At 37.9% G+C, this 63,611-nt stretch overlaps 1 protein-coding gene across 2 annotated transcripts; it reads left to right on the top strand.

Moving 5' to 3' along the window:
- Window positions 1-7,283: 7,283 nt before the first annotated feature.
- Window positions 7,284-53,670, top strand: IBTK (inhibitor of Bruton tyrosine kinase). Of its 2 annotated transcripts, none has more exons than XM_031057146.1 (28): window positions 7,284-7,946; window positions 11,222-11,318; window positions 11,649-11,773; window positions 12,616-12,726; window positions 13,910-14,080; window positions 15,159-15,276; window positions 17,024-17,204; window positions 18,422-18,545; window positions 21,227-21,404; window positions 22,103-22,277; window positions 23,085-23,678; window positions 25,442-25,528; window positions 26,454-26,536; window positions 26,635-26,672; window positions 28,417-28,510; window positions 28,898-28,999; window positions 29,759-29,876; window positions 31,534-31,594; window positions 32,951-33,078; window positions 34,526-34,638; window positions 35,229-35,377; window positions 35,573-35,736; window positions 36,900-36,992; window positions 38,120-38,272; window positions 43,026-43,178; window positions 49,655-49,723; window positions 49,824-49,956; window positions 52,301-53,670. In XM_031057146.1, the coding sequence occupies exons 1-28, from the start codon at window positions 7,623-7,625 to the stop codon at window positions 52,424-52,426; spliced, it is 4,062 nt and encodes a 1,353-aa protein (XP_030913006.1). In that variant the 5' UTR covers window positions 7,284-7,622; the 3' UTR covers window positions 52,427-53,670. The 2 variants fall into 2 exon arrangements, with proteins under 2 accessions (XP_030913006.1, XP_005421214.1); XM_005421157.3 differs by having other exon boundaries at window positions 38,117-38,272.
- Window positions 53,671-63,611: the final 9,941 nt, after the last annotated feature.

The raw sequence follows: 63,611 nt of genomic DNA, 5'->3' as shown, positions 1-63,611 counted from the left end.
GCCAGAATGGCCCCTGCCCCTCTGCCTGCCCCTGGCCTCGCTCTGGCTCCCTGAAGCACTTCAGACCTTCCCCCGCCCTTACACTGGCAGCAGCCTCTTGCCTGTTTTCCTTAGCTGTGGATTCAGGGAAAGCCTGGCGTGTTTCTCTCCTTCTTGGTGATACTTGTCTGTTTTTGGTAGCAGCTCACAGTGCTGCTGGGTTAGACCACCACCGTAAGCACTGGAGGGCCGCGGTCTCGTTAAAGTATCCTAAGTTATCTTAAAAGGATACTTCCATGCAGTCTTCTAACTCTTTTTTTGGTTATGTGGTCAGCGTAGTTGCCTTTGTGGAAGCTGGTCACGGTTTGTGGTTTACTAAAAACAGTAATCGCCCACCAACATCTGATGTGGGTAGCCTACAATAAAACTGTACCAGGAGTTCCCAGTTAATTCAAAAACGTCACTTTTTCCCAAGATGGAAAAGTCCTTGATGGATTTATTTGACATAATTTGAAGTGGGGTGAAGTTCTAGTGTGCGCTTGTGGTTGTGTTTAACTTCCCTTCAGCGTTATTTCTTTCAATAAAGCCTGAAGCAAGATCTTGATGGATTGTGGAAGGGACTGTAGCTGCATTCACTGTACTTTTGCCTATAGCACTTTATTTTTTTTAACAGTATTAAGTTATTAAGCAGAAGCAGTCCTGAGTATTTCTAGATAAGTGCAGCGCAGTATTTCAGAGTTTACTGTTTATGTACAATGATTCCCAAGTGATAGATGTGCTCTGACGTTTGCAGCTGAATTTAGCTACCAGTGGTACTTTGGTCTTTTTTTGACAGATGTGTCAGCCTTTAATTGGCAGTGCTGCTTAGCTCAGCTAGGAGCAACTGAATTAGGGTTGTTGTATTGCTGAATGTCTCATTCTGATAAGGATTATGCTGTTGTTGTTGAAGAAGGAAGTTACAGAAAAGCTGGAGAGAGCCTCTAAAGGTCACTTGTGCTGGGGTATACCTCTGCTGAGTGGTGGCATGGAGGCCCCATCCCAGGAAAAGAAGCAGCAGTGGCCCAAGGGACATAGTGGGCATGGTGGAATGTGGTGTCTTTCAAAGCAAGTTTGTTTTCCTTCGTAGCTTTGCTTCTGGGCAGGTCACATTTATTTATAACTTGAGAAGTTTGCTTGTTGTCTAGCTTGTTTTGAGAGCCTCATGTGCATTCAATTTCTCATTTGAAAATCCTTCTTGACATATCTGAATCTTTTATGACTTTTGAACAAATGACTGTTTTGTCCACTGTCAGGAGTAAAAGGAACTGGAGTTTTGATGTTTCCTCTTTGTGTAACAGACGCCTTATTCAGAGACTCTGGGTGGTCTGCTGAAGTCACAGCTGAAGGAGAAAAGAGATCCAATTTGCTTGTACTCAGGGGTTGTTCCATAAACATTCTGAATCCTAGTGTCTCTTTCCAAGTTTTTCTCTACTTACTTGCTTCCCTTAAAACTTACTATCTGAACCAGAAGCAGGACTCTGATATTTTGTGCATTGAGGAGAGCAGAACCCTTCTTTTCTGTGTCTCAGTGCTCTTATTATATAGTCAAGAAGAAGCTGCTTTTTTTAAAGGTCTCTCTGTGGGAATTTCAGGCTGCTAAACCACACTTAGCTACTGCATAGCTTAGATTTACCTGGTTGTCCTTGTACATTCAATCACTTTACTCCCCATAAAATACATTTTGTGTTCAAGGGATTGGAAAGTGTAGATTTTTGCCCGTTCTTCAACAAACATACAAGGAATTTGTGGACAGGTTAAACTGTCTGTGGATATGTAATCTGAGCAGGAATTAGTAGTCTGACTGTTTTTAAAGGCTAGGACAATGTGCCACCTATACCTGAAAGGTGCACTTGCTTTGTTTATCTAGGAATTCATCTGTGTTTCCTTGAGGATATCTTGCTTAATGCCAGTGCTAAGGCTGTTATATTACTACCTAGCCTCAATTTTCTGGTCACTTTTGTCAGATTCTAAACTGTTTCTTTAATAGGTGTTAGTGAAAGTTGCCTTTAGGTAAGAATATAGTCAACAGAAAGTCCTGGAAAAGTGGTAACACAATAGCAAATTCCCATGGCTTTATTTATGTAAGCCGTTTTTTATTAGCTTACTAATCAAGTAGTCTGTTTAGTGAAGTTTGCATTAGGTACAAATATTTTAAGGATTTCTGTGCTGTTATGGTTACAGGTCTTTTGTGATGTTATGAAGCAAATGTGAATGGACCAACGTGGAGAAATGTCAGCATGCTTGTTTAAAAAACAACCCCCTCCATTCCACACTGGAAATATTTAAGATACTGCAATACCCTTATAAGGATAGAGAAAACCTTCCTGAAATGTGTGATGTTGCCAGTCTTATTTCACTTAGCAACTTATTATCAAAAGGAAAAGAAAATTAATTTAGTGCCTTCAGAAAAACCATATTATTTTTACTTTTCTTTTTTTTTTTAAAGGAAGGGTGTTAGACTTGACAAGGAAAGCTGTATGCTTCTTTTATATGAAAAATAGAAACCATTACTTAGTTCTGTTTTAGGAGAGCCAAATTAGGGGAGCTAGGTAATTTTTCACCATATGCATATATTTAGTAAAATGAATAACACTGAAAAAATAAATTATTAAACTCTGACAAAACAGCAGTGACTGGAAGGAAGTTATGCCATTTTTAAAGTCTTGAGAAATATGTTTTTAGTAAAGCAGCCCAAGGATGGGTTTCAGGGCCATGTGACTAATTTGACAGTTGAGTTACTTTAATGCAGTGCACATTGAAGATGCAAACCCAGCAATCTGTTTTTGAGTGGCACTGAATTCTGAGTAGCTGAATCTCTTCTGTGTTCTCTTTTACTTGCATGTAAGACCATTGACTGTATTAAATGAAAAAAGGCACAACAGCAGCTACCAGCCACTGTCTTGGTACCAGTATCCACATCCATGTTAGCCAGGTTTTGGTAGCTCTAACCAGTATCCACATCATGTTAGCCAGGTTTTGGTAGCTCTAACACCTGAGTATAGGCATTCAGGAAGAATTGAAAGGACCACAGATGGCAGTTCTAGTACCAAATCAGACTGGATGCTAGAAACATACATTGACACTTCCACCCATGAGGTGAGGGTTGGTTGCTGTTTCCTTGTACCTCTGAGCTGAGAGCACACAACCTCTGTGGAAATGCTTTCTGGAAAAAGAGAAAATTTGGGATGCATTGATAGCGAATGTGATACACAGAGAGAGGTTTCTGGAACTTCACAGTGGGAGGCTTCTGCCAACTCTATTCGCTTTTCCCAAATGTTGAGATTTCATGTCTGCTGTTTGCAGGAAATGAAATCTATCACCATCATCCTTAGTCACTAAGGTATTTGTAGAATCTTTGTTCACTTCATACTCAGGAGAGGTGTGACAGCTTTGATTTTTGTAGTGGCTTCTTGAGAGAAACAGATTTTTGAGACAAGCACAGTAGGTGCAGAGCTGCTGTTTCGGCTGTAGGAGTTCTGCCTCCATAGGGTCAGATGACGCATCTGACACCTTCCTTCGTGGAGGGCGTCTGACAGCTCTGGCGCAGTGGTGCTTTGCCTTCTCTGAGGGGGAGAGCCCTACCTACCCACTTGCAGGAGGCGAGATACCACAAACACTTTCTTGCTACTAAAGAATTGCTTCCAAATTGGTTCCAATCTTTTACATTTTCCTGGGCTGTGAACATGTATAATAAATAGCTCATGTCTCTAAGGGTTAGAATCCCACTTGCTGCTGAAATACAATATCTTTGGGATACTTTGGATGCTGCTCTAATTCCTTCATTTTTTTAATGACTTTTTTCTATAATGTTAATTAGGAATCAGTTTTTAAAAATAATTTGAATTCCAGATAATGCCTACTGTATCATAAAAGTGTTAAAAATATTATAGCCTTATTTAGCTTTTTATGTCTTTTAATAATTACAGCATTAAGAAGACACTAGTATTATAACATGGATGTGATTCATGCTGAGAAGCCTACAGAAATATCTGCAAATAAAAGTGGAGACATATGATCGAAATGACACCATGTTCCAGATCATCTTAATTGCAAATTTAAAAAATGCTGGTGCTTCCTGTTTTGTGCTTGTTTTAGGTGCTCACTGTTCAGCTGGGACTCTGTATACTGAAAGTAGGCATTTCATAGTGGAAATGCTTTCACACAACACTGACCTGAGCTTCAATTCACAATTTGAAAGTTTTAAGGTTTCTCTTAAGGACTTCCTTTGTGGAACAGTCAGGTCTGATGATGACCTTTTTTCAGATTTTGTTATAATGCGACAGTGTTTGTTGCCAGTGTGACAGCCTTAAGTGAAAACTTGATCTACAGCCTTCTGTCTTGAGCTCAAGGTGTATATATCAATATACTAATACAGTATTTAGTTTTGTAATGTTTACAGTAAAGAAAGGCCGGGTAGGAATGACTTATAAAGAAATAATTCAGCAGAGTCAGGTTTCACATAGCTGAAGTAAATGTCACTGTGATGGAGTTAGTGTATGATAGGCAGGCTTATATTTCTGTTTACTAGCAGACTTTTTATTCTTTCAATATTTGATTTGTTATTCACATTATTTTGGTGTTTGGTAGGCTGGAGCTCGGGTGCTTTCAATAAATTTTTGTCTGGCCTCTTTGTTAATTTCTTGTAATGGCACAAGTCTCAGGATTTGCTTTCTTCTGGATCATTTTCTCATGCAATTCTTAGATAGGTGTGGACCTGCACAAAGGAAGGTATGACACAGGGGACAGCGGGACTGCTTTCTTGGGTGGTGGTGCCATTTCATACCAGTTTAACAGATTAGTCAACCTTATGTATCCCCTGAGTGGTTTTTCTTAATGTTGTTTTTATCTTTACCTTTATTTTGCTGTGTAGCAACAATAGTAATGTTTAAACAATGAGCTATGCTTAAGATGCTTTACAAAGCATGTATAAAATTTTTACTTCTTCCATGACATAATTCTATTGCCTAGTGTCATATTGGTGAAATGTGATACATTTTTTCCTGTAGATCTTGAAATGTTTGGGTTTTTTTGTAGATTTTTTGTTTTGTTTTGTTTTTTTTGAGGGTGTTTTGTTTTTAATTATTAGTTTCAGAAGGGTGTTTGATGTACTGGCGGTCTGAGTGTGCTAGTAGTTACCTATCACACTTCAGTTCTTTGGAGCAACAAGTCAGGTTGTATTCTTGAGATCAGAGCTTTTTTCCAAACCTGTTACAGGGATTTACTTGTCTTTATAATCTGAGGTTTGAGAAGGTTAGAGGACAAAAGTCCACACATATATATATGATAAATTTCTTGTGTTACTGCAGAAGTTTGTATGTTGTTTGGAAAATGCCCTGTAGAATGAACTGAAGCTTGCTGTGACAAATGTAAGCCGAACAGTTGTGGTCAGTTCAAGTCTTGTAAAGATTTCCTGGTGCTACCCCTGGTCAGGGATGAGGGACTAAATTGTAGTGAATAAAAATGATTTTTTTTTCTTTTTCATTTGCCTGCTCTTTGAACTTGTTTTGAAGGTATACACTGAATAACTTCTGGTCCACAGATTTGCATTTTGAGTATTGTAACCCTTCTGAATGAGGTTGAAAAGTAATTGCTGGAGGGTTGGTTATAAGATATTTAAATGAATACTCTGGACTAGATTTTTTTTTCTTGAAGGTTTAGATTCTATTGCTAATGTTTGCTCTAAGCTGATTGCCTGCAGCTTTATGGAAATCTTGATTCTTAAAACAGGAGGAGGACTGGGATTTCTCTTTTCCAAACAAAACCATATTTTTCTGATATGTGTTTGCAAATAAAGATATTAAGAAAATATGGTTATACATTTAGTGCCTGAAAAGCAGTGCAAGCTAAGCTCACCTTTTTGATGAGGTTGGAGTCAAGGAGTAGGATGTGAACATTTATAAAGACTGCTAAGCTGAGTAGGATGGGAGAGTTTTGTGTTTTGTTGTTTGTTGTTTTTTTTTTTTGGTGTGCCTTATCCCTGTCTTATCACCCCCATTCCCCACTCTGAGGGCTTGTTAACATTTTTAGTTTGTTCTATTTTAGCTTTCAGGATGGCATTGATCAGCTTCTCTTGGAATATTTTAATTGTGGGTAGAAAAACTTTAAATTATGTTTTGCATAACAAACAAAAACATGAACTGAATACTGTTTCACTCAGTTTGAAACTTATATGTGGAAGGCTGAAGAGTGATTTTTTGGGGGTCTTGTACGTAGTGATGTATGTAGTTCACTTTTTCTGTTTTCTGGGTTTGTGTGTGATTTTTGTACTGCAATATGCATGTCTTGTAACACTTCTGACTATAACTGCAGACATTTCATAGGCTAGGTGAGTGCTTTTGTCAGGCCTCCTTTACTTTTTGAGAAAAGGGATGCCAGAGAAAGATGTATATGCTAAAGATAAGTAGGCACAGCTAAGCAGAAGAGCTGTATGCCCCAGACTGTGAATATATTTTCATGAAGAAGAATTCTTATTTTTACTTCCTTTGCCTTCTTCTTTGTCCCTTACCCATTCCAACTTAGAGCTTCATTTCTTCTTGCCTGTTTCAGGAGCTTTAGACCTTAGCCCTGCATGAGTGCTAACAGCCTGAGTTCATTTCTCTTGTAGAAGCTGCTTTTATTTGCTTTGATGCCATCCTCTGTCCCACCTTTGTGAGCAGCTCTGGGAGTGGTGGAGAGGAGCCTTCCTATTGATTCTGCAGATTAGAATCTGCAGGGACATGGAAAGGTGTTCAGGCCAGGGAAGAGAAAGTGGGACACAATCCTTTTATTGCAGTGGTTGTGAAGATTGGTGGTCGCTCCTTCCTTCTACCATGTTACTAACAATGCCTCTGTTAGCCATGGTGTGCTCAACAGTTGAGGGGATTTTTTGGTGGATGGCTTCCACCCCACCCAGTCTTTTAGTTCAGTTCTTAGTTTCTGAATGACAAAGTAATAGTACAATTAGACACTAAGCAGTCAGGATCCTGAGGATTCTCAGAGTGGGAAAGCAAACTTTTTTGGATCTAGTTTACTTTGTGGCCGAAACAACTTATGTCAAAAAAGGTAGGAGGTGCCTTTGGAGGCTGGGGTGGGGAAGGGAGTGATGCTTTTTTAATCTGATTGAATGTCTGAGTATAAGCTCAGATGGCATGGGGCAGGTCAGTCAGCCCTTGTCACATTGTCTTGTCCTGTACTCGCTAGTTTGATATGCAGTTAAATCAGTGCAGTTGCAGGGGTAAAGTGTTTTTGTTTACTAATCTGTTCTGGTTTGCTCTCTTTCAGGTCTCCCTTGCAATTATGGAGTTTTAGAAGAATAAGGTAGTGTGGAGGGGGAATCCCCCTCTGCACACTAGAGGTAGTTCACTTCTGGTATTTTCTATGGACAAAATTATTTGTTATATAAGATGGTGAAATAAGACTTCTAAAAATATATATTTATAAATATTTATTTGGATCAAGTGCCAAACATAACAGTACAAAGATTTCAAATGGCAGCTCAATAAACTTGGATTTACATCCTTGGAATTACAATTTTTCTAAGGCACTGTGTTGTGTACTGAATTGGAGTGCCTTGATACACTTAAGGGTTGTTCCCCTTAAGGAGAAGAGCAGCTTTAGAACTGAAGATGAATTCTTACATGCCAGAGTGCACTTCAAAGTGTCGATCTCTACAGCATGCTTTGGATGTTATTTCTGTAGTTACCAGAGGAAGTGAAGGCCAGATCAAGGCCTTTCTCTCTTCTTACTGCTACAATGCTGCAACTATCAAAGATGCCTTTGGTAGAAACGTTATACATCTCGCTTCGTCTTGTGGCAAAAAAGGTGTGCTGGACTGGTTGGCTGAGACCAAAGGAGTGGATCTCTTGGCCAAAGACAAAGAGTCTGGATGGACAGCTTTGCACAGAAGTATATTTTATGGATACATTGATTGTGTTTTGTCATTACTGAAGGTGAGTGATTAGCAACTGTAATTTTCCTTGGCATCTGCAATTTTTAGAGTTGTATTGCTTATGTGAAAGTGTGTTTTTAAACTTGACTGGAAGCCTCTTGAGGCTTGTCTTAATACTGTGCTCGGATTGCAGTGCATTGATTTACTTGAAGGTTGTCTCTTAATACAGATGTCTGCCTTTGCCCATGCAGAAATCAGCACTGAGAAAGGATCCCTGATTAATTGTGGACTTCCTTGAAGACTTGTTTGTGTAGATGATATCAGGCTCTGGATCTTAAAAATGGAGAGTGGTCAGACGAAAGATACTCTGAAAATAGACCTGCAGTAATTGTATCAATTGATGTTAGAGAACATAAAAGAAGGGAAAATTAAATGGAGTTATAATTAGAAATTAATCTTATATTTAAGAGATAAACAATTCAAGATATGGAGTATTCTGTTAGGTGAATCTCCATTTCATTAGTATTTTAAACCAGGGCTTTTGCTCAGTCCCCCTTATTCCTTTCTTACAACTGTTGTTTCTTCCCATCCAATTACCAAGTTGTATATATTTTTAATAAATCTTCCTTCTGTTCCTCCTTTTGTAAGTACAGCAAAGGGAAGAGATGTTTGTTTGAGATGTTCAGAGTCTCTTTAACCATGTGCGAAAATGAAATATTTGTGGTTCAAGGTTGTTTATAAACAAACCTTTTAAGGCAGAGAACATTCCATTTTAAATGCAGTCTTTTAAAATTACAGTGACTAGCCATTAGTAGACATAACTCTCTGCTTTCTACAAGACTTTAAACAGAAAGATGGTGGATCTGGTAGGGTCTGATGACTGTTAAATATTTATTTCATGTGCTATCCCCTTACAGAGTGGGGAAGTTTTCATTAAACTTGAAAAAAGTAGATGTTTTTATAAGCATTGGAAGTATGATTCTGTTCTCTAGAAAACTGGAAACTGTGTACGTGATACATGAAAAAGTATTCAGTCCTCTAGTGCATGTGTGTATATCTGTATCTTTGCTATTTGCTTACAGGAGGCCTGTACAGCTTTTCCCCAATGTCTTTTACTTTTCTGTCAGTTACATAAGTGAATGAGATTTTTTTGCTAGCCGACTCTGCTGATATTCTTCTACGAAGCAGAACAAAACAGTTCATGGAGGGTGCTCTCTCTAGTTCCTTAACTGATGTCTGTCTGCTGTACTGTGTTATAAAAAGGATGTGTTCTTAAGGTATTATAGCAAGAACAGAAACTGATTACAGAATGGAATTATGAAATAGGTGAGATAGAAGGAGATCTCTGAAGATTGCTTAGTCTAGCTCCCATGCTCAGGCAAGGTGAGCTAGAGCAGACCAGGACTGTGTCTGCTTGGATTTTGAGCAGAGCATCAGACATCTCTGTTCCAATGTTTTACTATCAGTGCAGTAAAAATGTGTTTTAGATTTAAACAGGATTTCTTATATGTTAGTTTGTGCCCATTGTCACTTTTTCAGTTGCTGGATATCACTGTCATCCCTACCTCTCACCTCCAGTTAGGTATTTATTATGTATGATTAGGCATGCTGTCCCCCTCCCCCATCCCAAACCTTCTCTAGGCTAAGCATCCCAGCTCTCTCAGCTTCTCTTTCAATGTCAGATGCCCAGTCATTATCTTCATGGTCTTTTGCTGAGCTTGCTCCTGTATGTCCTTGTCTGTCTGGGAGTCCAGACCTGAACCCAGCACTCCAGTGCTGAGTAATGCTTGCTGGCAACACTCCCACCTACAGCCCTGGAGCTTTCAGTATTCTTAACTCTGAGCTTGCTGGCTTGTGGTCATCTGGTGGTCTACAAGAGTCCCTAAGTCCTTTTCTACTAAGGTGCTTTCTAGTCATTCAGCCTCCAGCTGTACCAGTTCACTGGGTTGTTCTTCCCCGGGGCCAGGATTTGCATTTCCCTTTGTTGAACTTTATGTGGTTCCTCTCAGCCTGTTGCTCTAGCTTGTCAAAGTCCCTTTGAATGTCAGCATAACCCTCTGACTTATCAGCCACTCCTCCTGGTCTCCTGTCATCACTTTTGCTGAGGGAGCAGCACTCTAGCCTATCATCCAGGTTGTTAGTCAAGATGTTAAACAGTACTAGCTCCAGTATGAGCCCCTGGCTTCCTAAACTAGTGTGGATGACAGACTTCTGCTGTGGGCTGGAGGTGTTCTTGGCTTATTCTCAGACTGTATCTAACTACAAGATTTGCCACTCAGCAATTGGAGTTTGCTTTTACAAATTCTGACCATGTGAATATCCTTACAGCCTCTGTCTACTAGTCAATATTTTAAACAACTTCCAGAAATGAAGAATATCCAGCTATCTGTTAAGTGATAAAAATAGGTCAATCTTTTATGTTATATGGTGAATTAATCCCAGCCCTGTTGCATGAAGGGTTGTCTTTATAATTTGGAGATGTATGCTGTTGTTCTTCTGGGGAATGTTTTTCCAAATAAAGTTGTATTTCATGTGTTTACCTCTTAAGTGTGAGGTTTTCTAAGGTATCTTTTGTATTAGCCATGACCTCAGGTACTCAGGTACACAGGTTCAGCTGAGTTGGCCATTAGGCTCTATTTGAGGACATGTGGAGTTTTTCCCTTTTGGGAAGTGATTGATGGCACTTGACTTCCTTCCTAAAATCAATGCTGCTGTAGCAGCACTCTTTTGTATTGAGAAAATAGTATTTACAGAGATTGTCTGTGTCTCTCTAAGTTCTGAAACAATTACCTGTACATACTTTGTGCCTCTGAACCTTCCTTAGTGCTCTCTTTCCTGGCTGTTTGTGTCCTCTTGCCTTTTTTCAGCAACCGTGAAACTCTGTTCCTTACTTGTTTTCAAAGTAATAGTAGTTTTTTTTAAATTTTGTCACTTGTCTAGCTTGTCAAAACTGATTCTGTAGAATGCCAGTCTAAGAAAATGCATCCTTTGAAGCTGATAAATTAATTTTTGGTGAATACTTGCCATTCCTAGATGTCAGTGCTTTATCTTCACATCTGTTCCCTTTGTGTTTTGCTGGTTACAGTTTATTACACAGTCAGTGTTGAGACAATAAAATCCATGTTAATATATCAACAAGATATATACATGGCAGAACATATTTGCAATGTTTTTGGTTTATTTTAGATTTGCATACAGTTTACTTGAATCTAAAAATTTTCTTTTATCAGTATTAAACTTCAATTAAAGATATGTTTTGCTCCTTAAAGGTTTACTTGGTTTACATCAAGCTGTGCAGTTAAAATTAACTTCAGTTCTTCTCCTCTCCTCTTTCAGCATGGTGTTAGTCTGTATGTTCAGGATAAAGAAGGCTTATCAGCCCTGGATCTTGTGATGAAAGATAGGCCTATCCATGTGGTGTTCAAGAAAACTGGTAAGAAATAAAATAGTCTAATTTGTATTTTGCAATGAGATCTGTTTCAACAATGTATTAATGTATGTACCAGTGTATGCAATATTTTCTGTTTTTAATTGGGACTTCATAAATTGTGAGATGCCTGATGCTAGTGTTGATCATCTGTACAATATTATTGGAATATTTTGTCATGGTATCTTACTTCTTATAATATTAAATGTTTTTAAAGTTCAGTTTTAGGAAAAAAAAAATCCTCTTCAATTTTTAGATAGAAATAACAATTGTTGTTTTTGAAGTCAATATGCACAATATTGATAAATTTACAAGAGAGGATCTTTTTCACTACAGATCCCACAGAAGTCTACACCTGGGGAAACAATATAAATTTTACTTTGGGCCATGGTGGACAGCAGGGTAGACATCATCCTGAATTGGTGGACCTTTTTCCTCGGAATGGCGTATATATTAAACAGGTATTCCTCATGTTTTACATAGGCACGTTTCCTGGTGAGGGGTGTGTAAGAGGGAAAGGTAACCAAGGACTTATCAAGCATTGAAGATTTCTATGGAAAAACAGTTCTTGGTGCCTTCCCCTCTCTGCCCACCTCCTTACCTCCATGCATCCCTAATCACCATTACTGAAATTATGGTTCTCTGTTTTGTGGGGAGAACAGGGGGTTTTATATTATTTACTTTGGATATATGGCTTGTGTGTCCTTAAATACATTCAGAAGCTTGACACTTCTGTAACTGTTTTGACCTGCTGACTTCTTGTGTGACTCCAGTCACACTTTGAACTGAAGTGGAATAATAAATGTGCTTGGTACTTGTTGAGTTAAAATTCATCCTGTGTTCAAAGCAGCATATGCTGTTAAGCACATGTCTCTAATAACTTCTTGTGACTTCACTTTGAGAATATTTGAAAGTTTAAAGTACAGCTTGAGCAAACATTCAGGGCAGACAATCTGTGCTGAAGTCTTAACATGTTTTCTTTGGCATTTCTGAGGCAGCATTGTGGACCTTAAGGCTCAGTCTTTTGCGTTTCTGTTAGCCTATGGGGCCATGCTTGATCTTATTTTAATAAACTGAAACTGTTGATCTCTTCAAATAGCTTAAGGCAGTACATAATATGTATAAAGCAAGTATTTTATGTGTCCTATGATTTAATACCACTATCTTACTTGTATTTTGATGAATATATCTTTAAAGCAGAACTTCTTCACAAAGTACTTGTGGCAGGTGTTTTCACTTTATCCAGAAAAATTAATCTGTCCTATGTTGCCTCTTCCCCATCCATTTTTTGCTATTTTTTCAGGTGGTACTCTGCAAATTCCACTCTGTGTTCCTTTCCCACAAAGGCCAAGTGTATACATGTGGACATGGACAAGGAGGGCGCTTGGGTCATGGTGATGAACAAACGTGCTTGGTATGCTGTCTTGTATTACTCGTTGTAGTCTACTATGATGCTTCTTTTATTTCTAGCAGCAAGTTTAAAAAGGGAATTAGAGTTTCTGTCAGTGTACTTTCAAAATGAGTTTGCTATTAATTTCAAACCAAACTCCTTGCTTCCCACTAAGCAACAGAAAAACTTCTCCAGTGCTAATAGTGAAGTGGCAGAGAGTAGAGCAATGTGCATTTAATTATAGTTTAACTTCAGATAGCTAGATGCTGTGGTCAAACTTGTGTTATGGCTGAGTTGATTTAAAGGCCAGCTGATGCTAGATAAGTGGAAGCAAATGTTTTTTGTCTGGGCTTTCTTGGCAGAGAAACAGCAGTACAGTGCTGGGAAACTGTAGTGGCAGGAAGAGGGCTGGTAGGGTTGCTTTTTACTGGACTTTTGCAACTTAATTGAAAAGTCATTTTCATTTGAATAGTACATTGTTGCAACGCACAAAACTAAAATTTGAGAAGACTTAAGTATGATGACAATACAATTCTTAGACTTAAGCATCTTATCCTACCTTGTAGTATAGCATTTATCTTGCAGCATAGTAAGTTTTAAAAATTTATAATACCGAGTATCTGGTAGAACTTGATATTCTGTTGCTGAATGCTACAGTGGAGACTAGAGCTCACATTTTCTTATTTTTTTTAAAGAAAGTAATTCTGTTAAATTAGGATTTTTTTCAAATTGCTTTTCAAAATTGTGATGTTACGTGGTTGAATAAAGGAGAAGTCATGTTAGAGTGCATCGAGACTCAAAGATACAGAACTGCTTCCTTATTCTGTGAAATTTCATTAGGATTATCCTGTGTTGGAGGGAGATAGCTTTAGTGTTTGTGGTACTTAAAATACCACGTGATAGTTAATATTTGTTCAGCTGTCCTGAAGATGTAGTTCCCAGTCTAATTTCAGAACAGGTGGTTTAAAATTCATCTTCTGTGATAGAAAAGGACATTTCCCTGATAGCATTTCAAATTAAAGTAGTTAATCTTACTGCACTGGATGTGGTTGTTATGTTAATGAGTATGTTGTGTGCCCAAATGCATTTTATCTTTATTTCAATATTTGGTCATGACTTTCTGTTGGTGTAACTTTAGTTTCATAGATGACCACTGGTTAATAACAAAATAATATGCTTTTATATCAACTTTTTTTCCCTGATTCAGGTTCCAAGACTTGTGGAAAGCTTAACTGGTCATCAGTGCTCCCAGATAGCTGCAGCTAAGGATCATACTGTTGTTCTAACAGAAGATGGATATGTTTACACATTTGGTTTGAATACTTTCCATCAATTGGGTATTCTTCCTCCTCCTTCTAATTGCAATGTTCCAAGACAGGTAAAAATAACATCAGTCAAACTTAATTGTTTGGTGTTGCTGTTTTGGTTTTTCTTAACAGAAAGTAAAATGTGAAGATTATAAAAATAACCCCTAAACTTTTTCAGAACAGCTAAGTTTAATGTGAGTTCAGATAAATCTTGATTCTGTGTTATCAGACATCTCAGATCTTAACTGTGTTCTGATGTCTGAGTTTGTAACCTGAACAAGACCAAAATTTGTAGTGTGAAGTATGCTACAAGGTACAACTGCCAAAACCCTTTTCTTCCCTCTTCCCCAAATTTTTCTGTAGCTGAAGTATTAATAGGTATGTATCACTTGAGGATCTTGGATCGTTGGATGATGGCTCTCAGGGTTTGAGCATTATATCCTTTGCTGGAAGCACTGGAGTCAATGCTTTGGGAAGAGGGGGTATGGGCATCAGCAGCTTAACTATATTACTACGCCTAATGTCTAAATTTTTTTTTTTTTTTTAAGTAAAGAAGCTTTAACATCATCTGAAGTAGAGCAGCATGGCACTATTAGTGTTGTGAAAGTAAAAAAGAATGATTGGCCAAAATGCAACAGGATAGTGTCGTGGGGTACCATGTGTTCTTCGGTAGTGTAATGACCGCTCTATATCCACAGTATTTGCTATGATTTTATCATCTTAATATGGAGAAGTTAAGTTAAATGTGAAGTGTGGAATTAGTAGTGTAGTGTTCTGCAGTGTGTTTAGGCCATTAGGACTTGCAAGTTTAAACTTCTAGTTGACATTTTGCAGCACCTGAGTCTTCTGTGGCTATGCTATCCATGTCCTGTTCAGTCTTGTTCAACATCTTACATATGAAGACAGCCTAAGGAGACTTGATTCTAGTTCTGATTAGCTATTACAAAAAGTTTTGTTCTTTTTGTCATTAGTGCAATAGTGCCCCACTTGACAAACTGCTGAAATAACCTGATTTATTAGACTGTATGTGGATTGATATTAGTGCTTCATTCTTAATGACTTTAGGAGTTAAATGTTGTCAGAAGTTTGTACATATGAAATTCACCTGTTGCTACTTAATATTAAGATGTACTTTGGATTTGTGCTTAGGTTCAAGCAAAAAACCTGAAAGGTAGAGTGGTGATTGGAGTGGCTGCAGGCAGATTCCATACTGTGCTATGGACTAAGGAAGCAGTGTATACCATGGGGCTGAATGGTGGCCAACTAGGTAAGGTAGAAGCATTCTGACAGTAAAACCCAGCCACTGAAAGATGTTGTTCATGCTTAACCTATCATCTGCTTCTGGGAACAGAAGCCTGGATGAAGCTTTTTTCTTTCTTTCTTGTTTTTGTTTTTTTTTTTTAACCAATCTGATGACATCATCCCTTCACACTTCTTTCAAAGAATATTTTTCATTCCTACCAATTACTTTCACATTTAGAGATGACAGGAGCTTGTCAGCTTTAGCTCTCATTTGAACTCTTTTTACTTTTACCTTCCATGTATCTTGTATGGTCCTGCTACTGGAGACTTTAAGGAAACAGAATGTTGCTGTGTTGGAAATTACTCCAAGGCAAGGTTGTCTCCTTCCAGCAATCTGAGTGGCACTGCCTTTAATAAATTATAAACTAGCCTTCAGCTCTCCTATGTCCTTCTTTCATCAAGCACTGTAAACATGCTACTGATAACTTTTTCCATACTAACTTTTTAAAGTGCCTATACTTGCCTATATCTAGATTTTTTCAGCAATACCATTACCCAAATCTTCAGTTAACTTTTTCTTATTCTGAAGTCAAGAAAGAACCTTTTAAAAATATATTACCAACTAGTGAACTTGATTTTTTATATGAATGGGACATTTAAATTGCTTTTATCTTTTTTAATAAACAGGTATTGCTGTATTGGTTTAGATCTGCATTTTTGCAGTTTTGGGTCTATGGGCAAACAAAACTGTTCGCTATCTCTGGTACTTAATCTGCATCAGGTCTGGCCTCAGATTCCAGGTAGTTTTGTGTTTCTATGTTAAGGTGTCAAAGGTATGTGAAAAAAATTGTCTTTGTCAGAGAAATACCTTACTAATAAGTATTCTTGTTTGTTTTTGCCTTTTTTTTATAAGCACCCATCATATAAGCTTTTTTATGGTTGGAGTTTGTTCTAGCTAGCATGTGGCCCAGTGCAGTATCATAGAGAGACAGTAATTGAATCTTAAGTGATATTATCTGTGTCAGCTGGGCGCCATGGTAGACCTGTGGTGGCAAACCTTGCCCCCATAAGATGTTTGAGCATAGCCCTACATTGTCCTGTGGCAGGGTTGCTGCCAGCTGTAGAGGCAGCTCTGCTGCTTGTTTCTTGGTATCTGTACCCTGCTCTGCTCTGTGGTGCAGGCATAAGTGCCCTGCACACAAAACAGGATTATGCCTGATGTTAGGATTATTATGATGTTAAGTTTCTTGTTGCAGCAGAACAGCAATGACCTGTTTTTATTTTATTTTTTTAATGTTTTCAGAGATTTTGCATCACAGCTCCAACCTTTCCTGTTTCATGTAACTGCTGCCTTCCTGCTTACCTGCAGTTACACTAATTTTTTTGACAAGCTTATTTTTTGTATTCCAGTGTCCAAAGTAATCTGTAGTTTGTGCCACTGTTATGGTATTTCTACTGTCTTGAATTTTTGTATGATGAAATAAATACTCTTTTTTTGGAATCAAAGCAGTACCACCACATAAAATATCTTCCATATTGAATATGCCTTAGTTCATTTTTATGTATCAGGTCTTGGTTTTCAGGCGTTTGTAGTGAAGTAACGAGTAGGTGTGGTGGGTCTCATTTGTGTAAATATTTTGGAGACAAATTATCCAACTACCTAAAAAATCTTCTGGAATTTAAAGGTTCTTCAAAGTAGTGTCATAAAGTATCGTATAAGTGCACAATGTGTGGGATGACAAATAATTTTTAGAGTGTGTTGCATTTTCTAGGTTATCTGCTGGATCCTAATGGAGAAAAATGTGTAACTGTACCTCGCCAAGTCTCTGCTCTACACCATAAAGACATCTCTGTGTCCCTGGTCTCTGCAAGTGATGGTGCTACAGTATGTGTTTCTGAAAGAGGAGATATTTATTTACTTGCAGACTATCAGTGCAAAAAGATAGCTTCTAAGTATGTGTTACTTTTCTAATTTGTCATGAAGAACAATAGGGGAAGATTTCACTGTTGTTGTATACTTGCAAGCTATTTTAAAGATTTTTGTGCATAAAGTACAGAAAATACAGTGGTGCCCTGTATTTTCTTCATTTGTAGTTCTTTCATATGAACTAGGGTTATAATTTTTGTTTGTTTCTTCATTTGTTTTTGGTTTTGTTTTTACAAGAGGCTAAGGTGCCACTTACTGTTTACAAAAGAAAAAACACATTAGGAGGAAATATTATGTGCTGTAAGTTTGAAGACATTTAAACTGGTATTTTTCTTCTCTGTTACCCTGAATTTGTCTAAGTGCATCTTGGTAGAGATGTTGAAGATCTGCTATTCTGTTTATTTATGTTGTTATGATTTTGAACCAGTGATTTGGGGTCTGAATTTCCTAATTAATGTGTAGATATAGTTCATTATAAAGAGTAATTTACGTTGCAAGGAGGGCGTTGTAAAATCCCTGGTATGTATGCTAAAACCAGGATGTAAAACCTGTTGAAGAGGCTGGGTTCTTGACTCATGAATTTAGGAAAATATTTAATCCTGTTCTCTTATTTAGTTTGCAATGGCAGATTAGAATAGATCTTTTTAGATTTTATTTTGCCCACATAACTCCCCCCTAGTTTTTCAGCTTCACTTCAAATTCTAATAGTATTTATTGACATATTACAGCCCAATGATTACCTTATACTTAATTTCTACATGGCTGTAAATGAAGGTGTTGATACTTGAAGAACCTTAATGCTGTGTCCTGTGCTCTTATGCTAAGCAACTGAAAAAAGATAATGAGTATGATTTTGATCAGCTAAAAACCAAGACCTAGCAAACTCCTGAGAAATGACCTGCTGGGATGGGATAGATGTTTTAATACAAACAGCTGAATAAATTTTTGTAATGATGAAATCAAAGCTACATTATCTACTAATTTTCACTTGTGGAATTTTGTGAAGAACTTACAGATACACAATGTGATATATTTAAAAACAAACAAAAGTTATAGTCTGCTGTAATATTAGCAACTATGTTAATAGAACCAGTAGGATGAAACTAAACATAAGTAATTTTTCAGTGTCACTGCCTCAACTTTACTTTTTTACTGCTTGTGTAAATTAAAAGGGTAACTGTCACAGAACCAACATTAAGTACCCCATATGGAGATACTAATTTAACTTTTTGTGTTCTTTCAGACAGCTGAACCTTAAAAAAGTTCTTGTCAGTGGAGGATATTTGGAATATAAAGTAGATACCCAGCATCTTAAGGAAAATGGGGGTCAAAAGACTTGCATTCTGGCACTGGATGAAGCTGGAAGGGTAGGTTGTTATAATTATAATTATATAGCAGGCTGCATAGTGATTAATTGAACTTTAAATGTAAGACAGGACAAAGTCATGCATAGAAAATAACAAATTTCACAGAATCATAGAATATGCTGAGTTGGAAGGGACCCACAAGGATCACCATGTCTAGCTCCTGGCCCTAAACAGGGCCATCTCCAAGAGTCACACCAGGTGCCTGAGAGCATTGTCCAAATGCTTCTTGGACTCTGTGATGGTTGGTGCCGTGATCCCTTCTCTGAGGAGCCTGTTCCAGGGCCCAAACACCCTCTGGGTGAAGAATCTTTTTGCAGTAAACCTGCCCTGACACAGCTTCAGGCCATTCCCTCAGGTCCTGTCACTGTCACCACAGAGCAGAGATCAGTGCCTGCCCTTTCTTGTCCCCTCACAAGGAAGCTGTAACTGCAGTGAGGTCTCCCCTCAGTCTCCTCCAGGCTGAACAGACCCAATGCCCTCAGCTGCTCCTCACACAGCTTCCCCTCAAGGCCCTTCCCCATCTTTGTTGCCCTCCTTGGACACACTCTAATAGTTTAATGTCTTTCTTACATTCTGATGCCCAGAACTGCCCCCAGCACTTGAGGTGAGGCTGCCCCAGAACAGAGCAGAGCAGGACAATCCCCTCCCTTGCCCAGCTGGTGATGCTGTGCCTGATGCCCCCAGGACAGGGCTGGCTCTCCTGGCTGCCAGGGCACTGCTGATTCACGTTCAACTTGCCATTGACCAGGACCCCCAGGTGCTACTTTCCAGCGTCTCATTCCCCACTCTGTCCGTACATCCAGGGTTGACCTGTTCCAGGTGCAGAATCCAGCACTTTCCCTTGTTGAACTTCACATGGTTGGTGGTTGCCCAGCCTTTCATTTGTCAAGGTCTCTGCAGTGCCTCCCTGCCCCGGAGGCAGTCAGCAGTTCCTCCCAATTTTGTATCATCTGTGAACTTGCTCAGTGTCTCTTCCAGTCCTGCCTCCAAGTCATTTATGAAGATGTTGAAGAGAACAGGGCTGAGGGGCCCTGTGGAACAACCCCAGTAAATGACAGGTCACCAGTCTGATGTCACCCCATTCACTATTTTTTTCTTCCCTTACTCTTTTTAAGTGCTGGTTACAGGACCCTACTAAATCCCTTTTTTCGATCTGCTTACTGAGACATCTCAACCTTCACTGCCATCTAGTGGTGTTCACAAAGAAGCTTTTCCTACTGAAATGCCTTCTTAAGCAATATTGAAAAAGGTGCTTGTATATCAAAATAAGGAGCAATGTGGTTATTTCTTTTTCTTTCCTCGCATTTGGCTAAATTATGTTTTGAGATCTTATCTTTTCATTAGGTCACTAGTTGTCTCAGAGATTATAACCTTTCAATTCAATATTTGATCATGTGAGGTGTAGCCTCTAGCATCTGTAGTATTGGTAGTGCCCCTTCAACATCTTTGGGACACTGCTTTAGCAGGAAGAAATTACTTGATCTTCCTGCATCAGAGGAAAAATGTCCATGTGCATTTTTTATCTTTCAGTGTTGAATACTGACAAGTATTGGGATCATCACTGCTTTCAGGCATTACAAATTATTGAATAAGGAGAGGGATGGGATCTTAAAACTTGTGTGAATCTTGTATATGCATACTTGAAAAGGAGATGTGAAGAAGATGTGAATGGTGCCCAGAGCCAGTACCAGAGGCAGTGGACACAAACTGAAATAGAGCAGGTTCTATCTGAGTATTGGGAAGCACTGAGGGTGGTCCAGCACTGCCACAGATTGCCAATTAAGGTTGTGAAATAACATCCTTGGAAATACTCACAAGCTGTCTGGACATGTTCCTGGGCAGCTGTCTCGGGGTAGTCCTGCTTGAGCAGAGGGTTGGGCTACAAAACCTCCAAAGATCCCTTTCAATTTCAACATTCTCTAATTCTTAGGGCTCAAGGCAGGGGAAATGAAATAGATTACTCAAGTTCTTCTGTCCTTTCCTTATGTGGATGCTAACAGACCTGTGCAGGTCCTTCAGTGGTAGAAAATGAAGGCCTGATTTCAGTGCTGCTGATGCTACATTCTGACTTTACCTTGCTTGGGACTACCTTTCAGACATGTGCAGTGTACCTTGTTGGGGTCTTGCTGTGCATGCAGTGCTTCATATTCCTGAGGGTTTTGAAGCTGGTGTTTGATCATGATCTTCATTTCAAACCTAGACTGGTACAGAGAAATTTGAGATTTTTGTCAAACAATTAACAGGAAATGGTTTAAATTTCCAGTGTGCTGGCTTTGAATTTTGTCTAATTTACAAGCAAACCAGCTGGACAAATCTGTAAATTAAAAACTAGATAAAACTTGTTTCTTGACTTGACACCTTTTACTCTCCTTTTCAAGATGTCAGTAAAACCTGTCCTATACATGACTGCTGTGAAGATATTTCAGTATTTGGAGAAGCTTTTCAGATACTCTTCATGAGCAAATGGATCTTGATATCATGATAGATTTTCTTTGTTTTACTTGTGGATTCTCTCTAATAGATGCTCATAACACTATCCTAAAATTTTGAAGAATGTCTTTCTCCTTTTATATGCAATTTTGAGATGGCATGTTCTTGTGTTGAAAAAAGTAGTGTGTAATATGTAACTGCTTTTAAATGACATGAGGATTTTCCCTTTCTTGAAAAATTTGGTATTATAGGTGTTTTGCTGGAAGTCATCTAACAACTCCATGAAGCAGTGTCGTTGGGTGTATGGCCGGCAAGTCTTCATGTCTGATGTTGCCTTGAATGGGAATGAAATCATGTTTGTCACACATGATGGTGAAGCCTTTACAGGGAAGTGGCTGGAAGAAGGGAAAAAAAACTCAGAAAAGAAAGGTTAGCCATGATTTCTTAGTGGTTTTTAAGTACTTTTAAATCAGTAAAAAAGTTTAATTGAATCTTTACAATCTCTAACAGTATTATTATGTGTCAAGTTTGTTCTTTCCTCTGTGACTGACAGTTTTTAGCATTGACTGCTCCTGGACTCTTTCCTCAGTAATACTAAGATTGACTTTGCACCCTTCAGTACACCTTTAGGTGGAGATTTCTGGGAAAAAAAGTACTTCAGGAGAATAATAGTAGCACAGTGATCTAGTGTAATGATCTTGTCACATATTAGATGATGAGTCTGAAGAGAATTGTTATTGAGCAAGAGAAGGAGCATATACTTGCTTGCTCTGCTAAGTCTGTGAAATCTGTTTCTCAGTCCCTTATCTGGGCACAATTCAGGGTCCAAAGCAACTTCCACCTTATTAACTTGGCTCATATTACTGAAAGTTGGTCCTGATGGTTTGTTTTTCTGCAAGGAATATATCTGTCTCATACAGGACAAAATTTTAACTGAAATTGTCAGCTCTCCTCCTATATACTCTTTAAGTAAGCAAGCTGAAATATTCAGCATGGTTTAACCTTATTCAATTACTCCATCAATGGACATACCAAAGTCATAGTCTTGCCTTTTTGTTGTATTAGTTGTATTTTAATTAGCAGGATCTTTCTGTGATGTGTATTCACTTTCTGTTTTTTTTTAACAGAACCTGTATCAAGCCTTCAGCATCCTTCGTGTGATGTGACTTGTGAACATGATACAACCAGTGTGTATGAAAGAATTCGACTTCAGAAGCTGACTTTTGTCCACCGAGCCGTCAGCATTGCCACTGATCCTAGTGGCTGCAATTTTGCTGTATTACAGTCAGATCCTAAAACCAGGTATATTTAAGATAGCAACAGCTGTAATTTTTCCTTTTTTGTGTGTGTGATTGTGATTGAACAACTCTTTTCCAAACGGATTTTGGCTCATATAGAAGTCACAGTAAATACAGTTATCCATACTGCTAGAGAGCAGTACTTTTTTAGTAATTATGTTGAAGTTATCTAAAGGCCTAAGCTTATGTATTTGCATAATAATAGACATTATTGATGGTTTATCTGAAGTGTTTAAGGCAAGCATTTGCCATGTATTTCCTAACACACTCTGAGTTCTAAATATTGTAGAAATTCACCCCTTCAGTAATCACCATTAATCAGCTTTTAAATAAAAGTGACAAGTGAATTTTTGAGTGTTTGGAAAGAAATGTGTAAAGCAAAATAAATAAATAGAATACTGGACCATGTTTCTTATGCTCTCATAATAGTTTCCTAGCTGAACATTAGCTTTTTTCCCTTATTGCTTTAGTTTGTAATATGAAGTACAGCAAATGTTTCTGTGTTTTCACATTGGAAAAATGAGATGAAGATAAGATAGTTCTGATAATACTGGTACAGTGTAAAGGCAAAATACTATATACTGTAAATATACTGAAGCTAGACAGGTTTTATTTATGTAGTTATTAATGAATAAATACCATATTATTAGTTATTTTTGTAAAGAACAGGACAAGAAATGTTGAGCAGTGCAGTAATGTAAGAAACAAAGAAACCAAATGGAAACATCATTGTTCTCATCATTAAACATACTATGTAAAACGTTATGAAGGTTTTAAATAGTGTTTTATTATGGATTTGATTTTGTTTTAGTCTCTATGAAATTCCAAGTGTGTCACTATCAAGTTTTGGAATGGATTTTGGCAAACTGTTAGATGAAACAGATGAAATGGACAGCATCCATGATGTGACTTTTCAGATCGGCACAAGAATGTACCCCGTGCACAAATACATCTTGGCTGTACGCTCTGACTTCTTCAGGAGGCTCTTTCTTGCCAGTGACAACCAGCTAGACACTCCAGACATCTACCGTAAAGATGAAGATGCTGTTGGATGTGATCTCTATGTAATTGAGAAGGTCCATCCAGATCTGTTTGCATACCTTCTGCAGTTCATATACACTGATACTTGTGATCTTTTGACTCATGGTTATAAGCCAAAAATCTCATATAAAGAAAAATCAGACGAATATCAAGATACTTTAATTTCTAATCTCAGCAAAATGAGCTTTGATGAAAATGTCAATGGAAAGTCTGCATTTGAGATTTATAGAAATAATCAAGTGCAAGTTATAAATGAAAAACAGAAGAGCAAATCTAAAAAAGGCAAAGCTGGTGACGAAGCTAACCTCATTAAAATGTTGCAAAGTGCAGCAAAGAAGTTTGGGCTCAGCAATTTAAGTGGAAGGTAGGTGAAAGGAAATGCATTTCTATTTTGACAAGCTCTCCCTGGAGTTTTTTTATGTAATCTGATCTAACTTCATTTTTTATGACAATAGTGGAAATTAAGACACTGATGTTAGAATAGAAACTAGGGGGAGATGATGAGGGGATGCTACTTAGGAACTGACTAGGCTTATTTCCAGTACATATAGGAGTTTCAGGTTGGTGGGTGGTGAGCTATTCCATCACTGTTTGGGCATCACTTGGTTTGTATGTGCTCATTCTGTTAGCATTATTACATTTTTCCATTCTTTTTCTGCCCTATTAAACCTGTCTTTCTCAACCCATGAATTATACTATTTTTTCCCCAGTTTTCTCCCCCATCCCACTGGTGGGTGGTGAGGGCAGAGTGAGTGAGTGAGTGAGGGACTGTGTGGTCTTTAGCCAGATGAGTTAAATCATGACAGTATCCTCTAAGACATGAGCTCTGTGAGGTTTGATACCTGGTATAAATCATCGGACTTTCCAGAAAGACTGTTGTACAATGTCAGTACTGGTTATGTTAGAGACAGCTGATCTAACTGAATTTCGAACTGCATAATTTCTATGCTGTGGTCTGTAGTCTTTTCACAAGACAGCAAATGTATTTAGTATAAAACACCATAAAGCAAATTTAAATTCTTGCTCAAGTGATGTAATTTTTATGTTACATACTGAAACAAGTGGAATTGAGATCAAATGTCTCTGTAGAACTGCGTTAATCAGTTCAGGTTTTTTTTTTCCTGCATTTGTCTCTTCCAGAGAGGGATATGAGCTTTTTCAGGGCAGTTTTCTTACTGTTCTTCTTGCATACACAATCAAGATGTGAGGCTGCTGCTAAAACTGAGTTGCTAAGTAACTCTTCTGTGGTAAAGTACTTTGCTTTAAAGGTGTATTACTTTGTAATCCACCAGCAGCACTCCTGTGTCTTTACCATCCCATTCACAAGCCTCCTTTTATGAATTAGGATGCTAAAAGAGCCCGTGCTGAATCCTGTCACAGACATTTCCTTTATGAAAAATCCTCTCTCAGGATTTTTCCTGCTGAAGCTGACAAGTTCAGCAACAAGACATAAACAATAGGTTATCTGCTGCTGTGGAATGCAACAGGATTCTGTCTGGATTGGCCCAGATTAGATGTTTAGAAATAAAGGCCAATCCAGAACTGAGAGCTCTCTCGGACTGTGCCGAGAGAGCGGAGTTTGTCGTCATTCTTTACTTTTCTATTCTTAGGTTAGGTAGCAAGTTCTAGAAACTCTCCTTTCCTTTTCTTTTTAGTACAGTTTAAATAGATGTATATATCATAAAATAATAAATCAAGCCTTCTGATCATGGAGCCAGATCTATGTCTCTTCCTTCACCCTGAAACTCCTTGTGAGACAACCCCTTGTGACAACCCCTTGTCACAGAATCCCAACCACTGTCTTTGCTCAGTTTATTGACTGGTACTGATATGTATTTAACTTTCTGTTTTTTGACTCTGTAGTATTGAACTTTGGCATTAACTATACAGTATAGGTTTCATCTAAGATAATAAATACATATCTAAGGTGAGGAAAGAATGTCAGTTCCGTTTTGCATCTTCCTTGAAGACCTTTCAAGTAACAACTGGCTTCTATTTTTGTATGATGATTCGTTTTCGTGTTCGCAATATGAGCCCACTGAAGTACTGTTACTTTGTGGAACTGTTCTTAATGGTTTGAAGTGTATACTAATCATATTGCTTATTACTAATGTTAATAATTTGCAGGTTGGATGGAGTCAGATTAGAAAATGGAAAAATTAACGTTGTCAACAAGAAGAATGGGAACAAACCAAAGTTAAATCAGAAGAAATGGTAATTTTTTTAAATCAACTTTCCCTACCCCACTGTCTTCCTCTTCTGTCATCTCTTTATATGTTTAGTAAGGGCTGAGGTTGATCCAACTGCATTTTAACTTCTCGTATGCAATTGTCTCTATCATAGTAACTCAGGTTTGGAAGTTCTCTGTAGATATTTATAGACTTGATCTGTAGATCAGTAATTGGGGATAGATTACGTGTGGTATATCCTTGTTTCTTTTTACTGTACCTTCATGTGTTCTGTGGATTAACTGTGTCATTGAATGCTAATGCCAGCAGAAATGTAATGGGTAATCCCGTCAAAAGCAATTTGACTTCTGTAAATCTGCTTTCTGTAACAATAAGAATACATGGATTGGAAATAAGCAAATGCATAGTATGCTTTCTAATTTGCTTTTAGCAAAGTGATGTTTGTTTGTTAATTCCATTGATGTGATCGAGTTACTTATACCCGAAGTCCTGAATAATCTGTCTATATAGGAAAAGTAACATTGCATGACAGTAGCTGGTTTCACAGAATTGGGGTTCATTCCTAAAATGCATCATCAAGGCCTATGGTGCCTCCTGATATTGAAGAAATAGATAACTTAATCATTTAAGACTATTTAAGATTGATGAAAATAAGCCATAATTAATTTATTTAATCATAGCATTTTTGAAACAGTAATTGACTGAGTTATGAAGGAAATATTTCAGATGGAACTTTTGAAGCTTAACTTTGGACAAAGAAATTCTCCCTGGAAAGTATTGTGCCTGTTCTTTTGGGTTCATGTTCTGTGGTATTATTAAAGGTCAAGTGTATGTTATTTCAAAGGATAAATCCTAACTTGCTAAAGTTATCATTTAATTGTAGAGTTTACAGCTTGTAATAGTTGTAAATCTGAATAGTCACAGTTCTGATACTATTAAATATCTTCTAGTTCATACCTCTGCGATGTGACCCTGAAATCTTTAGATGGAAAGGAATTCCCGTGTCATAAGTGTGTACTTTGTGCAAGACTTGGTATGTGTGTGTTTTTATATCTTTATATAACATAAGTTATATTGTCTTTTTTAACTGTCATTTTATTGCATCTTGAACTGAAATGCCTTTCTTTACAGATTATTTTCACAGCATGTTAAGCAGCTCGTGGATTGAGGTAAGTTTGCCAAAACCATGTGTGATGGTACATTTTTTTGCATCAAATAAGTGACAGCTTTTCAGTTTTTCCTATAATAACATATCCAAAATGCTAGGGAAAAGAAAGGGTTGGATTCTTTGATTCTATTTGCGAGGAAAAAACCCCACAAGCCACATTTTTGATTACACTGTATTTGTACTACTGAGATTGTGTATTAAATGAGAATAGCAAATGTAATACTGTATATTGAAGGAAATTACTGCTTTTGTTTTCGGGGTTTAGTTTGAGCTAGTTCATGGATTTATAAAAACCATTGACTGGACTGTTCTTATGGGATATTGCTTTGGATGAATTTTCATTTTCTTTCTGTAAAAGATTGTACAATTTAAATTGTATGCAGTTTGGAATATCTTGTCATATGTACTGAGTGCAAGAGAGAACAGGATTGAGGGTCAGTGTGTAGAACTCCAGTTGACTTTTGCTGTTAAATGAAATAGAGGATATCAGGGATATTCTACTTAGTCACCAACTGCTGCTTCAAAAGGTATAGATCTTTGATTTGTCTTGGTTCCTATTTGCCAGCTGTGTGTCAATGCCCTGGTTGTTCCTGGACATTGTAATTTCATCAAATGTCTCTGTTTAACTACCTGAGCACTATTGATAATGTTTATCGAAAGGGAGGAATAGTCTAAGTGGAGAAGCATTTTTCTGAGATGGAAAACTAAAGCATTGCGCAGGAGTTCCTCAAATTTCTTAGCTTTCTGGCAATACATTAAGAACATTCAGTACTTAAGTGAATTACTGGCAGTTCTGTTCTGCTGTGAAACAGAACTTCACCTGTCCTCCAGGTTACTGTGCTGCCTTTTCCTAAATCATCCCTGAGAAAACATATTTGCAACACTGTGAGACAAATTATTGATTTAAGCGGTTTTTTTTTTAAGTGTTGAGTGTCCATTTGTATCATAGTTTTGTATATCCAGTAGTATGTAGTTCATAAGTTGCCTATTATTTTGTAAGTAAACCTAAATCAACCTAAATTAATAAGTAAATATTTTATGAAGCAAGGGCTGTAGATGTTATATAAAAACCTTAATGTCTGTAAGAGATTTTTAACCTTTAGAGGAAAAATATGTCAGTACCCAGTAGCATGTTCTAAAGCAAAGTAAATATTTTAGTATGAAGCTTTACTTGGGTACCACCTGAAGTAAACCAAAATTGTTGGTGACAGTTGCATGGTTTAGTGGCCAATTTTTGCTCTTATGAAAGCTTTATCTTAATGGTTAGGATGGTTCAAATGGAGGGCTTGATGAGGACCTTGTTTTCAGAGGTATTAACAGTAGTGACTACTTATTTGGGAACTCGTGATTTCATTAGCTCTTTTGACCTTGAAAGGAAAGCAGTTCAGTACTTGCATAGAGGGTTCCTGTAGTTCTACTTTTAGGCAATTGTTTGTAAAGTAATATAGTCAAGGAGGATTGTTAGAGTAGATGATCAAAGTGATCAAACATGAAACTGTTTCATGGGTATTTATTCAGAAGTTTGAAAAGATTTTAATTGCTTTGCTACAATCAATTCTTGATTGAGAAACTTGGACAGATTTTGTACAAATGCTTAAGTAATTAACGTTGAAAATGTCACCTTCAATCTGAGTTATTTTCTTAATATAGGTACTGTCTTAATTTTGCATTTTTTTCCAAGTAGTCAGCCTCTCTTATTCTTTCTATTTCTTCTTTTTTTTTCTTTAAATGTTTCTGCTTTTTAGGCTACCTGTTCAGCTCTGGAAATGCCCATCCATTCTGACATACTACAGATAATTGTGGATTACTTGTATACAGATGAAGCTCTTGCCATCAAAGGTGCCATTAATATATTTTCAACTGTAGCTCTTGCAATGTTTATATTTTTAAAATAGAAATTCAAAACGTAATATGCTTGTGTTGGAGTTACATTTAAAAAAATCAAAATTCTTGACTCTTTCTTTGGAGTTTGAGGGGATAGCTGTACCCCAGGCCTTGTTTTACCTTTTCTTTAGTTTGTCAAACTGCAGTTTTCCTTTTCCCTCCTTCTGTTGCTTCAAAAAGTGGATTGTTGGTGCTCTTCTAAGCTATTTCTTGTGCTGTGAAAATCCCATCAAAATTTGCGAAGCCATTATATTTGTGCTTTGGTAAAATCTCATTGAAACTGTCTGTTTTATAGTTGCTTTTGATTTGCCCCCAGTGTTTATATGATGCTTTGTTTTCCAGATTCTCAAAATGTGGAATTCATATGTAACGTTCTTGTGGTAGCAGACCAGCTTCTTATATCCAGACTCAAAGAAATCTGTGAAGTAGCAATTGCAGAAAAATGTGAGTCCTTCCACATGTATTGTGAAGGGTTAGAGAACAAAAAATGGTATTTTTAGGTGTTCTTGCCTTTTGCAGCCCAGAATTTGTGTATCTTCCTTTCATGTGATTATATTTTGACGTTCATTGCATGTCTGTTAATAATTGCTTCTTTAGTCTGAGCAATACTCTAGTATTAACATGATCTTCCATTACTTATGCTCAGGCTCTTTAATAAAAAAAAGTAAAAAAAAAAACAAAACAAAACAAAAACCAAAAACCCCAAAAATCTAACCCAAATGAAATCTTCATTTCATTGAATTGAAATTTCTTTTCTTTAAAGTATGATAAAATGAATTCTGTTTCTATTTCTGTCCTTGTATTTAGTGTTCCCTCTCTCCTGTTTCACTCTCCTTATTTTTTATTTATCTCTACTAAATTGGAACATTTGGAAGTTTAACAACTGTTTATGCTATTTCTGAAACTTACTGTTTTTATATTTCTTTTTCCTTTTTGTTTTCATGGGTTTTCATGTTTTGAAACTGATCTGTTTGTAGGCAGGGCTTTTTAGTTCTGTGAAGCAGCCATTGCATACAAGCTGCTGCAAAGTTGCATGGAGCTTCCTATAGTTTATGGCCACTGGAGCATTAACATTTTTTCTAGGAATGGGATAGTATAAGATACGTTTCAATAACTAGATCATGCTACACAATAAGTCTTAAAATGGCTGCTTGATACTACAGCCAATTATCTAATTTAGTTTGCTGTGTTTTGTTTCTGCAGTGACCTTAAAGAATGCTGCTGAGCTGTTGGAGTTCTCAGCAATGTATAATGCTGAACAGCTAAAATTGTCCTGCTTGCAGTTCATAGGACTCAACATGGCAGCTTTGCTTGAAGCAAGGTAAGCAGGAATGCAAATGTGTTCATGTATTAGTTGTAAAATTTAAAAAGCCCAAAAAGGTAGAAGGATTGGAATAACTAATATGGACAGTTTAATGTTAAAATGCAGCTGAATGCTCCTAGTTTAAAGGTAGGCTCATTTTTGTCAGTTAGGGAGAGATAAGCTAGTTAAATCTCTGTACATACTGTACCAGTTCTGTTGTACAAAACCATATGTTACAGTCTGGCATGAAGAACCTCTCTGGAATTCAGCAGGCTTTAACATTAGGTCTAGTCTTTTTTGGGGTTTTAAAAGCTTTTTTGAAGATGCATAAAACTGCTGTGAGGCTTTTCCCTTCATTTGGAGGTTGTTTTTTTGGGGGATGGGGATTATTGTGGGGATTTTTTTGTTTGTTTTAGGACTGTTTGTTTGGGTGGGTTTTTTTAAAAAACATGGTTGTTAGCAATGAATATTTGATTTATTTTAAGTAGGTGTATTAAATAGCTGCTTCATTTTCCAAAGAGGATGGACCTGTCCTCTGGTAGTCTTTTTGCTTTAACGTCTGAAGTGAGAGCTGAACAAATTAATTTATTATCCTTGCTTTCCACAGTGGTTCTAAAGTTCTGAGAAGATGAAGGTGTGCTCTGGCCTTCCTTCTCTTGATGCATTTGGACAGGCCGTCAAGTTGTTTCCTAAGTACATATCATCTTCTCAGAGCAAACCTTATCAGCACTAAGTTCTTTTCTAGCAAAACCTTAAGAAATGCACCAAAAAACCCAGCCAAAAAAAGAAAAATCTCAATTGTGAGTTCTCTCTCTCCTTTTTGCCAGACTTCTTTTCACTTAAAGAAGTTCTTAGAGATCTGAAACAGTTCAGAATGCCAGCATTTCATTGCCACGTCACACAGTGGCTTCACTTGCATCCCAGATGCAGAAGTTCATTCATATTAGCAATTTCCCTCTTCACCTCTCTATAAAATATAAACATTCCAACCTTTGATTTTGGAGAGAAGAGTTAAAATCTAGTAATATTGCCTTAAATATTACCTAGAATTCAGACTTGTTTCGTCTTAAGCCTGCATGTAATATTCTTACTACAATTAGGAGTCTGGCTACATTTTAATGAAAATCTGAAAATGTTAGTATTGGGTAGAAAGAGTTTTAATTTGAGAAACCTTGAGAAACAGAGCTAACTCCTGACAACTTTTTGCAAGGAGAACTGCTCACATGGACAAGACTGTTCTGTTGAGTCAAGTTTGTTGCTGTAGTATTATTTATTGGCATAAATGTCTATGTTGTGTGTTGTGTTTGAGTTTTATGGAGAATTTACATAGGTTTGGAGTATTTAGATACATGTCAGGAGGACAGTATGCAGAAATAGGTAAAGCTACCAGTTCTTGGTAACTTAACTATATAGGTCTGTTTTGGCTGTGACCTTAGGTAAAAGTAGGTAGGAAGGTTGTGTGTTTAATCCCACACTACAACAAAGGTATTATTGATTAGTTTTTACTTTGTGTTCAGTATCTTCCTTTAGACTCTGATCACCATGAATAGGTGATAATACCTGTAGGTGAGATTCATCCAAAATGTTAATCTGAATTTTTAATTAATGTGATTTTTTAATAAGTTGCTAAGATGAATGTGGTATTTAAGGATAAAGATAATTATTTTTTATTTAGGACTCTGGATGTCTTAAGTGATGAAGTTGTGAAGGATCTTTCGGTTTATTACAGGAAAATGGTAAGTTGTACAACTTGAGTATAAGCTGATTAGGTGTAAAATGAGAATAGATGTGATAAATATGTACCTGCTGAGTCTGTAGGTGACAGGCTGAAACGGAACATCTGACTCAAAAGATAAAGTTGTCTTCTGCTATTATCACTATCAAGGAGTCCATATTTCATCATTCACTAGCTACTGCTGCAAGTGTTGTGTCTTTTAAATTAATTATACAGATTAAACGTATTAATGTTCTGTAATTAAGTTGCTTGGAACAGTGTAAGCAAAACCTATGGAAAAAGAACATCCCTTACTTAGAAGAAAGCTAAAAAGTTCAGGCTGATCGTACAGATATTAACATCAGTAAGAGGAATAATGTGAAAATTGAATTGTAATACAATGGTGAAAGCCAAGACCATTATAATCCAGTATTCTCTTACTGTAAAAGATAAATGTGTGCAACATCTTTAAGCATTTTTTGCCATAAATTAACAATAGATGAAGCATGGGCATTTTGAGTCCGTCAATTTGAGATATTTCTCCAATTTTGCTTAAAGATATAACTTAAGTTTTGTCTTGGTTTGGAAAGACAGGAGTCTGCTAAGGAAGGCAGGAGCCTCCCCTGAAATTGAGAATGTAAACCCTCCCCACCCCTCCAAATTGCTATAATTTTAAATTGAGGGGCTCTCAGGCAAAGATATGGGAGCAGGCAATAACAGTTCTTTAATAGGGAAGAAATAAAAAGAATAAAATAAACAATACAGTCCACTGGAACAACACTGACAGAGTCAGAACCCAACCTGACACCCTGTTGGTCAGGGTGTTGGTGGCAGTCCGATTGAAAATGTGGCTACAGTCCTCTGAAGTATCGGGGGTGGTTCTGTTGGAGCAAGGGGGTTCTGTAGAGAAGGATGTAGTCTTCCTCTGAAGATCCAGGAGGAAAAGGCAGCTGCTGTTCCTCTGGGGAATCTCGTGGAGAAAAACTAACTGCAATTTCAGAATCTCAGAGTATATTGGGGTGGCAGTGCTTGGCTCCTCCCTCTGGGCGGAGCATCTCACAATGGGATGTTATAGTTCTTATCAGTCATGCACTGATATTCAATAGTCTGTTATCAGCAGAGGTCCTGAGGGAGGTGTGAATGTGGTCATTCAAAGAGAGAGATAAGGCAAACTGCTCACTTGACAAGGTAATCAGCCATACAGATGGTAATGGAAAACATCTTGCATGCAATCTTCAACAAGTTTATAAGCTTGTAAAGTAATTAATTACCTGATCTGTGAAAATGTTTTAAATGATGCACGGTTTTGGCCCTCTTACATAAATTTGCTAGCATACAACTTCAGTGAAACTTAATGCAACGGCTTTTACAACTACAGATTCCAGCTATGGTTAGGAGAGTAATTACTCCATATCCAGATGGACCTGATATAAGTTCTTTTGAGCCTGAAGATGGAGAGAACTTTGTCTTTTTAAGGGACGAAATGAATACAGAACAAAATTCTCAGTAAGTATTTGTTTCTATCAATATTTTTAACTGGATGAACTGTGTGTGGTATTGGTGCCTGACTGCATTTAAGTTCAGAATTGAAAGATTAAGAAATGAGATTTCAAAGACCATTCTCAGTTTCCTTAAGTCTTTGAAAATGTTGCAAAACTGCAGCAGAGCACTTTCAATTTATAAGTGGCATATGAGTAAAGGTTGCAAAACGAGCATTCACAGTGATGTTTGGGGGTTGTGCATGTGATGAGAGTATCTGTATATGTGTGAGACCAACTGTGCAGTTCATTATGCTTCGCTGAATTAGGAGAGATCAAAAGAGAAAAAACAGACTTGAATGTACTATAGATCTGTATGAAAAATTGTGATAATCTAAATTTCTTGATATTAACAGACTTGTCAAATGAAATACAGAGTTTTGTAGTATGATAGGATGGCTTGGTAACAGGCTTCCAAATAGTGGGATAAAACATCAGCCTGCAGAAAAAGCCTCACCTGCAGTATTGTGTACTGTTCTGAGCACGTGTGTCAGGAAAAGTTGCACTAAATAAACAAGTGTAGGTAAGAACTAGTAGATCAAGGAAACTGAGAGGCGATTTTGTATTCGACTTCAAGCCTTTCAGTGGTTTTCAAGGCTGGGTGGTAGCTTCTAGGGAATTGGGTAGTCCAAGGATTAAAAAATAGACACCACAAGTACTGTAAGGTTGTGCTGCAGGAGTTATTAAGTAGTTATGTAGTTACTTAACAAAAAGCTGCTTAAAGAAGCTTTGAAATAGTGCACTGTAGCTGCATTTCATGTAATTCTGAATATGTAGTTGCATTTAATGTAATTCTGAATATCTAGTAGTCCTGTTAAAATGAAAGATGTCTTCTTTGATTTCACTCTTCCTAATAGCATATGCAGGAACACATGACATTTAGATAACATCACCCTGTATCTGCTTTATTGTAAAATTAGTATTATCACAATGGCAATGTTTATGTTGGGGAAAATTGAGACCAACTGTGGCATTTATTAAGCTTCAGTAATTTAGGAGAAAGCAAGAGAGAAAAAAGTGGAGAATTGTCTGTAATTTGCTTTATGTCATTTGCTGTGAAATGTAGCAGGTTTAATCTGACCTAGGTGGCAGTGCCAGCCTGTGCAGCAGCTGTATCTTCCACTGTCTCAGCAGAAGTCTGTGTGCAGTATAATAGTCCAGAGGATAGATCTAGATTGGAAAGAGTTTTTTGCTTTTCCTCCTGGATTCTTCTTTTCCTCCAAAATCATTTCTGAAATGATTGTGCCAGTGCATAAGCAGAGAGGAGCAGGCAGAAAGTGCCAGCTGCTGAGATGAGGCACTACTGCTTGAAGTATAACTGCTACTGCTGAGTGAGAAAGGTGATGACATGGGTAGTTCTCAGTTTCTTTGGCTTTAATGCATTCTGTGGGTTTTTTTGGTCTTTTTCCTATTAGGGAAGCCCTTTTCAAAAAAGCAAAAACTAAGGCAAAAAAGAAGCCAAGAAAACGATCTGACAGCTCTGGAGGATATAATCTGTCAGATATTATTCAGAGTCCGGCCTCTACAGGTCAGTGGGAAAGAGATTCCTTTCAGGTATAAAACCAGAGCATGAAGTGTAATATGCAATGCAATTTCTATATTTCAAGGAGGAAATCTTAGAAAGATTATTTCTTCTCTAATGAACACTATAGTTGAATTTAAATAGTGAATTCTTAAGATAAGGGTTTTTTTGAAAGGATGTTTGTCATTGTACCCAAAGTTCAGCTAAAAGCATGTATTTTATCAAATAAAGATAATACACATTTTCTTATGTGGTTTTAGTAAGTGGAAAATTTCTGTTGTGGTTTTTTTTTCTGAAACATAAAGAATAGATTATCCACTTTTTATTGAGAAGATGGTAGAAGAATTTAAAGGAAAAGTGTTGTTATTTGTATATTCTGAGACAGAAGAAGAAAACTGGGAGTAATGTTATTCTGAAAAAATATTTAGGATAGCAAAAAAATTTGCTTATACTTACCACTGGCTAGTATTCTGGACTAGGTAAACTTCTGATTACTGTATATTCATCATATGGTGTGAATAATTTTTGTGTGTATTAAGCATTGTTTAGTCTGGCTCTCATGATTTAATATTTCTACTATCCTTTTGTATTTCTAGGCTCAGTAAAACTGGATAAAGCTAACTCAGTAGACTCACTTCCAGAACTCTTAACATCTGACTCTGAAGGTAGTTATGCAGGAGTGGGTAGTCCCAGAGACTTGCAGTCCCCTGACTTCACAAAAGGATTTCATCCAGAGAGGACTGAGGTTGGATTTCCTCTTAGCATTTTTTTAATTTATGTTTATCTAGTCCATCAAAAGCAGAGTTTTTATTTTAGAGTCTTTCTGTGAACCTGTTATACAATGGAGTTGACAACTTTGAAGAGTTGTAGTTTATTTGATTAAGAAAATAAAATTTAGTGTTTGAAGTGTTTATTCAACAATTTTCTGCCTGATCTTTAGATGAAGGAGAAAGTATGCAGTCCGGGTATGAAACCCTATCACCCTAACAAGGAGATGAAGTCATACAAGGGAGCATCAGCAGTGATGCAGTCTGTTCCACAGTCCATTCCCAGTGCCAGACACAGCTCTGCAAGCTCTCCCAATTGGGTAGCAACCAGTTTCAGGTGCAGTAATACTTACAGTCACTGGTTTACACTTGGTAGTGAAAGCTAACAATGTTCTATTCAGACTAAAAAGCTATTTGCTCTTCAAAATGATCATACATTACTTGACACATGAACTCAATATCTTGGTAATTTAATAAAATGAGAATATTTTGTAATTATTAATTGAGAAAAACAATGCTATGCATATATATATAAATTGTTTTTTAAAATTGCTTCCACTCTGTACTTTTAACATCTGTTTTTATAACACGTACTTGGTTAATACTGTGAAAAATACAGGAGAGTTTTTTGTAGAATTATACCATGCCTGAAGCCTTTGGAAGCTCCACTGTATTTTGACATTTTTTAGGCCTTTAGACTTAAAAGGACTGTAAAAATTAACACTGCAGGTTTAACTGGTATACTTGGTATAATGAAAAATTGAATATTCTTTTTTATCTGTAAGGAGAGATGGAGGAAGTGCTGATTATGTTTTATTCCAAAGCCTGTCCCTGAATTCAGTTGTAATGCAGCTTACTTTACAGATGCCTTTAAGTACACCCATTTTAATTTATAGTTTTTTGTAAAGCTTGAGAATGTGTAGATTTAATTCATGCATATTTCTGTGGAAGTTTAAAATCAGGTCATGTCTGAAAAAGACACCGATACATGAAGTTTGAGAATGTTACTGATGTTTGTGTAGTGCTCTGACTGCAAAAACTGTTTTGTTTATCATGTGAAATAATTTTAATCCTGCGCTTAAAAGAGAGATCTAATCCAATATTCAGAGCTGCAAGCTCTCTATAACTTAGCAGGAGCATTTGACTACTAAATAAGTATCCTTATTTAGCTATTTAATTTTTTTAAAGTAATCATGGTGTTAGGTATCTAATCTTTAGGGTTCTAATTTTTTTAAAGTAATCATAGTTCACATCTTTTTGTTTTGTACTATAATGAGTCTTGAAAGTATTTTTATAGTGTGCTCTTAAATATGTATATATTTATAAAAGTTTTGTCAGAAACATTTTATTTGAGGTTTGCCATAATTGAGGAAACAGACATAAATTATACAACCAGTTACCAATCCTATGTATGATTTAGAGGATTTCAGTGAAGGCTGGAACTGTGGAATGTAAGTAAAAATCAATGCCTTGTAAGGTAACTTTTTATTTTTCATTTAGTCCTGCCAGCCCTCCTGCTATGGATCTGAGAACCATCATGGAAATTGAAGAAAGTATGCAGAAATGTGGAACCATGCCAAAGGCAAATTCAAGGTTGGTAAAAAACCAAAATCTATAAAAAAGTGTGATAGGCCTAAGTTGTTATGAATTTACTTAGTGGTTTAGGCCATTTAGTTTAAAAAAAGCAGGAGAAAAGTTGTGCTATTTGGTTTTGAACAGCTTTGTTTACTTCATTATGTTGTTTTTCTTTGAGCATACAATATCTATTCCTTTATTTTACTCTTAGTCTTGCTTTGTCAACTACTGCAAAAGAGCAAGTAAGCTAGTATCTTAAATAAGTGGCCTGTCCTGCTGAGCCTTTCTGTTTCTGACCAAAAAGAATTAATTCTTGTCCGTAGGACTTTGGAAATTACTTGTGCACAAGTACTGGATTTGGAAAGGTCATTTCTTGTCTTGCATTCTCTGTCCTCTCCCAGAAACCATATCTTGATGTTAACAATTCTTCAGACAGAAGCCAGTGGTGTTCTTTCTTGTAGATGCATCCCAAAAGACACAGGGAGATAAATGTGCTTTTTTACAAGGCAGTGTGTTAAAGCTAGTGTTGTTTAAGTGGCAACATACGGAAGAGAAGAGGAGGTGACTTTCATGACCTTTGAGGTGTGGCTTTCTTATAAAGGAGACTTAGGACAATACTCATGGAACCTGGTAGAGGCTTCCTTGATACATAGGTTCAGAAACTACAAACAAAACAGCCAAGACTGAAGAATCCAAATAGCTTAGGAAAGAAAATTGTTGCAGATAGAAGAAATGGCTTTATGCTGTTGTATACATTTTTTTAATGTATGAATATTTTTGGTTTAAGGGAGCTAAGCTTGAAAATCTCTAAAAAAATCACAAGATTAGAAAGTAGTCTTCATCTTGTGGTAGTCCTCTTTTGGTGACTTGATTCCTACTCTGCATGTTTTCATTTATGGACATCTATGTGAAGGATATTTCTATGATGTTTTCTTTCTGTCACTCTTGATATTAATTGATCCTCTTTTTTTTTGCTTCCTAGCCATCTGAGCCCTTGTTCCCCCCTTGCCTTTTGGCACTCTAGGCAAAGTATTTTTGTTTAGGAAAGAAGTTATTTCTCAGTTTAATTTGCAGGATTAAAGGTGAGTCATCTCAAAGGACATGGCTCTTACAACTTCTTTCTTTGCAATGTTCATTCACAGCAGAATGATGTCTCATGGAATCAAGCTTTCTCAGAAGCAAAGGAAAATGATTGCCCTGGCAGCGAAAGATAATGGAACAGCTAGCAGCCCAGAGCCTACCACTCTAGTAACTGCACCACCTCCACCCACAAAAGTTGCAAAACTGGGGAATGTGTGGTATGTTATAAATCAAATATCAATTCTTTTTCTTTAGAGAGTTTTTACATTGAATAGGCAGACTGAACTATTTGAATCTACATTTGGAAGTAATCTAGAAATTCAAAGGGGGTAGGGAAATGCAGTGGTTGCAGTTTAACAGTTCTTTGAAATTTTACTCTGAGTCAGAAGACTGCATCCCATCTGGTGCTTTGCTGTGTACGATGTTGTATTTGCAGATGGTGTTGAAGTAAATCACAGAAGAAAAAGAACTAGCTCCGAAACTTAGTTAGGAAGAGGTTATTGAAAACCATTATGAATGGTGCTTTTTCTCTGTCAAAACCAAAGGAAAATGTTAGCCCTTCCTGGGGGAAGGTCTAGAATGACTGCACTAGAGAAAACTGACTCAAATTAGGGATAACAAAGTTAGCTAGGTGTCTCGGAGCTGGAGGGAACATTGGGTGCTTCTAACAGTTTTTGTGGTGGAAGGATGCATAGGGGTTTAAAATGACTTTGAATGCTGATCGCATACAATTTAGGATTTTGAGTTAATATCATAGTAACTAATGCAAAAATAGTTTATCATCTGTTCAGTGCATTAGGTTTATAACAAATATAATAAGGTGCTAGCCCAAGTTGTGCTTTGTTCTTCACTTTTACTGTTGGTATTGGATAAAAGCATAAACAAAATATACAGAAGTTTCAAACTATGTAAATTTAATGGGTTTGATTATCTCAGGAATAAACCTATTTGCATGCTCTAAGCATGAAGTAAATGTTCATTTAAAGTTCATTTAAGTAAATGTGGCCATTTTTCCAGTTTTCCCTGTTCAAGAAGGTCTAGACTTTTGTTGCAGATTACATTTGTACTGTTACCCTAGAAGAATTGTCAGTCTCCTCTCTCTGTAGCTTATTTTGTTGTACCTCAGTGGGAGCAAAGGTTTCAGCATACCCATCAAAGTCGCTCTTAAGCTTTCTGTCTTCTCTATTGATTTTCATCCATGTACACCTAATACTAAAATTTAGGGTCTCATTTACTCCCCCAATCCCTTAAATTTGTTCTGATGTGATATTAGGCAAAGCCCACAATTTTATTTTTAAGAGGAAAGACAAATGAGTTGGTTTGCGTTTAAGGATTCAGACTTTTCCTGATCTCTGAACCTTGACAAAAGGAGAAACAAGGTTTGCAAGATTCATCTTCTGAAGTCTAGTGAGTGGATGAATTTGTATCCTTAAAACTGGTCCTCTCAAATGCTTTGAAGAACATGCTACCTGCTTTATGCAGGTGATTTTGCAGGTCAAGCAGCAGGTTAATTATTTGCCTTAGCTAATGGAGGTGTCACAGGGCTGTTACAGCTCTGAGGCTTAAGATTTGCTAGGAGAAACTGATGGTTGAATCACATGTTGATGAGCGCAGTAAACACTGAGTCATTCTATCCTTTATTAAAAAAGCGATACTCTATCTGCAATTTGTAATCTCACCACTTATGTTGTAATTATCCATGAAGACAATTCCATATAAAAATTCTAAGAAATAAAGACAAAATTGTTTATAGAAATAAAATGAAGGTGAAGGAGAATTTCCATCCTTTTATCATATGCAGTGACAAAGTATGAAGGAAATCCTGAGGCAGCTGATGTCTTCTTTGTCTCAGTCTTTAATAGTAAGATGAGTCATTCTCCAGGTACCCTGCCCCATGGGCTGGAATGGATCCCCTATAATCCAGGGGGAATTATGTGCTACATGATGTGCTACACCTCTTAGACACACACAGGTCCGTGGGGCTGGGTGGGAGCAACCCAAGGGTACCAAGGGAGCTGGTGGAGGTGACCACTGAGCCACTTTAAATCATTTACCAGCAGCCCTGGTCAAATAGAGAGGGCCCTGGTGTCTGGAGGTGAGCCAATATGACACCTGTCTAAAGAAGGATTGGGTGGAGAATGGGGGACTACAGGCCTGTCAGCCTGACCTCAGCTCCAGGGAGGCTCATGGGGCAGATCATCCTTAGTGCCTTAACATGGCATGTGCAGGACAACCAGATCGTCAGGTCTAGCCAGTATAGATTTAAGAAAGACAGGTTCTGCCTGAATAATTCATCTATTCTCTGATAGATAATTCTTTACCTATTGAGTGTTTTTTAAACTTCAAATTGCCTATGAATTCTTCCTTGCTTTTAAAAAGCAAATAAAGTCTGATTTTTGAATATTCCTTGATAAATGTCTCCAAAAAGTATATTGTGCTCTTAAGGTTCTGATTAAACAGTTTTTGGAAAGAGCTGGGCCTACCGTGTTACACAAACCATCTTAGGTGGAAAGGCTAGGGTATATTTCAGGAGGGTGGAATCCAATCTAATGCTCATGTGGTCACCGTGCGTGATTCCACACGTTCCTCCTGCGTTCCTCTGGCTGCCGATCTGGAAAATACCGGTAGCTCAAGAGTTCAAGCACAGAACCAGTGGGAGCTATATGAAATTTTAAAATTAGGCCTCGCTGCTGGAAGAAAGCATTTATTGAATAAACTTAAAGCTGCTTTAGGCAAGTGATCAATTATTCGATTGCCCCTGCTAGTTATTTAAAGTATTTTTTTGTGTGAGGTGGAATGGTTGTTACTCATCTACTCTAATATTATATTTGCAGAGTTAGCCTGTAAATTCACAGTGGACTATTAATCGACTGCATTTGGCAGTCGATTGAGCTTTCCACACTTGCAATATACTCAAAGCCATAGAAATTGTGTTCCAGTGAAATCAGATACTCAACTTGGATGTTGAATGCGGTGAAGCACACTTGCCAGAAGGGTGTGGGACCTTCTGGCTTTTTTTGGTTGACTGAAAGTCTGTTATACACTATGCCCTACCTTTTCCACCAAGAGAAACCTCCAGTTTCACAGTTTTTTGGGAATCTGAAACTTTCTTTCTTCCTTTGAAGAAAACTGAAAATTAGAAGGGAAAAATAAAATACTGCTCTAGTAATACTTTGAAAAAATGTCTAATGTTAACTGCATGTTGACTTTATTAGTTCCCTAAACCTACTTTGATCAAGGAAGTGGGAGTGTTGCCTACATGTTTTGGGCCTTTTTTAAGCTCAAGAGAGTCTATGGCTTTTCAAGACCAGAGGCGTGAAGAAATTCAAAGTCTCTTGAGAATTAAAAATTGTGTATCCTGATGTCTAGGTTGTCGGTTTGACAGCTTATACTTAGCATCAGCAGCTGTTTTGGAACTCCATGCTTTGATGGTTTGCAGTTACGTCTTAGAGAACCATAGTCATACTCTATGTTTTTTTTAAGTATAAATTAGTTTTTCTAATTTTGCAAATTAGACAAAAATGTCAATGTATCTGACAGAACAAGCTGCAATTTAGAGTTGTTACATGTTTGGAAAATTTTTTACCACTTTTCAGACAAATAATTTTAAGCCACAAATAATTGTTTTGGATAGGTTCACAAACTGAGAATGACACAGTTGATTTTTTTGGGAGATGTTGTTTGTGGGTTGGTTTTTTTTTAGCTCTCTGTTGCAAGTGGATCTGATTGCAGTACAGAATTTTTATGGAAATGGGTAAATCAAATCAAAGTAGGCTACTTAAAATGTTACTAACAGAAGCAGCTTCTGTGACAGCAGATCCCATGGACCATATGTCTGCTCAGTATAATAGTTTTGGGGGAGCTCTGGTCAAACACTTGCCTGAACTTCTGTGTGCCAGCTGGTGGTAGGAACAGAGGATATGAAAATGACTCTGAGCCCCTGTATCTGGAGGTTCCCATTCTGCTTTCTGTGTCTTCTGTGTTGCTTATCCAATATTTAAATAAAAAAAAAAGATCCAGACTTAAGCCAGGGTGGTCTAACATCAGACATAGATTTCAGGTGCTTTTGTTGTAACATTTCAGATACAAATGTTGCACTTTTAAAATTCCTTTGTTACCTTAAATTGTGTCCCACCCAGATGTAGCTTTAAAGTCTTTGACTTGGGATGCTGCTCTTCTTATGGCAGTTGCGCAAACAATTGGCACTGTATAAAAAGCTTGTTTTACTTCTGTAGTGTTTATGAAGAATTAATTCCAGAGCCTTGATAGGTAAGAGAAGGACTCATGGTAACTGCCTTGAATTCTGTAAATAAAGAGGTTTTGGGTTTGGAAAGTGTTCATGATACCTAAGATGCTAAATTGCTATATTTTCTTACTGGTTTATTTTTGGAAGATAATATACAGGCTCCAATTCAGTAACTTGTGCTTGGACAAAAGAAAATTGAGGATACCAGTTTCTTGGGAAGAAAAGATCAGGTGTACTTGACTTTCATGGTGGTAAACTGCCTATGTTAGACCAACAGTACCTGGAGCATTGTGATTTATGAAAATATGTTTCAAGGACTGGCACTGTTAGAAAAGGTGCAGCTTGTCTAAGAGAAGCTATCTATGAAAAAAAGAATTAATTTATGAAAAAATGAGGTGGGGAGAATAGGTGGAGGGGTGGGGTTTGATTTTTTTTTTTGTTCTAATGACATTTCAAAACTACTGGCTTCCTCTGTTCTCATAGATATTTATTTCCTGTTCTTTATCTATATGACCCAAAATGACTTATTGTAACAGATGGGGTCTAGCAGGATAATGGTGGTATACAAAACCTAAGTAACAATATATTTTTAGTAATAAAAGTATTTTTATTTGTATATTTATGTAGAAAGACCTCTTTGCTATCTGAATCATGGAATAATATGGGATCTGGGAAAGTGCAAATATCAAGTGCATTGGTTGTGTTTCATTTTTGTTTTTGAAAAGGTCATCTTCATTACATTCTGCTTTGCCAAAGTCATTCCGTGATCTTGTGATGGAAGAAGAAAAATGTATGAGTGTGAATAATTCACCGGGTACTGGTATTAAAAGGTGTGGTTATAAAGGATCTGAAGATTCATCTGTCCAAAACACCATAAGGTAAGAATACATTTTTTATGATTTGTCAACCATTGTACAAGAAGCACAATGATCTGTTAAATTCTGCTGAAATAAGAATAAAATTGTGATTTAAAAAGAGCATTCTTCTGATGATTTTGTTAATAAGATTTTATGAATGAAATACTCTTAAGAATAGAAAGCTAAAAGACTTGAACAATTTAATGCCACTGCTAATAGTTTGTTTCAAAGTGTTTGTATCTATATAGATGGATACATGTTTTTATATATTTAAATATGTATGTATATATATATGTGTGTATATATATATATATGTGTATGTATATAAAAACTTCAGACTCCAAACCAAACATATCTGAATTTGTTTGCTTATGTATCTATGTATCAAATGATAAACCAGTATTTTCTAACCTCTGCACTAATTAGATATTCATGAGCATTTAGATATGGCATTCATGAAACATTTTGCTAAGAAGTATTTTTGTGTAACCACTGAGTGGATAAAACTAGTTTATTCAAACACAGTTCTGACATTTCCTAATCTGAGTTTTCTTATAAGGTGACTTTATTGTTTAAGTGCAGTTTTTCATGGATTAAGCAGGCTTACAGAAACATTGATGCACTGGTTATGTCTGGGTATTATAATTACTATGGGGCTAGAGTTCTGAGGACAAAAATAAGGCACGTGTGAATAATATCTCTAGTTATTAGACAACGTTGCTCTTTGGTCAAAATGTTTTAGCCATGCATCCTCTTGCTACCTCTAATAGAATCTCTGTTCTGGGTTAAAATAACTGCTTAAGCTGAGGAAAGAATTTCAGCCTTATTCTTGAAGGTCTGTATGATTGAACTGCCCACCCACCTGCATCTCTTCCCCCTATCATCAGTAACTTTGAATGCGAGACATTTCAAATATATTTACAAAACAGAGAGCCTGAAAATCTTACAGACTCTGTCACCTACTATCTGGAAGCACTGCAGACCAGCTGACCCACAGTGGTAGGGAACCCAGGTGTGACAGCACAACTGGCTGTCTGGTGGCTTCCCTGGTAAAGGCACAGCCCCAGTGTGCCAGAGGGAGGTGAGCAGGGCAGGCTCTGTGGCAGAAACCAGCATGAGCCACAGTCAGTGAGCACAGACAGGTGCATTGGGATCAGGCAAGGTTGACGTCAAACCTGCAAATCAAGTCAGGGTCAGGAGCAGCAAAGCTGGGCTTGGCCATAGCTGCAGCATAGCTCAAGAAAGGCCTGAGGGACTGAGCTTAAGTGAAGCTCTTGCATAAAGAGGGGGACCTTCTGTAATCCTTCACACAGCTCTTCTTACAACACAACTTCAGAGGAATCTGACTCAAGTTTACGCAGCTGTGCTGAGGGAGAAGTTTGCAGAGCTGTGGGTGCACAAGGAGCTATGTCATTTTCTGGCTGTTTTTTTATGAACTCCTGTTCCATTGTCTTCCAGTAACTGACTCCTCTGTGAGGAAAAGAAAGTTCTGCTGGGTCTTGCTTTTGGTTGTTCAGCTTGTATAAAAACTGGTGTTTCCCTAGGACAGAAGTAGTACATGTTTTACTGCTATATAAAGAATAAAATGAGGATAGAAATGTAGGAACATTGTGTGTGGGATAGTGTCTGAGGAGAGAGGTAGGAGGCATTTGGAGTGTGTGGGATGGTGAGGCATTCCTCAGGACGAGAGTGGTAAAGATGAAGTTACTGTGGTGAGTGGAGGTGTGGGGACATGAAACACAAATTTGCAGGACAGGTATTGTTCATTTTGTTGCTAGGACAATAATAAAACTTCTCATTATATAGGAGATGCCAGGGGCTGGTGATAAGAGAATCTGCACTGGATGATATTATTACCTTTGCCACAACAGCTCTGTAATCTTCATAAAGTAATTTCTTTTCCTTTTGCATTGCCCTGTCTTGTCTGTGCAGTCTGGCCAGTCTGCACACTCTCAAAGTGGACTATTTTAGCTGAATGCAGGTTTAATACATTAAATGTCCGAAAATGATATATTAAGCTAGTGGAAGACTAGTAGATAGCTAAATTGACTATCATCACTTTGAAAAGAAGGTCCCTCCAAAGCCATTTCAGGTTGTTTTTGAATTGTGTCTGAAGATGCCTTTTTTTTCTAGTAGGTGTAAAGAGCCTAGGTGACTAGTCCCTCCTTCTGAAACTTAGGAGTAGAGTTTCTAGTTTGAGGTAATTTTATTTTTTTGACTGTACAGTTTGTCACAATAGGCTCTGATTTTTTTACCTGAGGCATTTAAGGGCTATTTATGTGAAGATTAATTATCCACACCCTTACCCCTTCCTTTTTAAGGGGAGGAAATTACACAAGTGTAGAGATAAGCAATCCTCATCTATTGATGTCAGACTTGGCGATGGGACACTGAAGATGCTTGCATGACTATATGTTCCTGTGTTGTCTTTCTCCTTTGGATAATTAAACTGACAGTTTTCTTATATCTCTGGATGAGGGTATTTTGGATGGTGAAGTAAGCATTCTTCTATGTACTGTCACTTTCCAATTTTTCGCAGTAAAGGTTTGTGGTTTTTAGGTAAACCATGTCATGAATTGTGGTGATTTGAACTGCATTTAATCCAGAGGGAGATAATTCCAAGATCTGGGGCATGTGAATGTGGCTATGTTGTTTCCAGGGGCGCCTCAGCCTTGGGAGTTATGCTGTGCATGTGTAGCTCACAGTCCAAGCTAAAAGCATGGGGCTGACATGACTTAACTCAGTTGTGGCAGCCTAGTTATGTTCACGGTGCTACTCTAGGGAGCAGGGAAGTGTCTTAGTGGAAACAAGTGTTTGCGGCTTCGTGTGGGAATGGCCTAGTTCTGTCATGGCTAATAATGAGCTAATATGTAGCTCATGACTCAAATGGTATAGCAAAACCCAGGAGGGTTCTGCAGGAGACCAGGCTTTGTGTTCTTTTTCTGAGAGCAGTTATTAGATCAGAGAGGCACCGAACCTGACCTGGTGTCTCATGAACAAATACTCAAGAAACACTAAGGAACTCAGGGCTGGGACATTTTGGTGGCTGCACAAAGAGTCATGGCAAGTTCAGCCAACTGTGTTAATCACATTGGTTCAGTACTGATGATGCTTGGCTGGTTTATTTCCATGCAGAACCATTTATGTGTCTGCATCAGTCTTAATTTCTAAGACTTCCAGATTTCCAAGTTCTATGTTTCTGTGGCTCTTTTTCCATTTTTCTGTATATGCTAGCTTCACATTTCCTGTGTTATTCCATTTCTAGTAATTTTGATGCCAGCTGAGGAATTAATTTAGAATGTTGAAATATCTGCAGTTGATTTAATATCTGGACTGAATGTCTTGTTAGCAAGAAACACAGATGTACGTATGTACAAACAGCTTCAAAATACCTGGACTTCTTCCTACATTTTAAAGCCCCATTGACTTTAAGTCAGGGAGATGATATAGGTATTTACTTATGTTTTGATCACTAGAGTGTACTGTGATGCTGGAGCTATTAATTCCACTTTTGGGAAATTCCTGTTGAGGTGATTTTTCTATTTGTTATTTGGGTTTTTTGGCTTGTTTGTTTGTATAGAAGTCATCAGGTTTGTTAAGTGTAGCAATCCAGTTGGGTTCATTTATAGCAGTGCTGTGAGTTCTTTGGATTGGGAATGGAAAGAAGAGTGTAGCTGTCAAATCAGGTACTGTCAAATGTGCTAGAAGGTGAGTATTATTAAAGCAGGTGGAAAAAGAGATGAAATTGAGAGTTAACATCAGTATAAAAGCACAGAAGACTTCCTTCATCTCCTCTTTGTCTTCTTTTTCTTTGGTTCTTTTCTGGTTTTCAGTGTTGTTATCTTTAAGTGCAGTAAAAGCTTTGAACACACGCAGGGATGGGGCATCCACAGCTTCCCTGGGGGAAGACCTGTTCCAGTGCCTCACCACCTTCACAGTGAAGAAGTTTCTCCTAATATCTAGACTAGACCTGCACTCTTTCAGTTTGAAGCATTGTCCTGACATTACATGTGCTTGTAAAAAGTCCCTCTCTGTCTTTCTTTCAGGGTCCCTTCATGTATTAGAAATCAACAATTAAGTCACTCTGAAGCCTTCTCTTTTCCAGGCTGAACAAACCCAATTCTCTCAGCTTTTCCTTGGATGGAAAGGTGTTCCATACCTCTGATTATCTTGGTGGCCTCCTCTGGACTTACAGCAAGGTCCATGTGGTTTTTGTGCTGAGGATGTCAGAGTTGGATGCAGCTAAAAAAAAAAAGTGCCCTGCTTTGAAATCACAGAATAATTTTGATTATGTAGTTTAGCTTCCTACTCAAAGTCAGTGAAACTAGATCATGTTACTCAGGACCTAGTCTGGTTGAGTTGTGACTGCTTCCAAGTGTGAAGATACTCCGACTTTTTGGGCAACATGTTTCAGTGGATAATCATCTCTGTATGGTATTTTTATTTTTCCTTTTATCTATGTGGGATTTACTATTCTGCCTCTTGTGTATGTTGCCTCTAATCTGTCATTGTGCTCTTCTAAGAAGATTCTTGCTTCATCTTTCTCTGTCCTGCAGTTAAGTAGTTGAAGACAGCAAAGAGATCTCCCCTTTGCTGCCTCCCTTTAGGATTAACAAAACACATTCTTCCAAATCCTGGACTTGTTCCAACCTGACACCATCCTTCTTGTATTGTGGAGCCCAAAACTGAGGATGATGCTCTGTATGTAGATGAAGGAATACAACATCCTCTGCCTGCCTTGCTGCAGTATTGCTAGCACAGCCCAGCATGCCGTTGTGTCTCTGCTGCAGAGGCACTGGCTGGTAACATCGTGCACTTGCTGTCAGCCAGGACTCTGCAGGTTCTGCTTTCTCTCTGCTGCTTTCTAGCCAGTCAGTCCTGGCCACTGCTGCCTCATGGGATTGTTCTCTTCCAAATACAGGACCTTGCACTTGCCTTTGAAATTCATTGGTTCTCAATTGCCCATTTTTCCAGCCTCTTTAGGGCTTCTGAAAGGCATCCTGACATCCAGAATATGCCCCATCCCCAACCTCTCCACAGCCAGCTGTGGCCCGCTGAGGGTCTGTTCTGTTCTATTCTGTTCTACCAAAGATGCTAAACAGGATTGCTTTCAGTACCAGTCCCTGAGGACCCCTGCTAGTGCTTGGTTTCCAGTTGGACTTTGTACAGCTAATCCATTTCTGGACCATTTTCCACCCATCTCATAATCCATTTACTCAGTTCATATTTTTCAGACTGAGAACAAGAATGCATGACCTGGCAATGTGCATTGTTTGTTTTGTGGGAAAAATTATGTTTTGTGACAAAAAGCTCAACACGATTAATTTAAATCCGTTTTTTATGATGGATGTTAGATTTCAGATTTTTTGAGATCTTGCCCTTACTACTTAGTGGTAGGAATCATGTTTTTTGTTATCCTTGGAATTGTGTTCTGGGGAAAATATTTCAGACAGAGAACTTGGTAGTTACTGGAATTCTCTTAACTTTCTATAGATTTCTTTCTGTTTTATCCAATAGCTTGTGGTCACTTACAAAGGATTACCAAAGCATTAAAAAAAAATTACGAGTGATTTCTTTAAACAGCAACACCCTTAGAGTTGTTTGCAGTGCCTTAGAATAATTCAAAAAATGTTCGCCAGCATGTCACATTATGTTGTAGCACTTTCTTAAGGTTCTGGAAATTGCAAAACTATTTTGTCAAAGATAGGTATTAAATCATGAGAATAGGGCCCTCTCTTCCTACTGGCATAGGATTTTTCTGACAAATACACTTGTCTCAATGAATACAGTGTAACAAATGTGAGCTTCTTTTTCTTGAGAGGTTAACATTTTGCAACCGAATAAAATATCCTCCTGTCAAGAACTATATAGATATTTCAAGATTTTTATTTTTTCTATTCTGTTAATTTTAGTTTTATGCTGTTCTTGTGAGTGTGAGAGGTGGTTACAGGATATGTACTGAAAGTCCATAATTTCTGGGTTTGCACTCAAAGAATTTACTCTAGTGAGATTGTAGCACTGACTCTTTTGCATGAAACACTTACTTTGAATGCAGGACAGTTCAGTTTTTTATCTTGAATCTTTATCCTTTTAACTTGAATTTTTTGTTCATTCATATTAATTGCCAACTTTTATGGGTAGTGCTGTTAGTGCATAACTCAGTGGGCTAATTGACATGTAAAAAAGCAAAAGAGCCTTTTTTTTTTAATAATCAGAAATGAAACTTCTTTTATCAAATCCTCAAATCTTAGGAAATGCCAGAATTAATGCCAAAGATGAAGTTCTGTTAGGGTCTGGTAGTTAGAAATGAGAATCAGTGTCTTTTTCAGTCTCAGTATCACACTTAAAAACAAATTCCACGTTATATCCTAATGTCTTTCCTCTGTAAAAATCCTACATATTTGTTGTGATTTCCTATTGCAGTTTTGTATTTCACAATAAGATGTAGGAGAATGCTCTGCCAATGACTTTTTCTTTCCTTTCCTACCTCTCTCCAGGTGCAGCACTAGAAGTAATTCAGGTCTGGAAGACCATGTTCTGGATTCTCCACAGCTTGAGAGTCATAAGTAAGTTTGGTAGTGGCATAGGTTCTGGAACTTCTTTACTGTGTGTTGTGCTGACCTTGATACTGCCTCATAATGTTGTTTGTTTTTTCTTTTTTTGCAGTCCTTGGTCAACAGCATCACCAGCCAGCTCTCCTGTGATAGCACCTGTTATGTTCTCAGCCATTGTAGAGGAGGAGCTCCAGCAGGAAGCTGCTCTTATTAGGAGCAGAGAAAAACCTTTGGCGTTGATCCAGGTAAAGTGCTAAGTTACTGCTGCTCTAAAGTAACACGAGGAGTTTCCAATGGCTCTTTCAGAGATCAGTTATTAGTATTAACTATGTATTAATGCATGTCATTTACATAATGATAGTAAATATAATTTAATAATAACTTCACACTGCTATTTGATAAGGTCTGTTAAAGTCAAAATGGCTGATAAATGTGATAAATGTATTTGCAGCTTCTGAGAATGGTTGAGTTTGGAATGAACCCCTGGAAATTGTCTAATCCAAACCCCTGCTCAGAGGAGGTTTAGAGCAGGTTTCTCAAAGCCAGACAGCCTTTGATTATCTGCAAGGATGAAGACTAATGGCCTCTCTAGAAAACCTGTTCCAGGGACCACCCTCACATGAAAAAAGATTTTTAAATGCAATTTTCTGTTTTGAATCTGTGCCCTTTGCCTTCTACTGTCTTTGGGTACCCCTTAGAAGAGCATGGGTCAGTTGTCTTTATTCTCTCCTAGCAGGTATTTATACCCTTTGACAAGATCACCCTAAGCCTTCTTTTATCCATGTTAAACAAGTTCAGCATGCTCAGCATCTCCTCAGTGTCAGGTGCACTGGGCTCTTATGCCATGTCACTGGACTGTTCATTATATCCCATGTTTCTCTCGTACTTGGAGGTCAAGAAGTGGACCCAACGCTTCAAGTGTGTCTTGCCAGTGCTGGGTAGAGGGAAAATGTCATCTCATTTTTCTGGCAGTGCTGTCCCTCATAGAGCACAGGAGACTGTCACCCTTCTTTGCAGTATGAGAGCACTGCTGGCTAAAAGGCTAAATTGTCCACCAGGGCCCCCAGCTCCTTTTATGCCAGGCTGCTTTCCAACTTGTCAGCACTCAGTGTGTACTGGTGTCTGGGATTTTTCTTCCCAGGAGCTGGACTTTGTGTTTCCCTTTCTTGAACTTCATGAGATTCCTTGTAGCTCTTTTTTCAGCATTGTCTGGGTCTCTGGCAGTACAGCTGTCTGGTATATCAGCCACTCCTTCCCATTCTCTACTGCTTGCAACCTTGCTGAGGGTGCACTGTGTCTCTTCCTGTGGGTAATTGATGAAGCTGTTAAACAGTACCAGTCCTAGTCTCAGCGTTGGTGTGGTGGACTTTGTGCCACTGGTCACAGCCCCTTTGAGATCTCCAGTTCTGCCAGTTTTGTCTGTCTCACATTGCATTTATGAGGTCTGTTCTTAAGCTTGTCCACTTAAACTCTTAGTTAATACTTAAGCTGTACCATTTTCCCAGGAAGCACCTAGTGGTCATTCAGATCCCCTTGCCCTTCTTGAAGGTAGGAATGACACTTGATTCTTAGTCCTCAGGAATGAACCCTTATTGCAACAATTTTTCAAAGGTTTTTTTAAGAGTGGTCTTGCAGTCATTTTGGCTGGCTCTGATCTCCAGGACCTGGCATTGCTAGAGACATGATCTTTACACCAAAGACCAAGATGAAGGTCCCCAGCCTTTTCCATGTCTTTTTCATTCAGTAGTGGATCCATGTTGTCATTTTTGGTGCAGTAGAAGCCTGTTTTGCTGCCCTTCATATTCCTTGCCAGATTTCACCACAGATGGCCTTTGACTTTCTTAATTCTTGTCCTTTCTGGTCACACAGTGTCTCTGTTCTCCTTCTGTGTCACATTTTTCTGCTTCCACATCTTGTATGCTTCCTTTTTTGTTTGAGTTTTGTCAGGAGCTCTTCTTTTCAGCTGTGCAGTCCTCCTGCCATTCTTATTTGTCTAGGAAGCTCATTGGCATGGCCTGTTCTTGAGCTTGGCAGAGATGATCTTTAAAGTCAACCAGCAGTCCTGGACCATTCTTCTTTCTGGGGCCAAATCCCATTAATTTTTCTAAGTAGATGCCTTCATAGTCTTCTATTCTAAAGTCCCAAGTTTTTTGCCATTTCTCTTGTTCCCAGCTTTCAGAATCCTGAGCTCCAGCATCTCATTGTCATTGCAGCCAAGGCTGCCCTCAACCTTCACATCCCTGACCAGTCCTTTTTTTTTTTGGGCGTATGAGATCCATCAGAATGTCTGCCTTATCACCTCCTTCATCATCTGTGTTAAGAATTTTTCACCAATGGGGAGGTGTCTTAGAGTGTTTGTGTCCAGCTCTCTTGCTTTTACAGCAGGTATTGAGGTGCCTCAAGTTTCCTATGAGGAGCAGGACCTGAAAACATGAGGTTTCTTCAAGCTGTCTGAAGAATGTATCATCTACTACTCCTTCCTAATTAGGAGGTGTGATGCATTCAGGACCAGTAAAGCCAGTTCATAACCATGCCTATGGTGTAAATGTAGACCTGACACTGACATACATGCTCTTTTTTTCCTTCCAGATTGAGGAGTGTGCTATTCAAGACTTATTAGTCCACTATGAAGCTTTTGACAACCCTGAAGAATTTGTGACCGTTGAAAGGGCTCCACAGGGACCTATAGCAGCACCTATGTGGAACAAGCACTAATTTGTACTCTTCACAGTCCTCCCTCTCACAGTTCTCACAGCTGTATGTGCACTTTTGAAATCGTAATTCTTCTTACAAGTAATACAGGACTGGAAGAATAAGAATCATGTAATTTTTAACATCAGCATTAAACACTGCCCATAATCACTAGGTATTTGTTAGAGAGAATGAAATAATGTGTTCACTGTGTCCTTTACCCACAATATCTATTGTATGTATGTTTTGACAGCATTTCTTTAATGACACCTATAATTAGTAATGGTACATGAGGCTGTAGATTGGGAATGTATTTGCTAATCTTAAGTTGTAAGGGTTTTTTGTAAAATTGACAGGTGAAAAGCGAGTGTTTATTTTGTGATTTAACGTGGAATTCAATGTGCAGAATTAAACACCTTTAAAGTTTTGGGGTGTGTCCTTCAGACCTTTCTTGCAAATTGGGAATATTGGGAAAAAGTTTGTGCTTGAACTTCATGTAAAAGTATAGTTTGACAATGCAGTTTTTCTTAAGTTATGTGTGCGAGTCCTGGTTCTCTGGTTGCTGTGGCCAGCATGTTTCCCTGTTGTGCCCCAGGCTGTGCCCAGCCATGGCCTGTGCTTGGCTCAGCTGTGCATGTTTGTCACTGCTGTGAGTGAACCCTGCCTTGGAGCAGCCAGCTCTGTCTTGAAGTAAAGCACACAGCTCAAGAGGATGTGGTGCCACTTATTAGCCCATCTGTAGTCTTACTCTAGTAAATATGATATGGTTTTAGAACCACTGTGTTTGGGGATGATTCACTTGCAGTGCTGAGGAAATCAAAGATCAGTGTATACATTGTTGAAGCTGTAGGGGTGAGTGCTTGACTGGGAAATTTGCAAATACCTGAGCTGCAAAGATTATCATAGATGGCTTTCAATATTGTGTTCCAAAGTTCTCTGTGCCTGGTTGAAACAAATTTATAGATATAAGAAAAAGAAAAAAAAAAGTGTAGCCTTATCTGCAATATTTTGTCTAGTTTGTCTTGTTTGTGTAGGTGTGTTTGAACTTGTGCTTCCTCAGTAATGTCAGTACTCATGAACTCTGGAAAACTGGAATGGAGAGATCTACAGAAAATGAATGTAAAAAATTGATCACTGTGTGATAAAAGAATCTTGAAAAAAGTGATGTAGATATGTTTTAATGATTTCAGGTCAAGCTACACCAAAAAAATCCCACACAAAAATTGTAAAAAAAACCCAATAAACCATAAAATCTTGATTTATACAAAGTTAGTGTACTTTTATATGCTGTCTATATATAATCAATTATTTAGGTAGCTAGAGTAATTGATAATATTTCTTCTGTGTCTGAAACAAGAACTGCAGACATTTTGAAGCTACACAGGCCAGGAAAGATGTAGGTTTTAATTCTGTTTTGAATTCTACTGGTAATTCATTCACTAAACTGATGGTAATACTTGCATTAAAGGCTTTACTTGGTGCACTAAAGGGCCTTAAGGCCTGCCGAAACTATCCTCTGGTTTAAAAGAAACCTTGTGTACTGTGAGAAATAGCTATAGAAGCAGCAGGCCTTTCCAGGTGGGAACTAATTTATTATCAAGTGTAAAATTGCTGTGAATTTGTTAATTTGCTTTTTTTTTCAAAATAGGCCATTGAAAATTATCCTGAAATTTTAAGAGGATTGATGTTTCCACCATACCAAAGAGCTTGACTGCTTTCAAGTTGTGGTTTTGTTGTCACAGTTTGTTTAGGCATCATCACTGGTTATATGTAATATTCATAAAAAAAAGTGAAGAACGATCAGTGTACCACTCTTCTGGAGTTGAGAATACTAAACTGCTGTGATTGAAGAGCTTTGTTAAGGCTAAAATGTGTCACAAAAAACTGTCATTTTCTAGCTCAGATGCCCAACTTTGTGGCCTTTTTTCTTTATGCCAAACATGAATTCAGCTCTCATCACATTTTGTCATTTCTGGGCTTGTTAACTCCTTTAACTTGCACAAAACCAGGGTTGAATTCCCAGGTTCTGGTGAACATAATGCTGCACATCAGAGTTTGCAGTAAAAAACAATATTTCACATATAGATTTATAAGTTAAAGGACATGTATTGCAGCTATTTAGTGTAAGAAATACAACTTTAACAAAAGGATTCTACTGAAGTATTTGTTTTATCTCAAAGACAAATGAACCATCCTCTCAAATAAGTTTCCTTGAATAAGCATTTTGCCTTTTCTCCTTCATCATTCATTATCCCCAACTTCAGTAACTTCTTAAAAAATAGAGGGATAAATAAAACTTGCAAATTTTGCTCCTTCAAATGGAGGAAAAAAAACCAATTTAAAATTTAATACTGCACTACCTTCAGGACTTGCTGTTACTGTGTCAAGGCATTTGAGGAATGCATAACTTTTCTGCACTGTATATTGAAATGAAAATGTAAGTAAAATGGGAGACTTCAGTCAGGTGCAGAATCTTTGCTACTTTTGTTCCTCAAGGGTAGAGGTTGTTTTTAGTGACTAATCTGACAGTATTGTTGAATGAAATTTCCATATTAGGACTGATTGTGCAACCTTTCACAAAACAGAATTGACAAAAAAATTACTGAATTTCCTAATTTAGCTTTTGTTATAAATCTTGATGATACCTTCCTACTGTATGTTTTTTAACTGAATTCCCCATCCCCCACCCTGTGGTTAGCATCATTTGCAGGTGGTGATAGATTATTTTAGCTGCATGTTTTAAAATTAACACTTTTGAACTTCAAATGTGTCCATTTTTTTGTCCTCATGCCTGCCCCTCCTTTTTTTTTTTAATAATATAAAAAGAGACTCTGAGCTCTTTTGACAGCATTCAGCTTGATTGTGTTCATTGATTGTTCTGTAATTGAAATGATGTTCTGCAGCTCCTTGGCAACCTGGACTCTCCTCCTTACCCAAACAATTGCTAGCTCTGATGTAAAGACAAGTCAGAACAGAACACTGGTTTGTTAGATCATATTCTAAATATAAAGGTAAAAGATTTACACAGGAATAAAGTAATTTAAGCCCTTAATCCTTGACTTGCAGGATGTCACCAGAGACACTTTGTAGTAACAGGAGCTGTCAATTAAGGCATCAAATGATCTCGGAATGTATTCCATCCATTCTCACTCCAAGAAAAGTTTGTAAAACTCCACTAAAGTGCCAGGTACTTAAACTGAAGGGAAAGATTTTCTCTATGGCCTGATGTGTTGGAAAATGGTGAGATGTTGAGGCATACAAAATGAATCCCTCCTGTCAAGGCTCTAGATGTGGCAGACCTAAGAAATGCCAAGAGAGAAGGGACTATTTTTGTAGTATTTCAGGTGTCTAACCTTGAAAAAAAAACTTCATTAATTGCAGAAGGCCAGCAAATTCACAAACACACAACCTAAGTTTGAAGTGAAAGAGTTTTAGCAATGATGCAGCAGAGAAGTTCTTGTGAGTTTAGGGAGTCCCTCTAATGGCTTGTGTGAGATGTTTCTTGTTCAAGAGAGTGGTATCTGACACAAACTCTACCTAGAAAGTTTTTGCTTTCCAGTAAAATTCTTCCTGAACTACAGTGTGTATCACGGAACCAAAAAAATGTCATTTTTATAGCAGCTTTCAGATATCTGCATGGACACTCATTACACTAGTCCTTCAGCACTTGTAAACTTTGCGTGGAGGAAAGGAAGCTGGATGTGAAGAATGTGCTGGAAATGAAGATACTCCTCAGGTGAGGTGCCTGTTTTTCTAGCAACCGTTCTGCTTTCTGTTCTCTTTTCTGTTTTTCTGTTTTTCCCTCTTTTTCTGTTCTTTAGTTTTTGTTTCTGTTGTTCTGTTTTTCTGGTTTTGTTTTTCCTTCTCTGTTTCTCTATTTATCTTTATTTCTATTCCTCTTTCAGTCTCTATATTGATTTCTCTTTTTATTTCTCACATAGTATACTATTTCTTTAACATGACCTGTCTTTTATCCCCTTGTTTTGTGGCACCTGAGTAACATGAGAAAAGAGAAAACTTTTGCAATGGCTTCAGATAAGGACTGGCAATACTAATAGTTAAAAGTCTGCTCTTTAGATCAGCTTTGAAGAATGCACTCTGGTTTATCAAGGTGTTGCTTAAAGCATGCTTTATTTCCTGTGATTCAAGTGACTGACCATGTTCTGTTTTTATACAATATATAGATTTCAGCTCAGGCCTGAAGCATGAAATTGGGCCTTGGTGGGTGGTGAGTGACTGAGCCGAGGTCGCAGACAGTAAAGAATTGGGCAGTCAAGTGAGGGCAGCATGACAATTCTGGAGTGACTTCTGAGGACTCTGCAGGGGAGTTCTCTCCAGGTCCTGGTGTCTGGGCTGGGTCTTCTGCACCTCCATTCAGAGCACGTGAAGGTGCCTGAATTGGCATGTCTCCACCTTTGCAAAGAGGGAGGAAAATTCCTTGGTTCGTGTTTTCATGGAAACACCATGAGTCTGTCAAAAGCATTAGCTTTGTGCTGAGTGAATTTTCTTTGTGTGGCTCGTCTTGGAGAAGGAAATACCCAGTCAAAATGAGGCCACTCAAAGGGATTCATAATCTCATGGAGTGGGAGAACAATGTGCTCGTTCAACTGCAGTTTTCTTGGAGGAAACTGATCCAGGGAGATAGGAAAGTTTGAGTCAAGTGATGGTTTAGGAAAGATCATCACACTCCTTGATCTTGATTTAAATGAATTCTTTGTAGATATACAGAGTTGTTTTAAAACACATAATTTGTAATGTTTGGGGTCAATTCTTCCAAATCATGCATGAGGTTTTCCGATAATGACGGAAATATAATTGTTAAAAGCAGGGGTATGCTTGGGGGATTTTTTTCATGTTTCATTTGCATAAAGGATGTATGAAAAACAGATAAGCAAGCAAACAAACAAAGGCAAATTGACCTTACAGCAGACTTAAACAGATCCCCTGCATTTACTCTCAAGCAAAAATGTACAGCTGAGGTAAAACTGAGTTGGTTCTCTCCTTAATAGTCATAATTTTCATGAATAATTCTCAAATAAGAACATGAGCAGGGAAAAATGGATACAGAAATTTTTGTATCATTCTCATTACTGTAAGATTTCTTTTTTTTTTCCTCTTCTTTTTTCCCTTCTATATTTTAAAGTTTGTTTCAGGAAGATAGGGAGAGCGCAACACCTGAGCCTGGATTCTCAACTAATTTCTCACAGGAGTAAACTGTTTCCAGATTTGTCTCCTCAGACTGCATGCCATTAAAGTAGAAGAGGGGTCTTTCTTCTTAACACAGTCATTTTGCCATCCTGTAATTCTGTAGGAGTATGTCAGGTATGTTTGCCAGGCAGTGGACCCTGACTAGAAGGAAATAGCTGCCTGTGCTGTAGGTCAGGTGACTGGGAGAGTGCCAGGTGCCTTTGCTTTAAGCACAGCCGCTGTACCTGCTGCGTGAGCACGGCTGCAGCCCCTGTACTGTGGGTGAAGAGGTCATGAGAGCTGTTCAGGGAGTACAAACTGCTTGCTCCTGCCTCCTGCTCATCTCTCTGCAGTCTTCATGATTCATCAGCTGTGACTGCCTTCAGTGTGACTGGGCTTCTGGGCCAATTTTTTATCTACTGTTGTAAGTTTGTTCTGAATGGGACCCCACCATTTCTGCAGAGGTCATAGATGACAACACAGCACTTGGTGATGAGAGCTGTGCTTATGCCATTTGGTGATACAACACTGGGGACAACTGATACATTAGCAAAAAAGAAAAAGGCATAAAGGATGTATTAAAGTTATTTTTCTCTTTTCTGTATACACACATACAGCTATTTTTGTTCACCTGACCTTCTCTATACTGCCTCTATTGCAATAGGAGGGAAAAATGTGCAAAATCTAAGTCTTTTTCTCACTATGTGTATTTTAAGATGTTTACAAGACACCCTGCCCACGTTCATGCGTACTGCAAAGATGGAATTGGACTGTGAGTGCAGCAGGGTTTCCAGGATCACATCTTTGTGCTACACAAATAGCTGCTAGCACGTGGGCTGAAGGAGAATGTGTTTGCATGCACGTGTGCACAGCTGTATTTGCTTATGGTTGTAGAATTGAATTATATTGCACCATTCAGCAAATACAGCTAATGTGTTATCTCTTCCCTCCATCTCTGTGTACTCAGTGGTAGTGAACCTTTCCATCTGAACTTTATCTATGTGCTTTGCAAATGTTAACGATTACGTCCCACTGTATTTGTGAGGCACACTGACTGTGGACTGTTATCCAGCTTCCAGGTGGTGGCTGTCAACAGGCAAGTAGGAAGCTGGTTAGTCTAAGGCTAAGCAGTACATTTATGGTCATGTCCTGAAGGAGAATCTGGAAGTTTCTCCTTCTGTTCTTGTCCCATGTGGAGCCTGTAGCTCTTCTGGAATCAGCTATGTAGGCTAAATGCTGAAAGGCTGAATGCCTTTCAGCCAAGATTTTTTCCTCTCTTTCTCTGACCCTCTCTATGAAACAAGTGCGACTGCTCCAAGAACATGCCTGCACCACAAGAAGAGGTGGAAATTCCACTCCCAGGACACTCTTCTCACTGATGGCATAAAAAATGAGGTTTTGGCTGAAATTTTGCTGAACACCCATTGTAAGTTGCAAGCTGCAATTTTTTGAGCTACCTTTTATTCATTCTCATCTTTTAGTTTCCGACATCTTCTTTCCTAGAAACAATAAACCCAGGATTTACTTAGTTTTTTTCTCTCTGCTCCTTAGCAGCTTCAGAATGAGCAGCAATAACTGAAGGTCTAGTATTGATAAGTCTTTGGTGGACAAGGAGATGGAAAGATTTATGTGCTACTGTGGCACATGGCAACAGAGATTTTAAGCCCATTGAAAAATAAACCTAATTGCTGACCTGGTGCAAACTTTTGTTAGAGCACAAAATGTCTTTTTGGAAGATATTGCAAGATTCCACAGAAAATCTTTACTAGCACTTTAACACCTTGCAGAATGCTTGGGTGTTTCTGTGCCTGTGCAGTTGGCCTCTGCAGATTTCAGTATCTTCAGCAACTTGGGCTGAGCACAAAAAGGAGTTAGAAGAGCAAGTTACCAAGACTTTTATTGTTTCCTTGTTTTTGATCATATGACAACAAAATATTTTCCCCTCCACAGCATAACCTTGGTACTGATTTTTTTTCTGTAGCTGTTTGTGTAGTACTGTGTTTTTCATGAAGTGCCTGTCAGCCCATTTTTTCAGCCTGTGGAGGTCCCTCTGGATGGCAGCACAGCCTCTGGTGTAGCAGTTGCTCTTCCCAGTTTGGTGTCATGCATGCTGACAGTGCACTCTGCCCCACCACCCAGGAACCTCAAGGTGAACATCTCATTTGCCTTCTGTTTCCAAGTGTGTTGGATGCTGCTGTGACCTTTGTGGGAATTATTATTTGATTTTTTAAATTTCATTTTTATTGTAGGCTGGATAATAAAAAATGCTTTTGTTTGTATCAAAACAAGAATTGAGGCCTCCAGCCTCTTTCTCTTGTCCTGTTTTGCAGAGGTCAGCAGAAGACTGACTTCTACTACTACCTTTCTATCACACAGTGTTGGAAATCAGAGCAGTCAGATCTGTAGCCTGGGGTTCCCTTTTGGCAAACTAATTATCTCACCAAGGGAAAATTGAATGTGCCATGCCTTTGTACTGTGTAGGAATATTTAGAGGACAAGCTTTCCCTTTTGACTGTCCAAGGGCCCCGTTCAAACAGTGGGATCTTTGAAGTGGAATGGCCCTAAATTTGGGGACAAACACCATTTGACTGCTGAGATTAGCTCAGTGGGTTAGAGCGTGGTGCTATTAACACCAAGGTTGTAGGTTTGTATCAACCCTTGAAGAGTTGGATTTGAGGGTCACTTCCAGCTCAGGATATTCTGTGACCCAGGAGAACAGGTTAAGCAGAATATAACCAATACCATTAGTCTGAGTACCACTGTCTCCTTTTCAATTGCTCAGGAGTGTTTCCATTTCTCTCCATTTAGGGTGTGAACCCTCTTGTCTTTTCCTTCCCTTTGGTTTGGATGAGATATCACTGATGGGTGAAAGAGATCTTTACTGCCTGTATCCATCTCAGACCTCACCACCTACCTGCCTCCACGTTTCTGTGTTACTGAGATGATAGGTGAAAAAAGCTGTCAGAGTTCACTTACTGGGGGTGTCTTTGTTTACTTGTTTCAGTTGTTTCATTAGTGGGAAAGGAGATTTCTCTGTTCACCACCTTCCCCCACATCAGTATTTGTGTCTTTCTCAGCTTTACTTAAAGGCATTGTTGATAGGGAGTGTCAGCATGGTCAGAATTATCCTTAAGCAATAGTTTAAAGCAGATTACTCATTAATTGTCTAACACTATAATATATATTTATTGCTACTACTGTGATTCTGTTGTTGCAGCAAGGTATTGACCAGATCCTCAGAAACTTTACTGCAGGGACAGGAATATGAAAGTCAAGCAAGCTTTTAAAGCTTATTTTTTAAATAGGAAAGTAAATGAATCTATGAACTATTGCAGGCAATCTACTTTGAATTGGACTTCTTACTGGTACTATGGTAAGGTGGTTATACTGGAGATAAAGAACTCTGAAAAGAGAATTTTTGCATCAACTATTTTCAGGCAAGGAAAGCACAGGAGCTTTATCTCCCTGTGTAGCCAATGCAGGGATTGATGTGGATGCCTTTGAAAGGAGCAACGTAGTGGACTGAAAATCAGTGCTTTGCCTTATCACATTTAAACTCATTGCTGCTTTTTTATTTTTGTCTTAGTCTAACTGGGTCCTCCTGAAGGACTGTAAATCTGTTCGCTTTAGCTTTGTATCTCTGGGCGCAAAGCTGAAGAATATTTTGAAAAATGAAATGTTTTTGCAAAATAGTTCTATGCAAACCTCTCTGCTTTAGACTACTGCTTCACAAGGTTTTTGCATGAAAGAATCATGACCTGCCCCAACTGTAGGCATGTGGCTATGTAGAAACAACAAACTTACATATTCTGCTCTTTAATTTGGTCCTGTAAACAATTGTGGACTGCTTATCATGGCCAGATATTAACAACTATGATGTATGGTTCAGGATTTCTTTGGGTTATGTGATTGGGTTTTTCATGGCCTGTTTGTTAGAGCTGGTTTTGGATTTTTTGTCATATCCATTGCTCCATCCACCACCTACCCCTACCCCAAGTGAAGTTACAGATGAGAAATGAGAAATAGAGACATTTAATATGGTTAGGGACTGTGGACTGGCATATGAAAGGTCTCTTCCTACTTCAGTCAAAGAAAGAATTAGGTTAACTCAAGTAGGAGTAGAGTGCTGTGCATTATTATTTGGACACATATTTTCATCAAGGATGATGGGATCAGGTAAAAACTGTTGAAAATGTCACTTTCTGTTTCATGGTTGTCAGTTCTGGCATTTGGGAAGGAACAAGAACAGTTCCATATTTTCATTCTTGAAATATTGCTAATAGCTCATAGTAGCTGGAGGAGTTGCAGTGGGTAGAGCAGGAAAGTGCAAACACTTGGCAATTTGAAAGATTTATCATAGAACAAAAAGTTGATGATCTTTTATTTATTAAGAACATCAATCAATGTCCGTTCTGGAAGAAGGAAGATTTTATGAATAGGAATGCAATATTTCTTTAATTAACTTATTAGAAGTGCTCAGAGTTGGATGCTTGTAATGCTGCCTTGGACTCTGAAGCAGTATGCTGACATCCAACAGACTCAAGAACTGGCTTTTTTACTCTTGCTCTCTTTTTTAATAACATCTCTTTTGGATTCTACTGCTGACAGCATAATGATGAATTATTTCACTTACTGGATGTTGAATCCCTTTTAACCTTGCTGAGCAGTTCATGGGGAGAGAAAGTAAGTCTTGGTTTTGTGAAGACCAACTGTGAGGAAGAACTGGAAAATGTCATAGAGTCCTATGTCCTGTTGAGCTGTACACATAGAGTAGTTCCCTTGTGGCTTCCCAGACTTTATCAGACACCAGTTTGCCAAGCTTGTTTTCCCAAAAGTATCTGTGCCTTGAATATCTCCAGAAAGCATGGCTGCTTCTTCATGCGCTCTCCTGTGGTGGTGCAGCTGTGGCTGTAGAGGCAATGTATTGAGCCTGAGCCTTTGCAACACTCCTGGCCTCCTTCTATCAGGTTAGCATATTTTGGGTCAGGCTGAAAGGGAGGAAAAAAACCCAAACCAGGTTGTGCTTATTTTAATGTGTTATGTGTTAAACTAACTGAAACATGGTCTCGCAGTATTAACATTACCAAGGGCTGTTTTAAGGCTTTATGATGGTATTTCGTGGCAAGTACGAACTATATAGTAGAAAGCTTGCTTTAAAAGAAAAAAGAAAAAAAAAAGGCAAGGGTTATTTTCTCATTAAACCATCTTATGCTCTTGATGCATGCCATGGAGGTTACAATAACTTTTAGACAGTGCTATGAGGTACAGGCATGTGAGCAGTGAAGAGGGGGATGGAGAGCTGACTGAAATCAGGAACCAATTTCCTTCTCATGCACCTTCACATATTCACTTCTATGGTAGGAAATGCTTCTTAATGAGCTGAGTAAATTTTGGACAAAATTACCTCCATTCCCTGTGGCTAAAAGCATTTCAAGCAGATAAATTGTCACAGAGACTCTTTTGGCTCCCTCCCATTTTGTGTGAGATAGGAGTGAGACACAAGAGTGCAGCATCCTGGTCCTGCTTCTTCTTTCACATGTGTTGTTCTGACCAAGTAAAAAGTCCTGAAAGTTGTTTTCAGTTTCTTTATGTAAGATCATAGTGCCCTGTTCAGGGAGACTGCATCACTTTTCCCTCTGTCATATTTGTTTGAGATATAAATTTAAAAATCAGGACATCTGTTAGGATAGATTAGCTTGTTTATGTTTGTGTCATGGTTTAATCCTGGCCACCAACTCAGCCCCACCCAGCTTCTTGCTCATAAAATACTGCTGTTTTTCTTTTTTCTTTTTGTTTTCTTTTCTCTGCTTTCTTTTTTCCATTTAATTTTTTTCCTTTTTTATTTTTTCCTTTGTTTTCAATCTTTTTTTCTTTTTTTTTTAACCTGTAAAAAATTCTCTGGAACTAGTAACTCTAAAATCTAAACCCTGCTGCTAGTGCTACGAGCTGTCATTATCTCTTTGGCTCTTAACTTGACTTCTGCAAGTACCATGACCACTTAACCCAGTGTCATGGGACGAAT

Source organism: Geospiza fortis, unplaced genomic scaffold (assembly GCF_000277835.1).
Source record: "Geospiza fortis unplaced genomic scaffold, GeoFor_1.0 scaffold190, whole genome shotgun sequence".
NCBI lineage: Eukaryota > Metazoa > Chordata > Aves > Passeriformes > Thraupidae > Geospiza > Geospiza fortis.
Note: the sequence above shows the minus strand (reverse complement) of the source record. Positions and strands in the feature narration are given on the sequence as shown.

What these genes read in the sequence shown, in the direction of transcription:
- IBTK (XM_005421157.3), top strand. Translation starts at nt 7,623, where the DNA reads ATGAATTCTTACATGCCAGAGTGCACTTCAAAGTGTCGATCTCTACAG. An exon ending in TGCAAAAAGATAGCTTCTAA is followed by an intron (nt 17,205 to 18,421) that starts GTATGTGTTACT and finishes GTGTTCTTTCAG; the next exon opens with ACAGCTGAACCTTAAAAAAG. An exon ending in CTCAGCAATTTAAGTGGAAG is followed by an intron (nt 23,679 to 25,441) that starts GTAGGTGAAAGG and finishes AATAATTTGCAG; the next exon opens with GTTGGATGGAGTCAGATTAG.